The sequence below is a fragment of the Ipomoea nil genome, unplaced genomic scaffold, assembly GCF_001879475.1.
Source record: "Ipomoea nil cultivar Tokyo-kokei standard unplaced genomic scaffold, Asagao_1.1 scaffold1416, whole genome shotgun sequence".
Taxonomy (NCBI): Eukaryota; Viridiplantae; Streptophyta; class Magnoliopsida; order Solanales; family Convolvulaceae; genus Ipomoea; species Ipomoea nil.
In genome coordinates this window covers 2,028,373-2,099,386 of record NW_017617844.1, presented here as the reverse complement: position 1 = coordinate 2,099,386, position 71,014 = coordinate 2,028,373, and the positions used below count along the sequence as shown (strand labels likewise).

Here is a 71,014-nt window from a genome sequence, read left to right as displayed (position 1 = left end):
AAATGGCTTAACGGTCGAAACGAAATGTAATGAACGTGTTATATGTTTGAAATCTCGTAAGGACTTCGGTCCTAGTTCATGTTGAACGATATAGATTTCAAAGATAATCAATTTGTCAAAAATTTGGATAGCTATATAATCGTGAGCGTCACAGCTCAAGTGTTGAATATTTTAAATAATATTCTTAGTACAATTATATAAGCTTAATTCAACTAGTCGAAAAATTTAGTTGATTTGATATTGTTAATTGTGTTAGAATTAACGTGATCAGAAATTCCAAATTATACTAGTATGAAATGTAATTTGAGACAAATTGTTAGGACGTCAAAATTAAGCTTGAGCTTAACGGAGAATGCTAATTGAATTTAGCATTGTTGAAGTGCTAATTGTAGTGCTTATTAGCACTGGACGTCCAAACTTTAAAATAACACTATGGAGTGCTAATTAAGTTTAGCACTGTAAAGTGCTATGAGATTAGCACATAAGGTAGATTTGTGATCAAGCTTTACTTTGCTTAATCATGAAGTTGGATAATACTGGAGTGTGCTTAAGATAATTAGCAACTCTTCGTGTTTTTGAATTATAAAGCAACCGATTGGTTCTTTAAAATTCACAGAATCGGTTTGGTGCCTTGGTAACCAAACGGTGATAAATGCTAATAGCAACTGAGTGGTGCTTTGCTAAGCACCGAATAATGCTTCAATGTCGAAAGCACCAATTCGTGGTTTTGGCTTCAGTCAATCCCGAATGAAATCGTAAGTACTTATTCGTTCGCACTTAAGAGATGTGTTAATTTGTTAGCACCTACGAGGTGTGCTAACACGTAGCACATGTTTATTCTTTATAAGAATAAAAGAGAAAAATCAAATTAATCGTCGATTAATGCGGTTACAAACGATCGATGTGGTGAACATGAAACACCTATTGGAGATTTCTGCGCAAGTATTGGTATCGTACTCGAGCGTACGGTACGGTATTCACCTCAATCGAACGTTGTTGCCGAACATAAATATCAAGACGTTGATAAGTTCGGGTCTACCTCAAAGTGTGTGGGGTGAGACAACACTTTGAACAAGTACCTTTTAAATAATGTTAGAATGTGATGCGCATATTCTAACTTATTTAGCAGAAAATGAACTGAATTTTCTGACAAGTGTTGTTAGAAAATTAGCCTCAAACGTATATAGAAGTAGTGACTTCTACGGATGGACCAATGTGAAAGAGGCTATAAGAACTTAAGTAGATTCTATCTTAGAGAATCGTACTTGGAACTGGTTATTCTTCCTCCTGGTTGTAAAACCCTTGGATCTTAATGGATCACGTGTCGAAAGATAAAACCGGTTGGTTATATTGAAGTAAATGGCCGGGCCTATAATTGTAGATTATATGTAACGCGAGTGCCACGGTTACTTTGATATATATTCTTTTGTGATGAGAATGAAATCCGTTAGTATGATACTTGCCATTGCCGCTTAGCGAGACTTGGAAGTTCATCAAATGCATATGTAAAACCGCTTTCTTAATAGACATGGAACGACTTGAGGGTTTTGTGGTTCCGCGCTATAGAAAGAAAGTGTGTAATTGGTGAGATCATTGTATGGTTCGAAACAATTGCCTTAGTATTTCGCATGTGAAGATCGTGCAGTGATGACCAACGAGTTTAGTATAAATAAAAGTGACAAGTGGGTCTACGTATTGAGTACGATAGACGATATATCACTATTTGTTTATACACGGTGAACTAATCGTGGGTAGTAGTGATCAATTCTACCAGAAACATGTTAAATTTGAGATTTGACATGAGAGGTGTGAGTTTGGCAGATTTAATCTTTGAGATTAAAATCATGAGACGACGGTATGGTCTGTGGCAAGCCAATCTCAACGTGTTGATTGAATCATTGAAAGGATGTTAATCAAGTGGCTTGGACACCGTTAGATACTAACGTACATCTAGCCAATAATCACGGAGATTGTATTTCTCATGGAGAATACATTCAGATTATTTTTAGTTTAATTGTATCTAGTGGGATGTACTAGGCCGGATATTGCTTTGCGGTTAACGAACTCGATAGACATATGGGTAACCCTAGTGATACGCACTAGAAGGCAATAGTGAGAGTTATGAGATACTTAAGGTATACTCGTGACTTTGGACTACACTACGTGGGATATCTAGCTGTACTTGGAAAGTATAGCACGTTAACCGGATATCAAAGGACGCTAAGTCCATTAAAGACTACGTGTTTACGTTGGCCAGTGCAGTTGGTTGTATGGAAATTCTTGAAACGGTTTGTGATAGCTAAGATCCATGATGGAATCTAAGCCAAGAGCCTTAGACAGGTGTCGCGGAAAGGCTGAATGGCTATGCCATTTTTTCGAGGATATTCCTATTTGGGAAAACTCGTACCTCCAATTTTGTGTGCGTTGCGATAGTCAAGCAAAAATTGGTTAAGTACAGAGTTAGATGTGCAATGGTAAGTCTAGACTTATAAGTCGTAGACATAACACCATTAAACAATTTCTCACAACGGGTGTTATCTCTATTGACTACGTGATGCCAAAAGATAACGTAGCAGTCGCTAACTTGCTAACCCGAGGGTAAGCAAATGGTTGTGGAGAAGTTGGAACGAGGAATAGGTCTAAAGCCCTTGGTATAAAAGTTCTGCAGTGGATACCCAATCTAGCTGGCACCTAGGTTCAATGGGACAACTAAATTATGGAATGGAGCGAGTCACTGTGGGGGTCTTGGACTCCCTATCACTCCTCGTTAGAATAGTGACTCCCGCATGAGGCTAGCACGTTGATGCTTTAATGATTTGAATGTCGGTTGACATGTGTGAATATGCGGGATACTCGAGAAAGAATCACCTATGTAAGAGAGAAGTGAGGGTCGCTTCAAAGAAAAATTGATGGGCACAATTCTTTAGAAACTCTAGCAGAACCAGGAACGATGACCCACGACCAAAACGGGCACAGTCATCAGAACAGAGCATGGTTGGGAGGTTCTTGTGTGAGATATGTCATCGTCTACACAAACGACAGTCGGTTCAAAGACATCGCGTTCTACCGTACAACCAGTAGAGTAAACATGTCTTCACAAGGGAAGGTTCAAAGGGTAGCACCTACTGTTAGTTTGTGGCTCTAAATCCATCAAGTCTCCCTACACCACGTAGCATGCAACATAGCATTCCTTCTTGCTCGTTCGCCGATCTTCATGGAACTCCATAGAATTGCCGCATTTCTTGCTAAGTTGTAATGTATAAATAGCAACTTTGTTTTTATTGTAAACTGCTCAAGTACATCAATTCAATATTAATTCTTCCTTCCTTGTATTCTTTCACGTAGTCATACATACATATATATATATATATATATATATATATATATATATATATATATATATATATATATATTTATTCCATTTCCCAATTATTTTGTCCTTTCATATTTTCCTCTATTATTTAACTTCTATAATTCTCAATTTTCGATTCTTCGCTTCCGCATTATTCCGCTATATTCCTAACAAGTGGTATCAGAGCCAAGTTTATTTGAGAATTATTTTCAAAGATGTCGACTGTTACAAAGTTCGATATCGAGAAGTTCGACGGAAAAATTAGCTTTTCTATCTGGAAGGTTCAGATGGAAGCCGTTCTAACCCAGAACGGTTTGAAGAAAGCGCTAGCTGGGAAGAAGAAGAAACCGGCTACAATGACTGATGTAGATTGGGAAGATCTGGATGACAAGGCACGTTCAACCATTCTTTTGTGCTTGTCTAAAGAGGTTCTACGTGAGGTATTAAGTGAGACGACTGCGTCAGATTTATGGTCCAAGCTGGATACGCTTTACATGGCCAAAACTCTGGCGAACACGCTATGCCTGAAGGAGCGTCTGTACACAATCCGTATGACGGAAGGTATTTCTATTAAATCTCATTTAGATGAATTCAATTCTATTTTATTGGACTTGGAAAATATTGATGTCATAATTGAAGATGAGGATCGTGCTGTTTTATTGCTTGTCTCTCTCCCTAATTCATACAAGCATTTCAAAGAAATTATGCTGTATGGTAATTGTAGTGATACCCTTACTTTCGACAATGTTAAGTCAAACCTATTGTCCAAAGAAAAGTTTGACTTTGAAATTAAGTCTGAGGACAAAGGTGAAGGCTTGACTGTAAGGGGTCGTTCACTTGAATCAGGAAGTAGCAATAAAAATTCTAGATCCAAGTCCAAAGGACATAAGTCCAACAAATCCTGTAAGTACTGCAAGAAGCATGGTCATGATGTGACTGAATGCTTCAAGTTGAAAAACAAGCAAGAGAGAGAAAAGAAGTTCGCTGAAGCTAGTGTTGTTGAAAGTGATTCAGAAGGCGATGTTTTGTTATCTGTTAGCTCCGGTTGCAAACAGAGCGAAACCGAGTGGATTCTGGACTCTGGTTGTACATTCCACATGTGTCCTCACAAAGACTGGTTCGTCTCTCTAGAACTGGTTGATGGTGGAGTTGTCTTGATGGGTAATGATACCCAATGCAAGGTTAGTGGAATTGGAAGTGTGCAGATTAAAACTCATGATAACGTTATCAGGACTCTTACCAATGTTCGGTATATTCTTAATTTGAAACGCAATCTGATATCGTTGGGCACCTTGGAATCTCTGGGGTACAAGTACATAGCTGAAGGTGGAGTTGTGAAGGTCATAAAAGGCTCTGTTGTTCTCATGAAAGCTTCTCGTTTTGGAAGCGTGTACGTCTTGCATGGCAGTACTGTGACGGGTTCAGTAGCGGTATCCTCATCGATGTCTGATGCGGATCTCACTCAATTATGGCATATGCGTCTGGGGCATATGAGTGAGAAAGGCATGCATATCCTGAGCAAAAAAGGTCTCCTTGGTGGTTCAGGTACGGGTAAATTACAATTTTGTGAACATTGTGTTTTTTGGAAACAAAAGAGGGTTAGTTTCTCTACTGCTACACACCGTACCAAAGATGTATTGGAATATATACATTCCGATTTATGGGGACCGACTAAATTCCAGTATATGGGAGGCTGTAGATATTTTATGTCTATTATTGATGACTTTTCTCGTAAGGTCTGGGTCTATTTCCTGAAACATAAAAATCAAGCATTTTCTATTTTCAAGAAATGAAAAATACTTGTTGAGACTTAGACAGGTAAAAAAGTCAAGAAGCTCAGGACAGACAATGGCTTGGAATGCTGTGAGTCAGATTTCAATGACTTCTGTGCGGCAAATAGAATCGCCAGGCACAAGACCTTGCCTGGTAAACCCCAGCAGAATGGTGTTGCCGAACGTTTGAACAAGACTCTATTGGAAAGAGCTCGTTGTATGCTCTCTAATGCTGGGTTATGAAAACGGCGTGATTTTTGGGCCGAGGCCGTTTCTACTGCTTGCTATTTGGTAAATACATCTCCACATTCATCCCTTGATTTTAAAATTCCAGAAGAAGTTTGGTCAGGTAATCCTGTTGACTACTCTATTTTAAGAGTTTTTGGATATCCTGCTTATGCTCATTCCAGTACAGGTAAATTAAACCCGAGAGCTGTCAAATGCATTTTCCTTGGTTATGCTTCTGAGTCAAAAGGGTATCGTCTATGGTCTCCTGATTTTCGAAAAATCATTCTGAGTCGAGATATCACTTTTGACGAAAATGCACTACTTTCTTCTGGAAAAGTTCCTAGTACAGGTGAGACGTAGAGTACTGGTGAGAAGGTGGAGTTTGAGTTCAGGCCTATTGATAGTGTTACTACTGCTGATGGTAATACAAAAGATGATGCATCTACTAGCACCGCACCTCTCGTCGAGCCACAACGAGAGTATTCCATTGCTATGGATCGTCCTAGGAGGACAATTAAAAAACCTGCTAGGTACGCTAGTGACGATGAAGCCAATATGGTTGCATATGCTCTTTCAGTCACACAGGAGGTTGATGGTGATCCATCCTGCTATTCTAAGGTTCTTCCTGTTGCTAAGGGTTAGTCGGCTGTTAATTTTCACAATGGATTTGATCCAAGGTGGAGATTGTTAGTTTGTGGCTCTAAATCCATCAAGTCTCCCTACACCACGTAGCATGCAACATAGCATCCCTTCTTGCACGTTCGCCGATCTTCATGGAACTCCATAGAATTGCCGCATTTCTTGCTAAGCTGTAATGTATAAATAGCAACTTTGTTTTTATTGTAAATTGCTCAAGTACATCAATCCAATATTAATTCTTCCTTCCTTGTATTCTTTCACGTAGTCATACACACACACACACACACACACACACACACACACACACACACACACACATATATATATATATATATATATATATATATATATATATATATTTATATTTATTTATTTATTTATTTATTTCATTTCCCAATTATTTTGTCCTTTCATATTTTCCTCTATTATTTAACTTCTATAATTCTCAATTTTCGATTCTTCGCTTCCGTATTATTCCGCTATATTCCTAACACCTACCTATCCTATGCAGGGATCAACCGGTGAACACAATTGTTTCCGATTTCAAAATACCCTGAAAATCAATTTTTCATTCATGTGGGGGATTGTTGGAAAAATAACATTAGAATGACATTTTAAGTGGTTATTTTGTGGTACAATTATCAGTGGGGTCCACTTCCGGTTTGGGTCGGGTCAAAGTGAGATATATATATATATATATATATATATATATATATATATATATTATCTATATCAGTGAGGTTTTGGAGGACCCCGTTTGGACTATGTCCTCTCGGATGAAAGTTATGGACATTGCAGTCCCAGTATATGTAACGCGGTGTATTCCCACGTTATGAGGTTGGAAACTACCCGCCAGGCTTGGAATCCTGGTCAGGGGGTGTGCACGCTATTAGTTCGATACCTGATTCCACAGAGTTTGAGCATAGAACGAAGAGAGTAGTTCGGTGGACGAGCAGAGTATTAGGTCGGCTAGACGCCGTGGCCAAATAGATTCGTTCACAATATGGTGAAGTTCCTACCTCGTCCATTTATAAAGAAAGTGAGTCATTGCGACTCTAAGAAAAGAAAGAAAGGAAGTGAGTCATTGCGACTCTAAGAAAGAAAGAAAGAAAGCAAGCAAGAGACCTCCACAGAAAGTATTCTATATTACAAACGAGTATATGAGTATACTTATAGTATTGCACGAGATTGCATTTGAGTATAGTATTGCACGAGTTTGCATTTGAGTATAGTATTGCACGAGATTGCATTTGAGTATAGTATTGCACGAGATTGCATTTGAGTATAGTATTGCATGAGATTGCATAATGAGAATGATTAATCGAGGTTGTATATCGAGCATGATTGCTTTAGTTACATTTTGATGTCTTACATATCCAGTTTGCATGATGAGAACTTGAAAGCATGAAGATATTTTCGTATTGGTTGTTAGTATGAATTTGACTGATAACATGAGTTAGCTATTATGAGATTTGTTATGAGAAATATGTGTTGGTATATTTATGTTGATGAGTTGTTTATATTTGAAGCATGGGTGTTGATATTATAGGTTGCGAGCAAATAGAAAGCCTGTGATGTATCTAAAGTTGTCTAAGTGTTAGGTTGCTTGATTAAGTTTGTGAACAAATGTTTTTCCAAAGTGTATACTATAGTACTTTACAGGGTTGAGTGTGGTTATACTTAGCTTCATGCTAACGAGTGTTTTCCTACTTGTCTATGTGTTGTTTTGCAAAACCCCTTTCAGGTGGGCCCAGCGTTGGATAGATGATCTAGTTAGACTAGCTTAGTAGATCTAGTAGTCTAAACTCTTAGTATTATTATCATGATGTTATTTTGATGGATTTGTAGACGTATGATGTTTATGTTTGATGTTAAACTTCGGGGTGTTTTTCCCCCTTATGACATTTAATTAAGTAATATGAATGTTAGCTTGGTTTATTGTTTCAGTTCCATCTTTAGCCTGTGCAATCACCATGGAGTGGTGGTTGTGGCGGTGACATTCCCACTAGTTTATTTATTAAGTTGATTATCCGCTGCTTAGTTTACGTAAATTTCGGTTTTAGAATTGTAATTAAGATTAAGAAAAGTGGGGTGTTACAATAGGCTCTCTCGCACGCAGGGGAGGGGGGGGGGGGTGTAAATTAAATCCCATAGTGAGTTTGAAAAGGCTTGATTCAGGCTCAAACTCGTGCACGTCGGCACTTACGGGTATGAATGCCGTCCAGAAAGTGGCAGGCCTTGGGGGTTAAGTTATGCCAACTTTCCGAACGCTAGTCCTCCAGATAGAGTGGCTCGGTACGTGTATGTACTGTTCACCCGGGCTAAGTTATGCCAACTTTTCGACACATAGCTATTGAAGTGGTCCGGAACGGAGCGCTGCGGTTCGTCTCAGCAGTGAACGCCGGTCTTTCGGATGGAGCAGCTCGTCCGCTCAATGGTGAACCTTCACGCGGTAGATGTCATCCGGATCGGAACGGCCCGAGAGTGGTTCATCTCTACCGGAACAGTACGTGTCTGTACTGTTCATCAAATGACTATTTGTAGGATTAATTCAGCTGTTACGAAATTAATTCTATATTAATTCCAGAATTAATCTCCATGTTAAATGGTCAGTTTTGAAGGTTATAATCTGATTTTAAATTGGATTTAATGCCCGTGTTGAATGCTATTTACAACTCAGTCTTCTATATAAGTTTGTTATTGGGGCAATAGATTAACAAGCAAAAAAAAGTAGACACGACACACACACTAGATTTTACTCTCTCAAAACTCTGCTCCTACTCCGTTCTTGCAGATTGTGTTCTGCCCGTGCTCTAGTTTGCCAGGTTCGTTCGTTTGGGTGCTCAAACGTCGAATCGTAGTACGTTTTATCCTAGGAAGCCTAGGACACAACGCTCCTAGCACTTTTGGGAGGTGACAAATAAGGTTTAAAAGAAAAAAGGGTGTTTTGCTCGACTCGTATTTACCACTCTTCTTCATTTCTTTCTTCTCCGGTTTTGGGATTATGCTTTTAAGCAATAAATCCTTACTTCGTTTCCTTTTGGTTGGAATTATAATCTGTGGATTATAACTTCCATTTTTGGTTGATATAAATATTTTTCGTAGATATATATATATATATATATATATATATATATATATATATATATATATATATAGAGGATATATATCGAATAATATTTTATATACTTTCATGTGTATATATAAATATTATTTGGCGATATTAAATCGACTTCGGTTCATTATTTCCAACAGTAACTGCATTGGCGCAATCCGACTCCAGTTTCGCTATGGAGAGACCGCGATCTTTTAACAAATGGGGCTCACTGTTATGATTTGATTCTCATTCCTATTTCCTAGCTAGTGTGTGAATTCATGAACCAAACACAACCTTAGATAAGAGGGATGTTTTCAAAAATACAAACGATTTGCTCAATCGTTATATCGTGGACCAGGTTCCAAAGTGCACTGTGGATCTTGGTCCAATACACAAAATTTGACTTCATAAGGTACATAATTCATGTTCATAATGTACAAAATTCATATTCATAATACACATACACATAAACACGATATAATGAACATGAATTCTGTGCATTATGAACATGAATTCTGTGTATTATATAGCTGAGGACACATAAACATTTGACATAATACACATAATTCATGTTTATTATATCGTGTTTATGTGTATGTGTATTATAAATGAATTCTGTGCATTATGAACTTGAATTTTGTACCTTATAAAATCAAATTCTGTGTATTAGACAAGGGTCCACAATGCACTGTTGACCCTGGTCCACGATATAATTTGTTCGATTTGCCTATGGGCTGTTATGATATATAAGTACATATTTATAGTTTTTTAAATTTAAAACATCACATCATACATCGTATATTCAATTTTCCATACTCTGCTGCTGTAAACTATAATTAGAGCATCCATAATAGTTGAGATATTTCGCGATTTTTGAGGAGTTTTTGTAAATGTGATTAGGAAAGAGAATGTGGGAGGGGAGAGAAAAAAGAAATTAAAAAAAAAAACAAAAGGTAATGTGTCAGGCGCACCTGACGCGCCAGAGTGACACTCTTCTGTTTCCCTCATGCGTACACACCAAGTTTCTTTATTTGTTTTTATTTCAGTGTGGACCCACAATTCTACCACCCTTTGCAGGAGAAATAACTCCACAAATAACTACACCCCACATCTCTAAATAACTCCATTCAAATTTTTTTGACCGACAATAACCCCAAATAACTTCTATGGATGCTCTCAAAGCATGCATACATTATATTAGCATATAATATACTAATATAAGATTATGGCGTTTAAGTCAAAAATAAGATTAATTTACAAATTAAACACTATATTTTAATTAATATCTTTTAGTAGAGTTGCACTGCACGCTGTGATATGGAATGAAAGTTGATTTTATTGGAGAGTGTCAGTTTGAGGTTTGAAGAGGATGAGTGTGTCATTTGCATTCTTCTGTAGTTTTTCCAACCTAGAATTGCCCATGGCAACCCTTTGATCGAGCCAGCCAATGATGTCAAAAAACACGGTGTCGATGTTCTCAGGCAACTCCCCGTAGGTTAGAGAATGCCACATTCCGGGATACAATTTCAGGGTCTTGTCTCTGCTCGAAGCTTTTTCATGCAATAGTTTGCTTACCGATGGATCCGTAACTATGTCCTCCTCCCCATGTGTCACTATAAATGGCAACGTCACCTGTTTAACCACAACTTATTTAGATACAATAATGGGGAGATTATTACATTTAATCACCTTATTTATTTATTGGAGTTAACAATTTAGGGAAAATTATATTCTCAAATAAATCATTAAACTTTAAACGAAAATTAATTAAGTCCATGAACTTTTAAAAGTTGTCATTGGATACATTAAGTTGCTATTTTGGTGCATATGGGCCCAATAAGCTTGTTATCCATGGGTAATTAAGATTCCGTTTAGAGTTCCGACGGTAAATCGGTGAAAGGTTATGATTGCCTCATCACTGAAGAAGACAACTGCACCATTTTGTTCAAAAGAAGAAGGCAAAGACACCGATGAGGTCGCCTTTTTAAACTAAGGAAGAAGGTGGCATCAAGGTCGTCTTCTTCAACTGAGGAAGAGGGCAACCGGTGTTGCCTTCTAATTCTTCAAAAGGAGACAATGTCGAGGTCGCCTTCTTCAACTGAGGAAGAAGACGGCATTCACCTTCTTCGGAGGAGGAAGAAGGCGACGTTCGTGCTTTTTCCCCTGAGAAAGAAGGCGACATTGGTTGTCTTCTTCAACTTAGGAAGAAGGCAGCAATCGCTTTCTTCTTGAAGAAGGCAATGAACATCGCCTATATCTTCAGAGGAAGAAGGCGATGATCACTCTTCTTCATCTGAGAAATAAGGTGACCGATGTCCCCATCTTCTTCAGTTGAAGAAGGCAATGCCAGTTGCCTTCTTTAGTGATGAGTTAACCGTTGACAGTCTACAAGTCACCGATTTTATCGTCAGGACCTTAATTATCGGATATTACTGGTTACTTGGCTTTGATGTATCAAAATGACAAGTTAATATGTTCAATTGCAACTGTTGAAAGTTCAGAGACCTAATTGATTTTTTGTATACAGTTTAATGGGTTTATTTGACGATTTTCTCAACATTTTATTATGCTTAAAAACTCTAGATTTTTAGTTAAAAAGAGAGTTAAAAAAAATCCTTCATTGTTATAATTATTAGGACGCTATGTATTTGAGTTAGATTATGACTCTCTATCCTAGTCTCCCTGTGATCCCCTCACTATATATATTCTTGTATCCTGTATCTTTGTAATTAAGTTTATTCAATACAATACATTCAGTTCTCATCTGGTATCAGTTAGCTAGGGTTTTTTTTTTCTCTAAAAAAAACCAGTCTTCTTCCCAGAGTTCACGACTTTTTCTTTCTTCGTGCCAAAATTCACAGTTTACAATTTGGATGCAAAGTTCACAATTTACAATTTGGATGCAAATTCCAGCTACATACAAATCTTCCACCGCAACAAACTGATGAGTAGCATGACGCAGACGAAGCTGTTGCCACGCAATCTGATCCGATGTACCTATTTATGATCCGATCTGCCATAGTACGAGATCTGACGTATACGAATTTGCTGACAATTTCTGAAATCATGCAACAAGGTGATGGCAGTTGGAATCGTGGCAATCCGCATCGCGGTCAGCAGTGTGGCAGACGTGGCTTTAATCTTCAGTGTCAAATTTGTAATGGTTTCAGTCAAACGGGAGCCAATTGTTTTCAATGCTTTGATATGCAATGTCAAATTTGTAATGGTTTCGGTCACACAGGAACCAATTTTTTTCGGCGTTATTCAGGGGCTCCGGGTTCTCAGGATAATTTGGTGTTTCAGGATGGTTTGGGTGCTAAAACCTCGTCAAATTCTCATACTTGGTTTCCAAACACTGGACCCACAAATCATGCAACTCCAGACATAGCTTTCCTTTCTACCTCGGAGAAATACACTGGTAATAACACTGTACGTGTCAGTGATGGTATGGGCCGGTCTATTAGTCGTGTTGGTCATGCTACTTTTGATACCCCTTCTAGGTCTTTTAAGATGTCTAATATTTTGTATGTCCATGTCTTGTCTGCTTCTTTACTTTATGTTCAGCGTTTTGCTTCTGATAATCAATTATTCTTTGAGTTTCATCATTTTTTCTTTGTCGTGAAGGATATCACCACCAAGGCAGTGTTATTTCAGGGCAATAGTTCTGGTGGGCTCTACCCCTTGCCAGTGTCTCGTTTTACTCCGCCTGCGTTCCTGTCAGCACGAGCCTCTGCTTTCGTCTGGCACAACCATCTTGGTCATCTACATCAGCGTGTTCTTAGCCGTGTCTTGTAGTCCTGTTCGGTTAGTGGGTCTAGTAAGTCTCTTAGTGATACTTCAATTCGTTGTGTTCTGGATGCCAGCTAGGAAAATCTTCACATTTTCCCTTGCCACGTGTTGAGTCTTCTAGTTCTGACATTCTTGATTTAGTTTACACTTATATTTGGGGTCCTGCCCCAATTCTTTCATCTAGTGGACATCGTTACTTTGTCATATTTGTGGATGACCACTCTCGTTTTAGATAGCTTTTTCCAATGCGCTTAAAATATTATCTATATGATATTTTTGAGCGTTTCCGTGTCATGGTTGAGCGTTCCTTTTCTTATAAAATAAAAGCTATACCGTCTGATTTGTGTGCTGAGTATAAAAAGTTACATTCTTTGTTTCTGCAGTTAGGTATTAATCATAGACAATCTTGTGCATATATTCATGAACAGAATGGTCGTGCTAAAAGAAAACATAGGCATATTATTGAAACTGGATTAAATCTCTTGGCTCATGCCTCTGTTCCATCTAGGTTTTGGGATTTTACCTTTGAAACTGCTGTTTATTTGATAAATAGAATGTCATCCAGTGTCTTGAATAATTCCAGTCCTCATCTTATGCTGCATAAATCCCCTTCGTCTTATTCTTTTCTTCGTGTCTTTGGTTGTCTATGCTATCCTCACTTGAGACCTAACAATCTTCATAAAATGTCCTACATATCCTCTCCGTGTGTCTTTATAGGTTATCCTGACTCTTTTTGGGGGTATAGGTGCATGGAATTACAGACTAATAAGATATATATTTGCAGGCATGTACGGTTTGATGAGGTAGTTTTCCCCTTTGCTACTAAGACTGTTTGCAGGTACATCCAGTTCCACAGGCTCATCATTGGGCTGAATCCATTTTGCAGCCATGTCATGACACGTCAGCTGTACCTATGGATTCTGTACAACAAGTTTCGACTGCTCCTATGGCGGCTAATAGACGGGCACGTGGCCGTCCACGTGGTCGCTCTACAAAGCCAACCACACGGACTCATGCCATGACCACTAGGAGTCGGTCTCGTGCTCCTCCTGCGGTCCTAACTACACAGGTTTGTCTTACTGAGCCCACTTGTTATATACAGACAGTTAACGTATCCCGAGTGCCGTGAGATAATGGATCAAGAGTTCAATACTCTTCTACAGAATCAGACATGGTGCATAGTTTCTTCTAGAATAGATATAAATGTTATTGGTTGTAAGTGGATGTTTCGCACGAAAAGAAAAGCTGATGGTTCAATTGAGAGATACAAGGCTAGATTAGTAGCAAAAGGCCAGGGTTCAATCAGGTTCCTGGTCAAGATTTCTTTGATACATTCAGCCGGTGGTAAAACCCACTACTAGTACTGTCAAAGCGAGCTGGCCCACCCCACCGCGGGCCTAATTTCTAGCGGGATTTTGCAGGCCGGCCCGTTAGGCCCCCGGGTTAGGGTTCATACAACCCTAACCTGCCCCACGCGGGTTAGCGGGCCCCGCGGGATTCTTCTTCATTTTTTTTTATTTTTTATAATTCAACTAGGTAAAGTAATAAACTATGCATTAAACCAAAATTGCCAGGAGTCCATTAAAAATAAAAATGGTCTTCAAAAAAAATTAAAAAAATAAATACTAGAAATCAATGGAGCATGGAGGTCGATGCCAAATGGCGGAATGGGGGCTACGGCTTGCGAAGCGAGACGACCTGCGTACTAGCGAAGTGGCAGTTGCAGCTAGGCTGGAGGTTGGAGCAGCGTATAACGTATTGGCGACCCTGGAGTGGTGGCTACTGTCGTGGTTCGCGAGGCTGGTGGCGTCGCTACTTGCTAGTTGCTGGAGGCTGGACGCACGACGATGCTTCTTCTTTGTATTTTGTTTTTTATTTTTTATTTTTTACTTCCCTCTGTAAATAGTGGAGTTAATACACACCCTTTCCATCTCACCTTTCCTTTCCAATTTGGCAGATCTACGATTGAATACAACCAAGATCCTTAATATACACTCCCACCATCAACAGTGCTCTCTTCTCCCAATGGCCACACCGCCTTCATCCAACTACTCTGCTCTCGTAAGCTATTGAACACGTGATTCCATCCCCATCCCTATCCAAAATATATGTATGTGAATACGTATAAGCTTCTCGATTCTTGATTTTCCGGTCAATGGCAGCCATTTGTCGATTTAGTGAATTATTTCTTGGCGCACACTGATTCTTGTTGCTACTACACAAAACCCTCCCTCAATAATCAATAATCAATCAGGCTGCTTCTTTCTTTAGTGTTTAGGATTAGGATTAGTCCGGTTAGATATCTCATTATTCTCATATACTATTACTATATTTTTATTTTTAAATATGGCTTGGCCCGCGGGCCATGTTTTTTGTAGCGCTAACCTGCCCCACCGCAATGCAGGTGCGGGCCAGTCCGCGGGCTTCGTCCCACTTTGACAGTACTACCCACTACTATCAGGTTACTCTTACCTTTGGCTTTATCCTTTGGTTGGGTCATTGGACATCTTGATGTTCATAATGCCTTTTTGAATGGTAACTTAACAGAAACTGTGTATATGCGCCAGTCCCCTAGATATACTGATACTCAGTTTCCTAACCATGTCTGTCTGCTGAAACAATCCTTGTATGGCTTAAAAAAGGCTCCTAAAGCTTGGTTTAATCGCCTACACACGTTCCTTCTATCCATTGGGTTTAAAGCATCAAAGACAGATGTGTCATTATTCTATTATTCGCAGGCTTCTCACATTGTGTATCTATTAGTTTATGTTGATGATATACTTGTGATGGAGAGTGATTAGAATCTAGTCAATGTTTTGCTATCAAAATTGTCAACTGCTTTCAAAATTAGGGATCTTGGTGAACCTGGATTTTTCCTTGGAATTGAAACAGTTAAATGTGATGATGGAATATTGCTTTCTCAGAAAAGATACATGACAAATATTCTAAAACGTGCTGGTATGACAGACTGTATTTAAATCTCTATCTACTCCTATTCCTGTCTTGAAATTTGTTCCTTTCAATACAGATTTGTATGATCATCCTACTCAGTATAGGAGTTTAGCTGGGGCACTACAATACCTCACGATCACAGGGTCTGACTTGTCCTTTGCAGTCAATCAACTTTGTCAACATATGTATGCTCCTACAATCTCACATTGGGAACAACTGAAACGTGTCCTAAGGTATGTTAAGGGAACTATTACTTATGGTCTACGTATAATGAAGTCAGCATCTAGAGAACTTCATGCATTTTCCGATTCTAATTGGGCTGGCTGTCCTGAAGACCGTAAGTCAACTAGTGATTATGCTGTGTTTCTTGGGTTCAATATTGTATCTTGGGTTCAATATTGTATCTTAGGTTCAATATTATATATTGGGTTTGTAAGAAACAAAGAACTGTTGCTAGATCTTCTACTGAGGCTGAGTATAAGGCTCTAACAGATGTCTGTGCGGAGGTAATCTAGATTCTATCATTGCTGTGCGAGATCAATGTTCCAAATATCCATGTTCCTAAGTTGTGGTGTGACAATCTTGGTGCTATATACATGTGTGCAAATCCAATTTTCCATGCTCGCACCAAACATGTGGAGATCGATTATCATTTTGTTAGAAACAGGGTTGCTTCTGGAGATATTCAAGTAAATTTCATTTCAACCAAAGATCAACTTGCTGATATTTTTACTACAGCTCTAACTGGCCGTAGATTTTCTTTTCTTAGCTTAGACACAAGCTACATGTTACTAGTATACCCTGTACTTGAGGGGGAATATTAGGCCTCTATGTATTTGAGTTAGATTATTACTCCTATCGTAGTGTCCATGTGATTCCCTCACTATATATATTCATGTATCTTTGTAATTAAGTTTATTCAATACAATACATTCCGTTCTGATCTCATCATAATTGCCATCACTTATTGAATGTAGTTAGTCACACCAGCCACCAACAAATTAAACGTCATCGAAAAACTCGACCGAACCATGATATGCAGTTCAGATTAATGAAGATATTGTCTACGGACAGAAGAGCCGCAATAGTTACTCAGGTGGTATGCAAGACTTCTCAAACAGAGTCAGCCTTGGATAGCCAGATTATTAACAACATCAAAGAAGCTTCAGGTTCCTCCGATGAATTCAGCTTCAATCTTGTAACACAGTTTGCGATTCAAGTTTCTTTTAGCATTGCTAGGAAAGTTGTTTCTCTGTCTGACTGTAAAGAATGTTTTATCATTTTATCGATCTTTATTGTAACTGTTTCAACTTATGATTAATGAATTAGCTCTTTATTTAAAAAAAAAAAAAAAAAAAAAAAAAAAAAAAAAACTCGACTGACTAGTTCGTTAGACATGTTAACACCGTTAGTTTGAAATATATAGCCTTGGTTGTCAAAAACTTTCTAGCAATCATGCACATTCGCTTATATTTCTGCTATTAGTAAAACCCAAAAGTCAGGTTTATAAGCAACTAAGCACGTTGTATGAGTTATAATAACAGATATTGATTTATACATCACAATATTTAACTATATATTAATATACAGTGTTGCAAAATTCCCGTCTAGGTATCGATCGGCCGCCTAGCGTATCACCTAGGTCTCCTAAGCACCGACTAGGCGATCTTTTGATCTGAGGCCTATTAGATATTGTTCAAACTCTAAATGTTTTTTAGATTAATATTTAATATTTTAATATTAACTATTAAAGTATTAAATAATTTATAATTATTAGTCTTTAAAAAATTAAAATATTTTAAACAATTTTTTTAAAAATAAAAAAATAATAATACAAAATACACGGACTCTTAAGTGACAACTAATCGCCGCCTAGACGCTTGAGGAGCGCCAAACAATTTTTTCAGCCATGTTAATATATATATTAAAATAAAAAAATTAGTCTACTCTCGATGAAAATTAAACCTTCCATCTCGATCATGTAAAAAATATGTCTCCTCCAAACGTGAGCGATATCGCAACTTTTAGTACTAAGCTTAAATGCATATATGTATCATCAAATTGATAAATAATATACCATATTAATGTTGAAATATATATATATTGTTGTAAAAATGAAGAAATAATTTTGCATGTACTTGTAACTGACCTCATCAAGTCTTCTCTCCAAATCCAGGCTGACGGAGAGCAATTGGTAGCCAGTTTGCAGTCGGGGTCGGCCCTTGTAGCACAGTGGGTTGGACCTAACCTGCATATCATCAGATCAATAGTTATTGCGTGGACCTGGTATGCACATCTATCACATTTTCTGTTCATTGATCAAATCAACTTTTTAATTTTTGTTTATTTTTTTTAGTATTTTTACTTATTTTTAATTTTTTTTATATTTAATAGTACTTTTACTGTAATTTTTAAATATATAAATTTTGTATACTAATATTAAACTTAATATTATGAAAAATTATATTGAATTAAAAATAACTTCAATCAAACTTTTCAACTGAATCAGTCATATAAAATGAGATGGAGGGAATCTTTTTTTTTTTTTTTTTTTTTTTTTTTGCATCTATACAACTCCAACTCATTTCTAAAATATTACAATAATAATAATAATAATAATAATAATAATAATAATAATAATAACTATTGAATCTGCTTTTCACGCACCCAGCTGGCGTCATGCTAAGACACGGCACTATGCCTTCTATGCGACAAATCTTTTCTTATTCTCTGAAACAATAGGTCTCACAAAAAAAAAAACTAAAATAATAGGAAAATAAAAAACTCTCAAAAAATATACCATCCCATTTGTTCAAACACAACTCCATAATTTTTTCTCCTACAAAAATTAATTCAAAATACACTAATGGAATTGTCCTAAGTCAAGTCGTCTGTTTTGTTTTGTTCCACTTTTTTCCCATTCTCTAATGATGTGATTGGCGTTTCCACTCATTTGACGACTCGGTCAGTAGAATCCATAAGCCGCCAGAAGCGGACGATTGACCAGTGGAGTCGTTGCCATGTTTTGGAATTTTTATGTCGTTAGCATATATTCTAAGGTTTTTTTTTTAGAACTTGCAAATATTATTTAAGTGTATTGTGTGTATTATTGGGTAAATCTTAACGTGATCTTAGTTAGCAAAGAACGACAAGAATGTAAACTAGTCTAAATTGTCTATAGTTAACTAACTCAAACCGAAAAAGTTAATAGGCAGCTTCGACTGAAATCGAACTTAAAATTTTGGGTGTGTTCGATTGATGAGTTTTGTCCATAGGAATGAGTATGAAAGTGATTGTTATTGTTTAGTTGATATGTTTTTTGAACACTACTATGGGTTTCGAATACCTCATGAATTAAAAAACTCATACCAAATAAAATAAGAGTTTCATTCTCAAGCACTACTATGTATTAGTAACCATTCTCATTCCACCATACTACCAAACATGTTAAATACTTTCACCAAAATCCATTACTATTACCAAGTATTTGATACCCATTTTGATTTCTATGTACGAACCAAACACACCCATTATAATTATAAAATTAACAGTTTTACCAACTTGGTTGATGTTGCTATTCATATTCTAATGTTTTTTCTACGTGGATTTTCGTCAAAATTGGGCATCGGGCATTATTGATTTAGCTTGGCAATCAAGAAAATAATAATTAAAAAAATTGTAAATAAACAATTATATATTTAATTACCTCTTTTCTTATTGCTGGGTCCCTGAAGGCAGCATCAATGATATCTTGAGTTGGAATGATCTTCCAAGTGGGAATGATTTTGCTAAGCTTTTTTAAAACACTCAATACTATTGCTGGTGGCTTCATTTCCTCTGCAATCTGCAAGTGGGAGTGGGACAACCACATCATCTTTCATCATTTCATCAAACAATTAATATCTATAATATGTAACAATTCAAATTTGTATTAAATTTTCAACAATAAATTTTACAATTTCTTTCACAAATAACATTTCATATACAACTATATAAGTATTATAATATTTACATTAGAATTACACATTATAAGCCTCACAATTCTAATTCTAAGTATCATAATATTAATCATTAGTAACCATCATTTTACCCTAAATAGTAGCATAATTTCACATATAAATTAAATATAATAATATCTATTATAAGTAACAGTTTATTTATTTCAAATTAGTATTAAATTTTTTGTAATATGTATTATGATTTCTGATCCATAATAAATAACAAACAACTATTCTAAATTCGACTGGTTTTCATGGATTAAGATCCGTGAAATGATCTCATCACACAACTACACAAGTGTGACTCATATCTTTTTACTGTGAGTATTTAATATATGGAAAATACTTTGTTCTCCTCCTAAAATTTCTCTTGACATGACTTATAATTATTGAGTGTAATGAATTGATTGACCTACTCATTTGTTATCGAAGACTAAATCATCCAATGAAATAATAATATCCTCTATCTTTTATTTCTCATAAGGGTATTATAAATATGGTTGATTAAAGAAAGATAATAAGGTGTAGTAGTAGTGCACACACCTTGCACATTGGTGCCACAAGGACAGCACCATCCCAAAAATGAGGCTTTTTTCTATGTAAGAGAAGAGCCATAGCTCCTCCCATTGATTCTCCCACCAATATCCTCATCCTTTTCACATTTTCTTGCCTCTCTGCAACATCTCATCACAAAATAATAATAATTCAGAAGATTAATGAATAAAATGTTAAAGTATGCTTTTATTTATTTATATATTTCAAGTCATTGACAGCTAACATATATGTGCGCCCACCTACATTATCATAACAGAAATACAATGTCACATTGTAATAACATAGTACAATGATTTTGTTTGATAATTAGCTATTCGTGAGTAGCAAAGAATAATGGGATAGATGTTCGACAATTAGCTAACATCTAATAGGTGATAACAAATTGTGTTAGTCATTTTGACTAGTTGATAGTATTAATTAGATGGTTATAGAAAAATGTTTGGTATATTAGTTGTTTACTTTTAACATATTATTACACATAAAATGACCTATAAAAGTATAAGTATATTGTGCTATTTACTTAATTATTAAATTAAATTAGTCATGGGTATGAGCTCAAGTGGAGACAGTATTGATTTTATGTACTTCAATAGGATGAGAAAGTAGATATAAACAAATATTATATAGTAACAGAGCCACTACTAGTACTAAAAAATATATATTATGCTATTTACTTAATTATTAAATTACATTACAATTATTATTATTCTTCCAAAAGGCTGAACCCCAACCCTAAGGGCCCCCCACACCCCGACTACCCATGAGTCAATGAGAATCAATCTTATCCATTAAAAAAATAGATCTATTGATGAGATTAATTGGAGGCTTAAAAATGTGTATGTGCATATTAGACATTATGATGTGTGTATATTAAGCATGTCCATATGTTGCACAAACACATGCTTAACATGCACAAATCATAATGCGCAAAATGCACACGCGCATTTTTAATCTCTCCAATTAATCTCATCCATAGATCTATTTTTTAATGGATGAGATTGATTCCCATGAACTCATGGAAAGGTTAATTCCCATATATATATATATATATATATATATATATATATATATATATATTTACAATCAAATGAGATAGCATCTTCCTGTGAGACTGTGAGACACAACGTGAATGCCCACCGTGAGTGTGTGAGCTTAGCCCAACATGACTTACATGAGTGCACAGAGTTTAGTGTGTGTGTATTTGTAAAGTAGACTATGTGCATTATTCACGTTGTCTCACAATCTCATAGGAAGATGTTGTCTCATATATATATATATATATATATATATATATATATATATATATATATATAGGTTCAAATGAGAACAACACTTCTTCTAAAAAGTGAAAACTAATCTTAACTATCCATTAAAATTCATCTTGTTTAGAATTTTAGTAAAAAATATATACTAGGCTATCCAATTTTATAATTATTAAAATCTTTCAAGTTTGAAATATTTATAAGGAAAATACTACATAGACTCTCATTTCTTACTCCCTCTCACAAATCCTTGATGTAGATACTTTTTCTGGACCCACATGATAAAAATATAGTGTTTGCCTGTAAAAATAGTAATGGAGTAGAATTTAAGAGTACATGTAGTAGAACTCTATTTATAAAACTAACCTACCATTTTCTTTATTTTTATTTTTTAGTCACCTTTCACAATCGATCTACCTAAATAAGTAGATCAAATTAGTCTATACCTTTTACTTGATCATGAGAACTTATTTTCACCATAACTCTCTACTATGTATATATATGGATAACTTTCAAGAATGTAGCTTTTTTGGTTACCACATATATTGGAGTAATGTTGAGAGCAATCCGTGACAACAGCATCAAAGCTGGGGACGAATCCCTGAAGACCTTCTGACTTCCCGTGCCCTTCATAGTCCATTCCGTACACTGCGTACCCTGCGTTAACCAGCCTCGTTGCTGTACCTGCGTGCACTTTCTACTATACATTCAAAAACGTATACGTATACTGTACTGCCAAAAATACATACGTATACGTATCGGAAAACAAAATACTATACGTATTTAGTTGCGAATTAAGGATGGGAGTAGATGGACCTTTCATGGAAACACTGCACTCCATGGCGTATCCATGGCAGAGGAAGATCAAAGCCTTTGGCTCGCAGCTTCTTGGCACCCATCTGCACGTGAAAAGCTTCATTCCTCGCGAACTCCTCACCATTTCCTGGATGGATTTAACCTTATTAAAAGAAGAAGAAGAAGAAGAAGGAGAGAGAGAGAGAGAGAGAGAGAGAGAGAGAGAGAGATTGAAGGTTATATATAGGAGAAGTGATGACCAACTACCTCTTCATATATGATACTGCTGGTTTCATCTTCAGTAATAGCCTGTAGAAAATATGATCCAAAAAGAGAGCAAAAGATGGTGAGTGGGGGTGGAGCAAAGGGAAAATGGAAGTGTAAATTAATTCATTTGGCCGGGTTGATGATGAAAACATGTACCATGAGAATTGAAGGGTGTGTAGGCACTGAGATTTCAAGAAATTTAAGCTTGAGAGAGAGAGAGAGAGAGAGAGGGTGGGGGTTGGGGGAGAGAATCAGACATACAATGGTTTGAGACCTTGAGTGTGTTTATATATACACACACTTAAAGTCAAAACTAACTGCTGAAGAGAAAACTTTTTTCTTTTTTAGAGTACTACTAATTTTGTGTAAGTTCATATTAATCTCATTCATTGATTCAGTCCGCCACTTGATTTTTTATTTTTTATTTTTATAAATGTAGTGGCATTATGATAATTTTGTTTTTGAGTGCATTTTCTCCTTCTCCCAATGCATATTTTTTTCTTTTTCGAATGCATATTTTTGTCTCTTTTAGAGCACAAACTCTCCCTTCGAGTGCATACTGTTGCGAATTCCAATGCACAAATTTGGACCACTGCAAACTTCACGAACACATTCCATTTTATGTTTTCATTCTCATGCAAAGCTCGTCTATAATTTTTGTTGAAGATCCTGTATTGGTCATAAATTAAAAACAACCATACAAATTAGCAAATACATACCATTAAGGTTGACATACTAGCCAAACATTGTTTATTAGAGTTAATACCACAAATGGTCCTATGACTATTGGGGTACGGTAGTACTCCTTTTAGTCCTTGACTTTTAATTCGATCAAAACACATACCTGGACTTTTATTTTTGATCACAAATAGTCATCCGTTAGTCTTTCTATTAAGTGAGTGTTAAATTTAAAGGTATTATCGTAAAATCAAAGAAAAGAATAAAATAGTTAACAACAAGTCCATTTGAGCTACCTTTCTTGATGCTGCAATTCAGAAATGCAAACAAGCAAATCATAACCAAGATAAGATAACAGACAGGGAAAATAAAAATAGACTTATCAGGGAATTGAAAGACACCATGCGGAACCCCAAAAGCTTTGAGCCTTTCATTAACAATTGCTAAAGCAGGTCCCTGAATATCTCTCAAGTTTTTGATCACCTACACAAGGCAACAAAGCAAACCCAAAAAAAATTTATTAGGGTTCCAGCTAATTCAGAGAAGAGATCTTTCACCACTGGAATGGGAAACTTATTTTTCACAGTGATACTATTCAGTGCTCTATAATCCACACAAAACCTCCATGTATTATCTTTTTTTGGAACCAATAGAACAGGTGAGGCAAAAGGTGATGCACTCTCAGTAATAACCCCAGTTTGCAGCATCTCTTCTACTAACTTCTCTATGACATTCTTTTGATCAAAGGAGTACCTATAAGGCTTTATATTCATAGGTTGGGATCCAGCTAATAGGGGAATTGAGTGGTCATACATCCTCTTTGGAGGTAGAGTCTTAGGTTCATCAAACAACTCCCTAAACTCTTGTAGTATAACATTTAGCTCCTTGCAATCAGTTTCACCCTCCATCCTGAAGCAAACATTCTGACCCAACTCAGGGTCCTCACTAGTCAGTCCTGCACCATGAATAAAAAAATCCAAATATTCCATGTTTTTGCCATTTCTTAAGGTCCCCTTTTGTCATAGCTTGTAACCTGTTTGATTCCATAGACATCCCTTTCAACAACACTTTCTTACCCTCTTTAATGAAGGAAATGCCCAAGGGTCTAGTGTGGAGTTGGATAGGAGCATATTGGTCTATCCAATCCATACCTAGGACCATGTCACATCCCCCAAGCTTTAAGAGTCTAAAATCTTTCTCAAATGCCTCTCCTTGAACCTGCCAAGACAGACCTCTGCAAATGGTATCACATCTCATTTGCTCCCCATTGGCTACAGTCACATTCAGTGTTTGAGCTCTTTCAGGAACAACCCTTAGTTGTGTGAGAATTTTGGGGTCCAGAAAACTATGGGTACTCCCACTGTCCACAAGGATTATGACTGACTGTTTGTGGATTGCCCCTAGCAACTTGATGGTGTTAGACCCTCCTTCCCCATCATAGCATGGAAGGAAATTTCAACCATTTCAACCTGCTCTTTGGAGTCAGGGTTCTCTTGTTCATCCATGCTCAATTCATTTGTTGCATCTTGGAATTCACATTACTTAATATTGTAGAGGGTGGATCCTTTACACCTATGCCCTGACTGCCATGATTCAAAGCATTTAAAACATTTGTTTTGCTCTCTGAGCTGTGTTCAAGACTTCCCATTCTTAGGCCCTTTTGCTGTACTACTCAAGCTGTTGGAAGCAGTGGTGTAACAACCCAAAATTCTATTTTATAAATTCAATTTTAAGAAATTCCAAAATCGCCATTTTCACTCCATTAAAATTTTTTGCGATCAATTGGTGTTTGAATAAAATTATTTTAGTCATATTTTAAATTAATTCGACATCAAAATTTATCTTATTCAAAATTAGTAAAATCTCGAGTACTTCGCGTACTAAGTTTTAAATCGAGAAATTTATCTGAGTGAGACCGGGAGAATTCAAAAAGATTTTAAACAAGGGTTCATCTAATTTGCTTTTTGAGAAAATTCATTTTCAACCCCAAAGTATTCAAAGTTAGCATTTCTAGCCTTTGGACCATGGAGTATGGTGAACCACTAGCCTCCACCTTTGTCTGATGTTTTAATTCAGAGCCAATAAGATTGTTCCTTTCATCAACCAATTATAAGAAGATCTTCTAGGTTTTTGGACACTATAAAACTCACCTCTTCCATTCTTAATTTCCTGATCTTCCCTACCTAGCAGCTCAGCAAGAAACCAAAGGAAAACACAGTACGTGTTCCTAGGCCAATCTCATCCATTCTTTTTCCTTTAAGGTTTTCATCCTCCTTCGCTTCAATCTTTGAGTTTGGTTAGGTTTGGCTTGTGTTGTTAGTGGTGTCTAGATGGTGTTTGGATTGGTGTTGAGTAGTATGGAGGCTGAGGTTCACACAAGGAAGAAGAAGAAGATGCAACAAGAGGTATAACCCCATGGATTCCTTCTTGAATTTGGCTCTGTGAAGCCTTTATATTGAGTAGAAATGAGTAGAATCTATGAGATTTTGTTGTGTTTATACTTAGAAGTGATCTAGTATTTGTATGTGAGTTGTAGAGATTGTTTTGGACTTGTTTGGATTGAGTTTTGCATATGAGAAAGCCTTCTAGTGCACACACAGTGTGCACCAGATCAGACTAACGGCCCTAGCCATGACCCATCTGGAGGGCCGCCAGCTAGAGCCGTGGTTGCACGGGACTAGGGCACGCCCCTAGAGGAGGGCCGCCGCCTAGTCCCGGTGGAGTAGCGGGGTACATGGGCCGGACCATGAGGAGTCCCGCCCCAGGTCCCTGACTTTGATTCTAAGAAGAATCTGTCCCGTGGTCGGGCCCTTGTGGCTCAGCTACGTGTCGTTTCGAGCCGAGTGTTACGGGCCCTTGTGGCTCGGCTCTTCAGGGCCGTCTCGACGCACGTTTTGGCTTTGATTTCATTGAATTTGGATTAAAAATGAGTATGTTATGAAGGTTTTATTGAAGATTTGCTACACAGAGTATATATATTTGCTAGTTTACTGTGTATGAAGAATTATTTGACTATGTGATCTGATGATGTTTTTATTGAGTAAAGAAGCATGATCATTTGAGAATATGATTTATTATGAAAGCATGACCAGATTGTGATATTTGATCAATGAGAAGTGAAACATATTTTGTTGATAGAATTTATAGAATTTGCTATATTGCAAACCGAGCATGACGTTACATTCTTAAGTATTTCATGTTATTTTATACATGGTTTAGAAGCATGTTATAGAGAATTTTGACATTTCACATGTGTCATATTTCAAAAATACATAAGGGGCCAACGTGAGCCCAAAAATACTTTCAAAAACCATAAGCATGTGGTATATCATTCTTTGATGCATTGAGAAGTAGTAGAGTTGTTGCATGCATGAGATTGATGCATGAGAGATATATTTATGTATTATCTATATCGGTGAGGTTTTGGAGGATACAGTTTGGACTATGTCCTCTCGGGATTTATTTATGGACATTGCGGTCCCAGTATATGTAACGCGGCGTATTCCCACGTTACGAGATCGGAAACTGCCCACCAGGCTTGGAATCCTGGTTAGGGTGTGTGCTCACTAAGAGTTCGATACCTGATTCCACAGAGATAGAACCACGAGATTGGTTCCGTAGACGGTAGGAGACATTGGGTCGGATTTATGCCGTTCCCAATTGGATAATTCACGCATCGGTGAAATCCTAAGCCGACTACGAGTAAAAGAAAGAAGAGAGTCAAAAGAGACTCAAGAGAAAGAAAGTGAGTCAAAAGAGACTCAAGAGAAAGAAAACGAGTCAAGATAGACTCAAGAGAAAGAAAACGAGTCAAGAGAGACTCAAAAGTAAGAAAGATACCTCCACAATATATATATATATATATATATATATATATATAGTATTGCACAAGATTGCATATTAGTATGTTTATAGTATTGCACGAGATTGCATATGAGTATGATTATAGTATTGCACAAGATTGCATATGAGTATGATGTATAAGTATTGCACGAGATTGCATATGTGTATGTTTATAGTATTGCACGAGATTACATATGAGTATGAGTATATTGTTGCATGAGATTGCATATGAGTATGTTTTTAGTATTGCACGAGATTGCATATGAGTATGTTTATAGTATTGCACAAGATTGCATATGAGTATGATGTATAAGTATTGCACGAGATTGCATATGTGTAACACCCCCGATTTTTACCACATTTTTAAAACTTAAAAGCATAGAAAAACATATAATCATCAAAACAAAAAGCAACGGAAGCTATATAAAATCGGGGCGAGTTATGCCACGCCTATCTCAGACATAAGAGCACAGGCGGAAAAATATATCAATCCAACAAAGCATAAAGAGTCAAGGCACACAGGCCGCTAACTAGACTCACAGGCCAACAAAACATAACGTCTACACAGGCAGCTAATCTATCTAGCGATTCACGTCTAGCACTCTCAGACATCTACTCAAAACCTGTAGAACATGGAAAATAACATGGGGATAACACTGGTCAGCGAATCTTGCTGGTAACCCATCAATACGCGTTAAATAACATATATAGATAAGTATAAACAATCCATTTTGAAACGGAATACAGTATATATCATTTCAAAACCAAGGAGAGAAGTCAACTTCAAAGACTCATCAAATCACTCACAAAAGAAAGAGGAATCACCTTCCTCACAACAATGACAATACAACAAACATGAAAGACAAACAACGTAACTCAGGATGCATTCTACTGATCACAAAGTAGAATACATCAAGACGTGCTCATAAGCAAAAAATTCACATTCACACAGTGGCAATTACATGCCATAGTGACAACTACATGTCATGAGTATCATAGTTCCAACATTATGCCCTGTTCCAACCTTATGTCTACCTTTGGACTTATTTCAGTTCTAACCGTTACCTCCTAGTGCCACCCTGTACTTCTGAGTCCAACCTTTTGCCTCCAGGGACCATCGTCCCCCCACCTACATCCCTATTCACTGCCGAACTCTCAGTACACGAGGGTACCATTAAATATCATATCAGAAAACTGCCAAACTCGTGAGCAAAGCTCAAGTAACAAACCACCAATCTCAATCATAATCACACACAAGATCATCATCATAACCAAGAAGACTAAGACTCAACAATCGTCTTAATCAAGTATCAACAAAGGTACAACGATTTACATACGACCATATCATAGGAATCAATAAAGAGATCACAATAAAGACATGAGCCCGTACTCAATCAACAAAGGATTCCAATCTGACACCAAATGATTGTCAACACTAATTGGCAATCTCTATTTGAAGGAACAAACCACACATACTACCATATCAACATCAAACTAGCATGCTTATCAAATGGGTAAACCAAAACTAGTTCCAAAGAACGTTCATGACTCACATTAGTCCAACGAATCACAAAATTGGACCCTTAGCACGATTCATGACACCAAATCCTACATGGATTCCTAACATGCCGTTCTAGACATACGAAACATCAAGAAGACTCACAAATAGCCCAATAAAACAACATCGGGAGGTCAAAACATCAATACCGACACAAAAGAATCACGGGAAACAAATCCCCGCACATCACCAGCAGTGTACCCTGCGAGTGGGGCCACGGGTGGACAACCACCCGCGGGTACATACACCCGAGGAACTCTTTCCCCGCAAGTGGGGCGGCGGGTAGGGCCCTGCCCGCCATTTCGCCCGTGGGTATACCCTGTACACCATAATTATCCCTTCGGGGATTTTCAACAAAAATGCCAAGTTCAAGTCCAAAACACCCAAAATCTCACACACAACAACAATATGACTTGAACCCAAGAAATACCCAAGCAATGGCATTCAAGAACCCTAAGAACAAGCTCTAAAAATGCATCACCACAAGACAATGCATCAAATCTCACAAATCAACACAAGAATCACAAGTAGAAGCCAAGAAATCATCATATAAGTAAGAAAATAGGTTTTGTAAAGCATGTGTTACCTTTGTAGCCTATTAACTTCCTCTTTTCACCCTTAGATAGCCTTTTCCTAAAGCTCCTCATCCACACCAACTTCATACACAAACCAAAAGACAACAAAGATCCTATCTTTAGAAAAAGACACCTAAAAGAAGGTTAAAAACATCAAAGGACCAAGGATCTTACCCTCCCCTATGCTCAAGATGAAGAAAGTAGGAATCTTGGGAGACAAACTTGCAAGACTTGGATGCTCAAATTCTAGCTTGGAGAAGAAGCTAAACCATTTTAGAGAGAGACTAGAAGTTTTTGTGTTTTAGGTTGAAGGGTGAGTGAAATGAAGGAGTATTTCTATGTTAGCTAGAATCACAAACCGTAGGTGAGAAAGACATTCTTACCCTTACTAATGTTAGAAAGAAAAGGGAACAAGGGCACAACTCAATAAGTACAAGGTATAACCCTTTGACTTAAGTGACTAGTCAAAATCTAGTCCCTCGACTATTAAATTTCAGGATTTGTAGGAATAGATTAGCAAAGAGACTTGGATTAATTCTTTAATTAATCCTTGATTAGTGTTTGGATTTACGGGGTGTCACATCCTCTCCCCCTAACAAGAAGCTTCGTCCCCGAAGGTTGGGCATGACAAGTTCAATCAAACGGGTAACAATGAATCAACAATGTGACAAAAGGAAGCAAGGATACCATTAACCAAAACTTCAAGGATCCAAAAGGGGTAAGGTTTTCAAGAATCAAGAAATATAGGGTTTCAAAAGGTCACAAAAGAAGTTTCTCAAGCAACACCAACACCAACATCACCTTACAAATAGCTAGGAACCTCATACACCACACTTAGACTCAAAACAACTAGATTCTAACAAAGCAAAGCAACTAAACCAACTACCCAAACAACAAACTAACCACCAAGGCAAACATGAGAAAACAACTGAGCACAGCCAACAAGCAACAACTACAAAACGGCAACAACAAACGAGAGAGGAAAACGAGTTTACCCCTACTCTGGCCTAAGAGGAATCATCCTCCGAATCCTCGGCGTCCTCGTCCGAGTCTTCCTCAGTTCCACCACGGCTAGAACCGGCCTCCAACCTATCTAACTTCTGATTAACGGTGACAAACTGAGCCTTCATGAAAGAGAAGCCTTCCTCAATCACCCGATTTTGCTGACGAAGGAGGGTCACCACACACTCCTCGTGTGTCATAGCATCATGCTCCTTTTTGGTCCTCACTTCCTTCCTCCTTACATTCTCTTCGCTTTCAGAGTCGCTCTCCTCGACCTCTTCTGCTCCTTCTCCTTCTTCTTCCTCTTCTCTCTCTTCTTTGCCTTCGTTCTCAGCATCTCCACCCAAGCTCTGAATCGCTAGGTTCAACTTTCCAACAGGAATCTCAAGCTCTTCAACTAACGAACTCCTCTCGGCAGGGGCTTTCCTTGCAACCTCCTCAAGAGTGATGTAGTCACCATCATCCAGCTGAAACAGGTTGCAACTGCGGAGATTTGTGGCATCTAGAACCATCTTGCCCACCGGCTTGGGCACACATCCTTCAACACTCACTCCTTTCCTAACGAAGATCCAGCTTATCACCATGCCATAAGGCAAACTCTTCCGGTTATGATCTCTACAGTAGACCATATGTTGCAACATCAACACAGGCAAGTTGAACTTCACCTTGTATTTCAGACAAAAAGCAAAAGTGCACTCCAGTTTACCCAACAAACGACTCTTACAGTTATTAGGCAACAAACAGTCTGAAACGAGCATGACCAAAACCTTTTGCTCGGCAGAAAGCCACTTCCTCTCCAGCCTCGTGGCCTGGGTGAACTCACTAGTTCTTCCCAACAGGTAACTCAGATAATTCTGATAACTCATGTTGCTTGTCTCAATCCAACAGTCACCACTATACTATGAGACTCCCGTAGTCGTCAAACTCAAAAGCTGAGCCAATCGCTTTTCGGTCAAGACAATTTTTACACCTCCCACCTTAGAGGTAACTTCCAACTTCCCACCATCTTTGGTCACACACATGTGACGGTAGAATTCTTTTACCAAACTCGGGTATGTCTCGGTCCTAATGGCGAGATACCCATCCAACAAACCTTGGTAATTCAACAACTCGAACAAAGAATCCGAAAAAAGAGTCGGGATCAAAAGCTTTACCTTCCAAGACTAGGTAATGGGCATCCACCCATTCCACCATTCTCGCGGATTTAGAGCTCCTAGGCATGATCTGAGATGACTCAAAACCAATAAAGACTCAACTTCTCCCTTTCTCTCTTCTTCTTCCTTCTCGGCTTTTTGGCGATTCCGGTGGTGGGTCACGGACTCACGGCGGCCACGGGTGGCAAAGGCTGGCGCGATGGTGGCGTGCTCCGGCGTCTTCAGACAACGACCGGCGGTGGTGATCGACGGGCAGGGTGGTGCGACGGGTGGGGTGGGTTTTGGCTGCTACCTTGCCGGTAGAGGAGAAGAAAAGAGAGGGAGGGTTTTGGGAAATTTTGGGGAAAAGAAGATTTTAATTTGGGGATTTTTGGGGTAAGTTGAAAATTATAGGTTAAAAGAAATTTAAGTGGAAAAGGGTTTAAGAAACACAATTGGTTTAGATGGTCCAAATGTTGGGTTAGAAACTTGGAGGTTCGGGTTTGAAACTCATTAGTTACAAATTAAACTCTTTTTAACTTTTTAGGCTTAACTAATTAGCTTGGACGACACAAAGGAGTGAGGTTTGAATTAATTGTACACATAAAGCTCCAGGATTAGAATTAACATTAACATAAGGGAAACACAAGAAAGACACACTCTCAAGGTAAAAGGTAGGCTTAAGAAAGATTACCTGCCGACTCTTCCTCCACCAAACCCTCAGTCTCGGCCTACGACCGACCCATTACGAACACTCTACCCGGAGGCCTTGTCCCTGTCACACCTCGCCAGGAACTCCCTCCCGAAGGTCCACTAGGTCTCGCATTGGATGGCAAGGCTCTTTGATTAGCTTGGAGAGGGCACTCGAAAGCCTTGTGACTCCTTTCCCCGCACTTGAAACACCGAAGTGCGTTCCCTTGGAAATCCTTCCCAACGTGGTCCTTCCCACATCTCTTGCATCCGAAAGGCCTCTCTTTTTCTCCACCTTCGACCCGAGTCGATCCTTGAGGCGGGGGAGGTGCGGGTCTGGCTCTAAAATATTGTCTCGGCTTCTTGTAACTGTGGGACCCACTTCCTTCACTTCTCTTCTTGGTGAACTCAAAAGACCCTCGCTGAAGTTGTTGCACTCGATGCAAATCAGTTGCGCTCAGATAGGCTTCGTTCAGCGTCCTTGGCTTGCTCACAGTTAACGCCTTCCGGGCTTCGTAGTTGAGCCCCACCACAAACTTCTCGAACTTTGCCAACTCGGTGGGAACCAACGTCCGAGCAAAACGGGCGAGCTCAATGAAGCGCTTGTGGTACTCTACCATAGATGACGACCCCTGCTGAAGATCTCAGAACTCCTCGTACATGGCCACTCTAACGTGAGATGGGTAGAACCTCTCTCTCAACTTGTCCTTCAGGGCTAAGCAGTCGAAACCAGGCTCTTCTTGGCACGCGGGACTCTCGTGCACCCACCAGAGATCGGCCTCGTGACTGAAGTAGAAAGAAGCCAACTCCACGCGGCTATCCTAGGACATCCCACAACGGCGAAGACTGGTGGCCTATGCCCCGAAACTAAGCATCCCACGTCTCGATTCCCGGCAGGCAGCGGGGGAGGAGCAGGGTTGTTGTTATGCAAGAGGGCATCGCTCAGCGTCTGCATCGTTTGGGTCAGATGCTGTAGGTTCTGTGCCAGCTGCTCGTTGGACAGCGTCTCAGGTGTACGGGCGCGATGACGAGGCGGAGCCATGGCGAGACTTCTACAAAAACAACACGGTTACAGAAGGCACAAACAAACAACGCACACTTACCCGACGTTAACGGCAAGAACGCAAACACTAAACAGAAACAACGAAAAAAACATAACAAACGACAAACAACACACAGCTCACCACGCGTCCTAAAAGTCCTAAGTCCTACACACTTAGGTACTTAAGGGTCAGCTTATGGTCTCAAACCACCCTTAACTTCTTAAAGTCCAAATCCTAACATCCTAGGCTCAAACCTAGGCTCTAATACAACTGTAACACCCCCAATTTATACCACATTTTAAAACTTAAAAGCATAGGAAAACATCTAATCATCAAGACAAAAAGCAACAGAAGCTATATAAAACCGGGGCGAGTTATGCCACACCTATCTCAGACATAGGTACACAGGCGGAAAAATCTATCAATCCAACAAAGCATAAAGAGTCAAGGCACACAGGCCGCTAACTAGGCTCACAGGCCAACAAAACATAACGTCTACACATGACAGCTAATCTATCTAGCGATCCACGTCTAGCGCTCTCAGACATCTACTAAAAACTTGTAGAACAAGGAAAATAACATGGGGATAACACCCGGTCAGCGAATCTTGCTGGTAACCCATCAATACGCATTAAATAACATATATAGATAAATATAAACAAACCATTTTGAAACGGAATACAGTATATATCATTTCAAAACCAAGGAGAGAAGTCAACTTCAAAGACTCATCAAATCACTCACAAAAGAAAGAGGAATCACCAACCTCACAACAACGACAAGACAACAAACATGAAAGACAAACAACTCAGGATGCATTCTACTGATTACAAAGTAGAATACATCAAGACGTGCTCATAAGCAAAGAATTCACATTCACACAGTGGCAACTACATGCCATAGTGACAACTACATGTCACAAGTATCATAGTTCCAACCTTATAGCTACCCCCGACCTTATTTCAGTTCCAACCGTTACCTCCAAGTGCCACCCAGTACTTCTGAGTCTAACCTTTTGCCTCCGGGGACCATCGTCCCCCCACCTACATCCCTATTCACCGCCGAACTCTCAGTACACGAGGGTACCATTAAATATCATATCACAAAACTTCCAAACTCGTGAGCAAAGCTCAAGTAACAAACCACCAATCTCAATCATAATCACACACAAGATCATCATTATAACCAAGAAGACTAAGACTCAACAATCGTCTTAATCAAGTATCAACAAAGGTACAACGATTTACATACGACCATATCATAGGAATCAATAAAGAGATCACAATAAAGACATGAGCCCGTACTCAATCAACAAAGGATTCCAATCCGACACTAAATTATTGTGTAATCTCTTATTAATTCCCAAAACAGAGCATACTAAACATACGTGTTTCGGGTGCTATGCCACATCTGAGCTGGAGAACTCAGATGCACAGGCTAAACTATCTAATTATCCTCAAATCAATGTCATTACATCATCATGGCACGCAGGCCGAAAAGGAAGCTAACTATCTAAGCCTCGGGTTCTCTAGTGCGCTCCGGAGCTACTAATCTGTGCCTGAAAGCCAAATATATCTGTTCAGCAAATGATGCTGGTAACCAACTCCAACGCGTTAAAATACAATATAGGTATATATATATATATATATATATATATATATATATATATATATATATATATATATATATATATATATATAGATTTAAGATCATATGAGAACACCTGCTTAGGTGAGAACGTGAGAACAAATCGTGTGCATCCATCTAATAGTTTTTAATGGTCTAGATTAGATTAAGCGTGTGCGAATGCGCATTAAATGTGTGCAAACGCGATTAAGTGTGTTTGCACACATTTAATGCGCGTTCGCACACACTTAATCTAATCTATACCATTAAAAAATATTAGATGGATGCACATGATGTGTTCTTATGTTCTCACCTAAGCACATGTTCTCACTGGAACCCTACCCTATACATATATATATATATATATATATATATATATATATATATATATAGGAAAACCATTTTGAAGTAGGAAGATATATACTTAGGAGACTCTAGCTTTAAAACCAGGAATAGACTCGACAAGTAGGGACAAACACATTTAACAGTTATAATCAGACATATAAAGATACTAGCATATATTAAGGTTACAAGATTATTCCACATCATTCATATCATCTTTCAATCATTATCTCAACACATAAGCACACTTTGGTGGTGCCACAGGACCAATCGCACGCCCATACATGAGGGCCAACGCATATAGCGCTAACACGGCCCCGCAGCACCCTGCCTCGTATCGCAACACGAAGGGGTCGATCGCAACCGACCGATGAACCGCAACTCATCATAACGTTTTGCTCGCAACCATACAGTGGACCACATCCCAAAAGTGTATTTCTGATCGCAACCAGATTATGAACCGCAGCTCATGTAAAACGTTTGATCGCAACCAAGCGGTGGACCGCAGCCCTCTATAATATTTATATACCTGACCGATCGCAACCGGCCTGGTTAACAGTTGGTATGGTTCTCAACCCATCCAACTGCCCGTATAGCCAATTTGATCGCAACCAAATTGGGGTATCATGCACACATAACACATAGCAAGCACATGCAACCCACGTTAACACATTGGGAATGGGGAGAAAACGTATAATGAAACCTATGCGTGGTCATCCGCATACTAGGAACAATCCTAAAGGGGTTCATACATCTTTCACCTAGGCTAACGGGATACCAATTCAACTAGCATGCAATACACAAGACTCTTTTATCCTACGAACGGTACCCGAAATATCAAACTAGACTCAGGCACGATAAACGGAGTCCGTTCGGACACCACGAGGGTCGGGGAAGCATCAAACGGGGAAACCACCATCCCACATTGGGAGAAACCAGCGGGTAGCCAGCGGGTGGAGAACCACCCGCCGGCGGCAAGCCTCCGGGCAGCGGGTGCCCGGCGGGTAGGCGTCTGCCCGCCGGCTGCCCGCTGCCGGGGACTCTCTTTTGGGCAGCGGGTAGGTGGCGGGTCCCCCTACCCCCCACCTACACCCCACTGACTCCTTTTCAATATTTGGGTCCCGGGATATTTTGTGGAACCCGAAATCATGTTCAGACACTTTTAAACACGAACGATGACACCACGTATTCAAACAATGGATCAAAACCAAGAATCATATTGAACATATCCTAACATGACTTCTAAACATAATCAATACCCGAACATGCGAATTCCCACCCAAATATACCAAGAATATCACAATACGAAATTCACGATTCAACCTAGGGCTCTAATCATATTTAAATCACAAAATCATACCTTATCTTTAAAATCAAGAACATCAAGATTTATCAAGAATCAACACACAATTATCAAGATCTTCTTATAATCATTAAGATTATCAAGATCAACACATAGGATCATCTCATCAATATCAAGATCATATCATAATCATCATAAAAGATTTATCAAGACACAAGCATATAATAAGGAGCCAAAGAAGAAGATTATAGCAAGGAAAATAGGTTTTGTTGAGACATGGGTTACCTCTTAGCCTTAATTAATCCTCCCTTGGCTATTAAGGTTCTTCTCTAAGATTTCCATCCGTTTGATCTCCCTAGGCTTGGTGGTGGGGAATCTCCCGGGAATATTTTCGTATAACTATGGGTGGTAAAGGTTCTAATTGCTTTCTAATCCCTTATTTATAGAATCAGGAATCCTAATCATAATTTGAATAGTAAAGGCCTACATTCTTTATTCCTAATAGATATATAGGTCTAGGGTTCCTAACTAGAATCTTACTAGTAAAAGGTTTACTCTCTTTATTCCTAATAGGCTTAAGACTCTAGTTTAGGCAAGGGTCCACAATCCATGGTGGACCATATTAATTAATTAAAGGGAATCCTAACAAAATTAAATCCTTTTTAATTATTATTAACGGTATTAATTAAATAATTAATCCGGTATTGAAGGCCGAAACAAGGGGTGTTACAGGTAGGGCCCTGCCCGCCGTTCCGCCCGCGGGTACACCCTGTAAACCAAATTTATCCCTTCGGGGATTTTCAACAAAAATGCCAAGTTCAAGTCCAAAACACCCAAAATCTCACACACAACAACAATATGACTTGAACCCAAGGAATAACCAAGCAATGACATTCAAGAACACTAAGAACAAGCTCTAAACATGCATCACCACAAGACAATGCATCAAATCTCAGAAATCAACACAAGAATCACAAGTAGAAGCCAAGAAATCATCATATAAGTAAGAAAATAGGTTTTGTAAAGCATGTGTTACCTTTGTAGCCTATTAACTTCCTCTTTTCAAAGCTCGTCTTCCACACCAACTTCATACACAAACCAAAAGACAACAAAGATCCTATCTTTAGAAAAAGACACCTAAAAGAAGGTTAAAAACATCAAAGGACCAAGGATCTTACCTTCCCCTATGCTCAAGATGAAGAAAGTAGGAATCTTTGGAGACAAACTTGCAAGACTTGGATGCTCAAATTCTAGCTTAGAGAAGAAGCTAAACTATTTTAGAGAGAGGCTAGAGGTTTTTGTGTTTTAGGTTGAAGGGTGAGTGAAATGAAAGAGTATTGCTAGGTTAGCTTGAATCACAAAGCTTAGGTACAAAGACATTCTAACCCTTACAAATGTTAGAAATACAAGAGAACAAGGGCACAACTCAATAAGCACAAGGTACAAACCTTTGACTTAAGTGACTAGTCAAAATCTAGTCCCTCGACTATTAAATTTCAGGATTATTAGGAATAGATTATCAAAGAGACTTAGATTAATTCTTTAGTTAATCCTTTATTAGTGTTTGGATTTACGGGGTGTCACAATATGAGTATGATGTATAAGTGTTGCACGAGATTGCATATGATTATGACTATAGTATTGCACGAGATTGCATATGATTACAGCTTTGCAAAAGATTGCACATGAGTATGATTATAGCATTGCACAAGATTGCATTTGAGTAAAGTATCGCATGAGAGTACATATGATAATGTTGATTTATAATCGTTATGTTGTATTAGAAGCCTTGTTTATCGAATTATGAGATGAGAATATGAAAGCATGAGAATACCTGTTATATGGTTTATTAGCATGATCCTACCTGTAAGCATGAATTGCTTGTTAAGTTATTTGAGAAGTTTATATGCTGATGAATTTAAGTGAACATTCTTATATATATATATATATATATATATATATATATATATATATATATATATATATATATATATATATATATATATATATGAGCATGCCAGCTGATATAATAGGGTGCAAGCATCTAGAAATTATGTGTTAGATCTAAAGATGATTCGAGATGAGTTTATTGTTTATAAAGAAATCAAATGTTTTCAAAGTGAATGTTTGAATGCTTTACAGGGTTGAGTGTGGTTTTACATAGCTTCATGCTAACGGGTGTTTTCCTATTTGTCTATGTGTTGCCTGCAAAACCCCTTTCAGGTGGGCCTAGCAATGAGAAGATATCGAGTTAGATTAGTCTCTTAGTTTTAGATGTCTAAACTCTAGTTTTATTTATAATCATGTTATGGATTTTAGACTTATTGACTCTATGTTTTTTGAGGATGATGTAGACTTTTGGGGTGACGTTTTCCCCCCTTCTGTTTCCAGTATTTTATTTGGATGCCAGATTTTTATCTTATTTCTAGTTTTACCCCTTAGCTTGTGCAATCACCACGGAGTGATGGTTGTGGCGGTGACACTCCCACTAATTACCTTTTTAGTTATTATTTCCGCTGCTTAGTTATGTAAATGGCTGTTTAGAATTGTAATTAAGAGTTAGAAAAGTGGGGTGTTACAAATTGGTATCAGAGCGGTACGAGCCGCGGGAGACTTAGGAAGTTTGACCCTTAAGATTGAGTATAGAAACTCTAAGTGAAAGTCCTAGGAAGGACAAGTTAGGGAAAGATCTCTAAGTTGAAGTCTTAAGAAAGACAAGATAAGAAGAGAACATTAGGTGGAAATTTTAAGAAGGATAAGATTTGGGACAGAGCCCTAAGTTATGAGGATTGAGATAAGAAAGACTCTAAGTTCAGTGACTAAGTATGAGAATCAGAGTTAAGAGAAGCTCTAAGTATCCGTTAGGAACGCGGTGAGGTTGTGAGTTCCCTTGCGTTTGCGTATCTGTTTATGTGCTTTATCAACGTGTTTAAAGTGCTTTTATCTACCTTTTGAAAGTAAAGTAAAGAAGTTAAAAGTGAGAAGTTGAAAGAGAAAAACCAAGAGTTCCAATGTTGAAAGTGAAAAGCCAGTTGAGACTTTGAAAGCTAAAGTTTGAAAGTGGAAGTTTTGTAAAAGTTGCTAGTGTGAACAGTATAAGAGCTTATACTTGATTCTTGTTTATGTGTCTTACTTGTTTTAAGCCTTGCTTAAAGAATAGAGAAGTTAAAAGTAGTTAATTCATGAGTATCTTGTTGTGCTCATTGTGCCAAACTTCCATTCCAAATCCCTTGTTGTTAATAGCATGATAATTCTTGAAATTTTATCATCGAGTTTGAGCTTATGCTTCTGGAAAATTTCTTGTAGCTTGATATTGATCCCTGAGTCATTCTAACTACTTTCAGTTTTCTTTCAATATCTATCGAAGATATCTAATGTCTAGAGTTGAGTATGAGAATTTGTTTTGTTTGAGTTGAGCCTTGAATCATTGCTAATGTCTATTCTTGACATTCCATGATTTATTGTTTAATTTGTATCTAGAATGCTTATAAATTCCTTCTAAGTATTCTTGTGAGCTTCCGTTGACTTGCAATGCTATAATTGAATCTTGAAGCTAGTAAGATCTTGTTGAAAGCCTTATTCTTGGGATCTCATTGTATTTGAATTAAGCTTATATCCCTTAAAATCCATATTGTTGGATCTATTGAGACGTTGAGCTAGGATCTATTCCATTGTTGTTATGCCGTTAGAATCCACATTTGTTGAGTAATTCCTATGAGCTTGTATTTATTGAGTATTCTTGAAAGTGTTTTGTTCTTGAAGAGCTATTTTATTAACCATGTGTTCTGTTTGTACACTCGGATCAAGTTGCAATAGTATTGAGATCGTCCAGTGTGACATCCTTTCCTTGTTATTGAGCTATTGATTCTAGATCATCTCTCTTTTATACCTCCATTTGGAATCCACTAACGTTGATCTATTGTTTTGAGATTAAATCCCAATTGAATCTTCATTTGGAATCCGTTAGTATTAAATTATTTCATTGAGATTATTCGTTGTTGCGTCCTTCTCTTAGAATTCGATCCACAGCTTTCGTTTCACAAGACTTTGTTGAATCTTGGAAAATCTTGGCGTTGATAAGCAGAACTTGGGTTGTAACCCGTAGTACTCTTGAGTTTCATGTTTTGAAAGCTATTACTTTCTTCTTCTGTGGAGTCAATTTCCTTCAAATTAAGTGTACACCTATTTGGTGAATTCAAGTTTGTTGATAACAAGTTGCTTTGCCCAGTCTTGTTATCATCCTTGAAAAAGTGAAAGTTGAAAGTTGAAAGTCAAAAAATCGAAAGTTTAAAGTTGAAAGTTTAAAGTTTAAAAGTTATGTGAAAGTTGATAATGTGATAAGTATAAGAGTTATGCTTATATTCTGTTTGTGTGCTCTTCTTGTGTGATCTTTGCTGTTGAGAAAAGAAAGTTAGAAGTAAATAGATCCTTTTTTGTGAAGAAGCAAAGTAGTAGCGTGTATATCCAGACAATCGAAGAACGTGATGAAGAGTTTACTCCACGTGCAGTTTGGAGTCAGTTGCAGCTGTCCTTGCTCGAAAAGAGAGGTATCCTCGCACGTGCAACACCGTTTGCAAGACCTAAGCAAACCCCAAAAGTTGAAGAGAATCTTCGTGCAACTGAAGACAAATATGAAGAAAAAGAAGCAACGGGAGCTTAAAGACGAAGGTTTAAAGGTTCTCAATCGTGAAGAAAAGACAAGTGTGAATGCTGATGCAACCAGAAGGAAACAAATTACGCCAAGTGGATGCTTTCGAGATCAATGGTGAAGGAACCTTCAAAGATCAAATTTGAAGACTAAAGGTTAAACCAAAGAGTAAGAGTTAAACTCGGGAAATAGAAGACTTGGAACTTAGGATTGGGTTACACAAACAGAAGGCAGTACCATCTACCTTTAAGAAGATAAGAAGGAGATGAGCTAGGAGTTGTGAACTCCAAAGGTTTGAAAGTCTAAGACGATGCATGGATGCTAACTTTGGGCTATGAAAGATATAAAGATAATAAGAAGCGTTGTCAGTAAGTTGTGGGTCCCCATGAGGCGTGAAGAAGTTAAGGAAAGAACTAAGCAAAGGGACAAGTAAAAGAATGTAAATTTAAAGGAGGATAAGTTATGCGAGAACTTAAAGAAGAATGTTGGTAATGAGAATGAAACAAGAAGCAGTTGAACTTATGATAGAATGATTGGGCAATTGAAGGAATGAGATTGGGCAGAATTAAATCTAAACGATTAGCACAATCTTTTAACTTTCTTGAAGAAGAATGAGACTTGGCATCGAAGGACTTCTGAAAGGATGAACATGGCTAAGGCAAGGAAGAAAGTAACGATAAGAGTTTCGTATAAAAGTGATGGTAAATATTAGTAAGAAGGGGAATAATCAAGTCCGAGTTTATCGAACTATAATAAGTTTTGGAAAAGACTTAGTAAAAGAAACTTATAAGTTGGCACTGATGACTAACGTAGACAAAGATTTAAAGTGTAGAGGGGTGTATGATTGTATTTCTTGTGTGGGGAATCCTTTGAGGTAGAGAAGGTGAACAAGGCTAGCAAGAGATAAGTAACAAGTTGATAAAAGTAACAAGGATAGTTAAGTAGTATCAGGAAGTTTTATAACGAAGTGCTTGGTAAAGGGATAAGTTGTACCATGGAATTAGTAAGCAAGCCGTAAGGGAATATACCGAACCAGATTGAAAGAGAGTTGATACATTTTGGTCTACAATAAAGAGAACTAAGAGTGATTTGGATCACATTACGTGGTCCGGAGGGTTGATATATCCTTAAGATGAGTATCCATGTATGGTATGAAAGAAGGGTTATGACATTATGTCTAGTATGATAATAGAAATCGAATGATGAACTTGAGAAGTGAAAGCGGTAATGAAGGTTGATTTTGTTTGCTATCAGTAGTTAAAGGATTGAGTAAACGATGAGGAAGTGATGACGTCAAATGAAAGGATCGAGGTAGTTGAAGTTTATCAACTACGATCAGAGTGAACGTAGTAGTGTTATGAGAATTGGATCTCATTACGTGTAACCTATCCTTGAGGGGTGAGAACAGTAAACAGTATGTAAGGAAGTATATAGTAGTTCAAGCAAGAGAGGTTGGGATCAGTTTTAGTTTGAACTTTGTGGGTATCTGACCCTAGTAAAGATGAGCAAGATGCTACTGAATAAGAAAGAAAAGTGTTTGTGAAACACTCTCAGTTTTCATTAGAGAAAACATAGAAGTTCAAGTATGGAGACCAAAGAAGTGGTAAGAACGGTAAGAATAAGAGAAGTAACAAAGAAACTTTGAGTTAGTGAATTCTAGCAGTTAGAATAAGTTTAGCGCCTTAGTTGCTTTGGTGCTTGTTTGGAACTTAGAGATTCCATTTCTTCTTAGTATTCCAAAAGAAACTTCTAAGCCAATTCTTGAGATTCTTACCATCATTCCGAAAGCTTCCGTTTTGAGAAAATCGATATGTTCCTCTCTTTTAAGGGGGATAGAGTGTAACAGCCCAAAATTTTATTTTATAAATCCAATTTTAGGAAATTCCAAAATAGTCATTTTCACTCCATTAAAAATTTTGCGATCAATTGGTGTTTGAATAAAATTATTTTAGTCACATTTTAAATTAATTCGACACCAAAATTTATCTTATTTGAAATTCCTAAAATCTGGGGTACTTCGCGTACTAAGTTTTAAATCGAGAAATTTATCTGAGTGAGACCAGGAGAATTCAAAAAGATTTTAAACAAGGGTTCATCTAATTTGCTTTTTGAGAAAATTCATTTTCAACCCCAAAGTATTCAAAGTTAGCATTTCTAGAGTGAGTAATGTGACGCTACGCGTCTTCCTTTTTGACTAATCACCCGATCAGTCCTATCGCTTCCTTCAAACAATCTTCTCGACCATGGAGTATGGTGAACCACTGGCCTCCACCTTTGTCTGATGCTTTAATTCAGAGCAAATAAGATTGTTCCTTTCATCAACCAATCAAAAGAAGATCTTCAAGGTTTTTGGACCCTATAAAACTAACCTCTTCCATTCTTAATTTCCTGATCTTCCCTACCTAGCAGCTCAGCAAGAAAACAAAGGAAAACACAGTAAGTGTTCCTAGGCCAATCTCATCCATTTTTTTTCCATTAAGGTTTTCGTCCTCCTTTGCTTCAATATCTGAGATTGGTTAGGTTTGGCTTGTGTTGTTGTTAGTGGTGTCTAGATGGTGGTTGGATTGGTGTTGAATAGAATGGAGGCTGAGGTTCACACAAGGAAGAAGAACAAGAAGAAGATGCAACAAGAGGTATAACCCCATGGATTCCTTCTTGAATTTGGCTCTATGAAGCCTTTATATTGAGTAGAAATGAGTAGAATCTATGAGATTTTGTTGTGTTTATGCTTAGAAGTGATCTAGTATTTGTTTGTGAGTTGTAGAGATTGTTTTGGACTTGTTTGGATTGAGTTTTGCAGATGAGAAATCCTTCTGGTGTGTGTGTGCACCAGATTAGACTAAAGGCCCTAGCCGCGACTCATCTGGAGGGCCACCGGCTAGAGTAGAGCCGTGGTTGCACGGGACTAGGGCACGGCCCTAGAGGAGGACCGCCGCCTAGTCCCGGTGGAGTAGCGGGGTATATGGGGCTGACCATGAGGAGTCCCCCCTCCAGGTCCCTGACTTTGATTCTGAGAAGAATCTGTGCAGTGACCAAGCCCATGTGGCTCAGCTACGTGTCGTTTCGAGCCGAGTGTTACGGGCCCTTGTGGCTCGACTCTTCGGGACCATCTCGACGCACGTTTTGGCTTTGATTTCATTGAATTTGGATTAAAAATGAGTATGTTATGAAGGTTTTATTGAAGATTTGTTGCACAGAGTATATATTTGCTAGTTTACTATGTATGAAGAATTATTTGACTATGTGATCTGATGATGTTTTTATTGAGTAAAGAAGCATGATTATTTGAGAATATGATTTATTATGAAAGCATGACTAGATTGTGATATTTGATCAATGAGAAGTCAAGCATATTTTGTTGATAGAATGTATAGAATTTGCTATGTTGCAAACCGAGCATGACGTTACATTCTTAAGTATTTCATGTTATTTTATACATGGTTTAGAAGCATGTTATAGAGCATTTTGAAATTTCACATGTGTTATATTTCAAAAATGCATAAGGGCCAACGTGAGCCCAATAATACTTTCAAAAACCATAAGCATGTGGTATATCATTCTTTGATGCATTGAGAAGTAGTAGAGTTGTTGCATGCATGAGATTGATGCATGTGAGATATATTTATGTATTATCTATATCGGTGAGGTTTTGGAGGATACTGTTTGGACTATGTCCTCTCAGGAGATATTTATGGACATTGCGGTCCCAGTATATGAAACGCGGTGTATTACCACGTTACGAGGTTGGAAACTGCCCGCCAGGCTTGAAATCCTGGTTAGGGGGTGTGCACACTAATAGTTCGATACCAAATTCCACAGAGATAGAACCACGAGATAGGTTCCGTAGACGGTAGGAGATATTGGGTCGGATTTATGCCGTTCCCAATGGGGTAATTCACGCATCGGTGAAACCCTAAGCCGTCTACGAGTAAAAGAAAGAAGAGAGTCAAAAGAGAGTTAAGAGAAAGAAAGCGAGTCAAAAGAGACTCAAGAGAAAGAAAGTGAGTCAAGAGAGACTCAAGAAAAAGAAAGCGAGTCAAGAGAAACTCAAAAGTAAGAAAGAGAACTCCACAGAAAGTGCTCTTTTTTTTTATAATGAGTGATGGAGTATGTATATATATATATATATATATATATATATATATATATATATATATATATATATATATATAGTATTGCACGAGATTGCATATGAGTATGTTTATAGTATTGCACGAGATTACATATGAGTATGATGTATAAGTATTGCACGAGATTGCATAAGAGTATGTTTATAGTATTGGACGAGATTGCATATGAGTATGTTTATAGTATTTCACGAGATTGCATATGAGTATGATGTATAAGTATTGCATATGAGTATGATGTATAAGTATTGCACGAGATTGCATATGAGTATGTTTATAGTATTGCACGAGATTGCATATGAGTATGTTTATAGTATTGCACGAGATTGCATATGAGTATGATGTATAAGTATTGCACGAGATTGCATAAGAGTATGTTTATAGTATTGGACGAGATTGCATATGAGTATGTTTATAGTATTTCACGAGATTGCATATGAGTATGATGTATAAGTATTGCACGAGATTGCATATGAGTATGTTTATAGTATTGCACGAGATTGCATATGAGTATGTTTATAGTATTGCACAAGATTGCATGAGTTTGATGTATAAGTATTGCACGAGATTGCATATGAGTATGTTTATAGTATTGCACGAGATTGCATATGAGTATGTTTATAGTATTGCACAAGATTGCATGAGTTTGATGTATAAGTACTGCACGAGATTGCATATGAGTATGTTTATAGTATTGCACGAGATTGCATATGAGTATGTTTATAGTATTTCACGAGATTGCATATGAGTATGATGTATAAGTATTGCATATGAGTATGATGTATAAGTATTGCACGAGATTGCATATGAGTATGTTTATAGTATTGCACGAGATTGCATATGAGTATGTTTATAGTATTGCACGAGATTGCATATGAGTATGATGTTTATAGTATTGCACGAGATTGCATATGAGTATGATGTATAAGTGTTGCACGAGATTGCATATGAGTATGATGTATAAGTGTTGCACGAGATTGCATATGAGTATGAGGTATAAGTGTTGCACGAGATTGCATATGATTATGACTATACACTACTGGAAATTATGAAATTTCCGACCACCTGAAAGTGATTTTGAATAAAATTGACACCCAAAAGTGGTCGGAAATAGCAACAATGCTTTTTCCGGATGCCAAAAGTGACCAGAACAAGGCTTTCGACTTGATTTAAGATCACTTTCAGGTAGTCGGAAATTCCATAATTTCCAGTAGTGATAGTATTGCATGAGATTGCATATGATTACAGCTTTGCACAAGGTTGCACATGAGTATGATTATAGCATTGCACAAGATTACATTTGAGTAAAGTATTGCATGAGAGTACATAATGAGAATGTTGATTTATAATCGTTATGTTGTATTATACATCTTGTTTATCGAATTATGAGATGAGAATATGAAAGCATAAGAACACCTGTTATATGGTTTATTAGCATGATCCTACCTGTAAGCATGAAGTGCTTGTTAAGTTATTTGAGAAGTTTATATGCTGATGAGTTTAAGTGAACAGTCTTTTATATATATATATATATATATATATATGAGCATGCCAGCTGATATAATAGGGTGCAAGCATCTAGAAAGTATGTGTTAGATCTAAAGATGATTCGAGATGAGTTTATTGTTTATAAAGAAATCAAATGTTTTCAAAGTAAATGCTAGAATGCTTTACAGGGTTGAGTGTGGTTATACTTAGCTTCGTGCTAACGGGTGTTTTCCTATTTGTCTATGTGTTGCTTGCAAAACCCCTTTCAGGTGGGCCCAGCAATGAGAAGATATCGAGTTAAATTAGTCTCTTAGTTTTATATGTCTAAACTCTAGTTTTATTTTTGATCATGTTATGGATTTTAAACTTATTGACTCTATGTTTTTTGAGGATGATGTAGACTTTTGGGGTGACTTTTTCCCCCTTTTGCTTCCAGTATTTTATTTAGATGCCAGATTTTTATCTTATTTATAGTTTTACCTCTTAGCCTGTGCAATCACCACTGAGTGGTGGTTGTGGCTGTGACACTCCCACTAATTACCTTTTTAGTTATTATTTTCGCTGCATAGTTATGTAAATGGCTGTTTAGAATTGTAATTAAGAGTTAGAAAAGTGAGGTGTTACAAGTGGACCCTTGGGAATTCATAGGTTTAAGGTTGGTAACAGGGGTGTATGGTTTGGTTAAGCTGGGATTGTAACTAGGCTGGAAATTTTTAGTGGAATATTGGAAGGAAGTTTTTGTCTACTCACTATTTTTTAGCCCTTTTTCTAGCTGCTTAGTAGTCCACATGACATCTGACAAGGTTTTGGGCTGGGGGGTTCTCACAAAACACCTTAGGTTAGGTTTCAATTTGGCTGAGTAAGCTTCCAGAAAGTAGAGGTCTGTAAGAGTGCGGTGGTTTTGGATAAGCAAGCTTTTGAACTCTTCAAACTTGTCATTAAACTCCCCTACTCCCCCAATCAGTTTGAAACTGGCAAATTCCTCCATTATAGTTGCACTATCCTCCCCAAAACGCCTACATAAGGCTTCTGCAAATCTGGACCACAGAAATGGCCCTTCTAGACCAGCCAGATAACTTTCAAACTGTCAAACCACAGGCTAACCTTTCCATTCAAATTCACATATAATACATGCATGATTTCAATTCTAGGTATATGTGACAATTGCAGAAATCTCTCACATCGACTAATCCATAGCCTGGGTTGCGAATAATCAAACGGAGGAAATTCATACCAGTATCGCAGTAGATGATTGTTTTCTATCTGCTTGGGAAATGTCAGTACCAGATTCCTTTTCTATCTCCAATCCGCTCCAAACGCCTCCGGTTCCACTCGCTACCGGAATCGAGGTCCTCCCCGACTTCTTTTGGCCTCATTTGAGCTTTTCCAGGCCTCATTGTCTGAGAATTCAGAGCTGGTTGGGAGCTAGCCGGAGGTTCCTGTCTTGCCCCATTTACTGAGGATCCTCCCAGAATCGCCTCCATTAATGGTGGTTGGGGTCGGTTCAAGCGAATTGTTTCGACGATCTCATTCTTCCATTCGCTCATCTGAGCAAGCAATCTCTCCACCATTTCATTTGCCGACATCTTATGAGTTTCCATTTGGTTACTGAGATCGGCTACCACCATCTCTAATTGGTTCATCCGTGTCTCCATGATGGGGCTCTGATACCAGATATTAGGGTTTTTAGGGTTATGTATTAGGGTTCTTAGAGTTGTGAGTAAGAAGGTAGGTAAAGAAGAGATAATAGTGGTAAGAAGAATAAAAAATTGACATTAATCTTCACATAATCGTTTTACATTGCAAAGCTGTATTTTAAAGGAGGAGACAGTTTAACAACTATTCCCGCTTAAGCTAAACGACGCCGTAGTGCCTCTGCCTTCAACTGCCCAACCAACTGCTCAACTGCTCTTCTAACGCAGCGTTTGGATTAGTGCTTCAGTCCAGTTCTAACTGCCCTGTCATACGACAACGTTTTGCGGGCTATTTCCCTTGGATCATTACAAAATTACATATAAATAAAATGAATGATTAAATAAAATGAACAATGAAGAGGAGATTGAAAACATTTGCAGCTCTGTACCATTTCATGTCCACAAATTCTTAATATTTCAGCAAAGAAAATTTCTGCAGCTTTACGAACATCAGCTGATTGGTTAAAAATAAAATTCGAGGTATGTGTTTTGGTTGAATTGAAAGTCAAGGACTAAAATGAATACCACCCCAATAGTCAGAGAACCTAAAGGCGTTTGTGATCGCTTGAGGAAGGACAGTGAGCTCTTTGCTACCACTATTTGTAATGCTTAGAATAGTTGGGTAACCCCCTATCTGCCCAAAAAAAAAAAAAATGCAATCTTTAACAACTAAATATGCAAACATGTTTTTTCAAAAAAAAAAATGCAAACATGATAAATTTTATTAAATTAATGAAAAAGCTGAATTTTAAATCTAAACCATAAATGCTAGATGCTAAGCAGTAAAGAGTGAACCACTAAACCAAATAAAAAAAAAAAAAAAAAAAAAAAAAAAAAAAAAAAAACCACAATCATAAACTCTAAAATTGAAACCTAAGTGCAATGTACTTTCACATTTTTGCAAGTGCAATCTTTTAATACTAAATGTGCAAAAATGTTAGTACTAAATGTGCAAACTTGACAAATTCTGAAAATTGCAAATTTTAGTGTTCAAGTTTGTATAGTAAAGTTGGTGATAATTACGAGAATGCTATCGCATTTTTTTTAATCAGATATGGTCACTCCAATTTTACCAGATGTAAGGTTAATATTGGTTCTGAGTTTTATCTTAAGAACTTGTTCTCACACACACACATTATTATTATTATTATTATTATTATTATTATTATTATTATTATTATTATTATTATTATTATTATTGTTATTATTATTGTTATTGTTATTGTTATTGTTATTGTTATTTTTATTGTTATTATTATTATTATTATTATTATTATATTATTATTATTGTTGTTGTTATTATTATTATTGTTGTTGTTGTTGTTATTATTATTATTATTATTATTATTATTATTATTATTATTATTATTATTGGGATAATGTCTCCCACCACCATATTACTTCTTACAGTATTATTTTAAAAAATAAAATGTTAACTACTAAAGTCAGTCTATTTGTCCTTAAATGTGGTGTGCGTTAATTGACTAAAAAAAACTAATGAAATATAAATTTCTTTTCTTTTGGTTAAATAAACATATATGATTAGAGTGCACTAATTATTATCCTCTTGAATCTAACCGTATAATTGTTATTTGCTTCTCAGAGTTGGCAGATCCATTATGACATCATATGATGTATTCTAAAATTTCCCTCATTTTTAATTTGTTTAATATGGTCTTTGTTCTTGGAAAATGATTTTCACAAAACATTCTTTAGGCTGATCTTGAGTAATAAAAAGTAATATGGTGACAGGAGATATTGTCCCAATAATAGTAATAGTAATAGTAATAACAATAGTAATAATAATAATAATAATAATAATAATAATAATAATAATAATAATAATAATAATAATAGTTAGTACCCATTTTGGTCCCTCGAATATTAGATAATAATAGTTAATACCCATTTTGGTCCTTCGACTATTAAATAAAAGGACTTTTTGCTCATCTCTATAACGGTTGATTTATGACAATTGTAACGGAGGACCAAATTGGGTATAATTTTACAAGTTAGAGGACTAAATTGAGTTCTTTTAATAGTATGAAACTAAATTACGCATTACTTAATAGTCGAGGGACTAAAATGGGTATTAACTCTAAAAATAAAAGTTCTCATTTTTATAAATTTAATCAACAATGCCACATTGTATGGTAAAAATTAAGTAGTTGATTTTAATTTTCCATATTGCAGTGATTTACATCCACGATATTCTCATCTCATTTTTTTCTCACTGAATTACAATTTTTTTTTCCTCTTATTCATTCTTTCCAACCAAATACACTGTTTTTTGAACAACCAAATACACTGTTAATTCAACTTAGACGTAGTTGATATCCTCTTGGACAGCTCTCTCAATGATTTTGACATAAACGCATGTTTCAAACTCTCAAGTTATTTTCTTTTTATATTTAGTAATAAATATTGTACCAAAAAGTATAACTAGAAATAGATGTTACAGTGATAATAACCAATCCTTATGCTGTGGAACTGTATCCACTTTATAAGGTGGACACAGTTCTATGTTCATAAATACTCAACAATATGTTCATAATTATAAAGCTATATAGTCATAATTTTTGAACTTCATACTCATATCTATTGAACTCTATATTCATAATTAGAAAACTCTATATTCATAATTATAAAGCTATATATTCATAATTTTTTAACTTCATATTCACAATTATTGAATCTATATATTCATAATTACAAAATTATATGTTCATAATTATGTCAACTCTATGTTCATAATTATAAAACTATATATTCATAATTTTTAAACTATATATTTATAATTATGAAGACTTTTGGAACCGTGTTCACCTTACAGGTGGAGACAGTTCCACAGCATAATTTGCCGATAATAACTAACAGGATAAAATACACTAAATTAAAAGATGCATGACAATATTATTTCAATTAAATTATTTTTTTAATGAATCATTCCAATTTCATATCAAGAGTTTCAAACTAATCAATTTAATTTTAGCATATATTTAGATGCATGTACATCACCTTGTATACAATGTAATGTTTACAAGGAATGTGCTTGTGGCAAAGTATTGTCAGATCAGCAATGTGGATCAAAGTCCAAAACTACGTCAAAAATCATTGGTTCACGTGCATGTTAAAAAATGAAAATTTTAGGATAAAATAATGTATTTTATGAGTTAGTATAATGTATAATATGTATGTGTTAGAATAATATATTTTGTGTTAGAATAATAAAATTTTTGGAGTAAGATAATGTATTTTATTTGTTAGAATAATGTACTTTATGTGTTAGAATAATGTATAATATACTTTATGTGTTAGAATAATAAAATTTTTAAGGTAAAATTATATACTTTATGTGTTAAAATAATATACTTTATGTGTTTTTAGACTATAATCTATACTGTAAGATATATTAAATATAATATATATATATTATATAATATATCTATGTATTTATATATAATAATATATAAATAGGAAGAGAGAGAGGAAGATTAGAATGAATAATGTTTATTCACTGGGATGATTTAACAAATGAAAATACACCTCATATTTATACTAAGAGAAAGCTAATAAACAGGAAGCTAATGCTCCATGTACTACTCCTATAATTTAGGCATGTTCCACATTAACATACATAACTCACCCATGTTTGTTTTTATTAAATTCTTTGACTTGGTTTAATTACTAATAATATTAATAATAATATTATTATAACATTGCCTCCTTTAAACCAAGTTGGATATATTGGTCATCCCAATTTCCTTCTTCAATTTGAAAAAATGTCTCCGTCTTCAAGTTGGATATACTGACTTGTATTTCGTTTTGTAAACCCACTTGACTCCAATTGGCTTCTTCCCAGGAGGTAAATCTGTTAACTCCCAGGTACCATTCTTTTCAATGACACGTATCTCCTCATCCATCGCCTTAAGCCAATGAGTTTCTGTAGCAGCCTCCTCAAAAGTTAAAGGATCACAATCTGCAAAGAGAGCAAATTGAATAATCTCTTCATCAGACAGGTCATTATCATGACCCAAAACATAATCTTGCAAGCGAGCTGGTAAGTGGCGCTCGCGCTGAGATCGCCGAACTGATGACTCTGGCTGTGAAGGAGACTGGACATTATCTGGAATCGGTTGCTCTTCAACAATATTTTCAACAGCAAGAATAACAACTGAACTTTCATCTTTAGCTAACCAATCCCAGGCTCCATATTCATCAAAAGTGACATCACGACTTATAACAACCTTTTTAGTTTCAGGATTGTATAGTTTATAAGCCTTTGAAGCGTCACTATAACCAATGAATATGCATTTCTCACCTTTATCATCCAACTTCTTTCTCAATGGATCTGGCACATGTGCATATGCCAAACATCCAAAAACCTTGAGATATTTGATAGAGGGTTTTCTCCCACTCCAAGCTTCTTCGGGCATCTTATCACGGACACTTTTAGTTGGACACCTATTCAACACATAGACAGCACAAGCAACAGCTTCTGCCCAAAAAGGCTTAGGCAGGTTCTTAGATTTCAACATGCACCTCACCATATCCATGATAGATCTATTCTTCCTCTCAGCCACTCCATTTTGTTGTGGAGTGTATCTAGCTGTCATTTGGTGCTAAATGCCCTTCTCTTTCAGAAAATTATCACAGGCAATATATTATGTACCTCTATCAGTTCTCAAGATTTTAACCTCATAACCACTTTGCTTCTCAACAAAAGCCTTAAATTGTTTGAAAACATCACATGCTTCAGACTTTTGCTTCGAAAAGTAAACCCATGTTTTCCTACTAAAATCATCAATTAAAGTAATAAAGTACTTACAACCTCCATGTGAGGGAACCTCCAATGAACACAGGTCTGAGTGAACAATCTCCAACTATTTTGTAGCTCTCCTTGACTTGCCCACGGGAAAGGGATCTCTATGCTTCTTCCCAATCACACAAATCTCACATATACGATCAGGGACATTCACAACAGGTAAATCAGAAACAAGTTCCTTTCTCGCAAGATAGTTTAACCCAGAGAAATGGAAATGCCCAAATCGCATATGCCATAACCAATTATCATCACAAACTTCAGAATTAAAGCAAGCAAGGAGAGTATGCTTAATTTTCAATGGAAATAGTCGATTTTGGGATATATTTACCTTTGCAATCAAAACTCCTTTAGCATCTTCAATGGTACAACACCCCTGAGCAATATGTATCTTATATCCTTTTTCTGACAACTGACCCATACTCAACAAATTTTGGTGTAGTTCAGGAACATAGAACACATCGGATATAAAATTGTGAGTACCATCCTTCAACTGAATAGAGATTTTACCTTTTCCCAAAATTGGCACCTTTGACTTATTGCCAAATGTCACTTCAGACCGGACTGATTCATCTAGTTCAGAAAACAATTCTTTCTTCCCACACATATGGTTACTACACCCAGTATCCAAGAACCATATGTTCTTATCTGCAGAAAAACTATTGCTGGCAAAAAGTAAGGTTTCAGAACTCTCACCAGACTTTTCAGTAGTGTTTTCAGCAATATTTGCTTGATTTCCACGATTGTTGTCCTCATTATACCAACAATCTGCAATCTTGTGCCCATACTTGCCACAATTGTAGCAATGAAATGGAAATTTACCTTGTTTGGTATTACCTCCACCTCTTCCTTGGTTGGAGTTACCACGTCCTCCTCCTTGGTTGAAGTTACCACGACCTCTTCCACCAGAACCTCTTCTTCCTCTTCCACGACCTCTACCAGATCCTCCACCTCTTTGATTAGTGCCAGTCACATTAAGGGTGACTTGACTCTTCAAAGCTTCTTCAGCTAGTGGTTCCGATTTTGACGCAGTCCTGTCAATATGACTTTCTACCATACCTTTCAGCTCTGCAATTGATAAGAGCTCGGTTTTGTGTGACTCTGTTATTGAAGCCACCACATGGTCATACTTCATCGGCATAGTTCGAAGAACTTTTTCAACCACTGCACCATCTTCAATCGTATCTCCATATAGCCTTATCTTATTCACCATATCAATAAGACGAGTGAAATACGCATCTACTGTTTCTGTAGAGGTCATCTCACAATTATCGTACAACCTTCTCAACGACTGCAACTTAGACTTCTGCGCCCGATCAACTCCTTTGTGTGACACCTTTAAGATGTCCCAAGCTTGTTTTGCTGTTTGAGCACAAGCTAATTGCCCAAAAATGGAATAATGAACACCTTGGTGAATCTGACCCAAGGCCAATTTATCTCGCCGTATAGCGGCTGCATTAGCTCCTTCAGGTAGACCGGGATCAACAAAGCTCCAAAGATTTTGAGCTTGCAAATGTGTGGACATCATAATTTGCCAATAATTGTAATCGAGTTTCCCGTCCAATTTGGGACCCGACCATACAATATTGAAATTTGTTGCCATATTTCACTACGGGAAATATTTCGGGGTTGAAGGTTGACTGGCTCTGATACCAAATGTAAGATATATTAAATATAATATATATATTATATATAATATATCTATGTATTTATATATAATAATATATAAATAGGAAGAGAGAGAGAGAGGAAGATTAGAATGAATAATGTTTATTCACTGGGATGATTTAACAAATGAAAATACACCACATATTTATACTAAGAGAAAGCTAATAAACAGGAAGCTAATGCTCCATGTACTACTCCTATAATTTAGGCATGTTCCACATTAACATACATGACTCACCCATGTTTGTTTTTATTAAATTCTTTGACTTGGTTTAATTACTAATAATATTATTATAACATATACAAAAGTGTAAACTATGATCTACGCAATAATGATTGATGTACTTGTGCAGCGATACTAAAAACATTGTGCAAGTACAACACTTAAACCATGACTTACAAGTTACTCCGTACAACTTCTGATATAAGATCACATACAATTATTTATATTCTTCATCAATGATGCATATATTTATTTTTATCTTCATTAATTATTAATAAATTTGTAAAAATCTATTACAAACTATTACATTTTTAGAAATTGAATTGATGGGCTTTATTTTTGAATTGGTAAGTATACATTATATTATAGGGAAAATTGTAATTTATGCCCCTTCATAATATGTCAATTATCAATGTCATTCCTGAATTATTATTTTTTTTGAGAAGAAAAGCTTAATGCATTATATTAGAACCAAGAATGTTCACAAGAAAATGAGGTGGGGTATGGGACCACTCCCCGCAACCTGACAAAGAAACGGCCTCCCTAGCAAGAGCATGGGCAGTGCGATTCGCAGATCGCCTAGCAAAACGAAAGATACATCACGCATCTAGGATGCAGCCTCTTTAACATCATCAATTAATAAGCTAAAAGGAGAGTTATATGAAATAGAAGACAAAGCATAAAAAACAATCTGGGAATCAGTTTCCACATCGATGTCGCCATAGCCCAAAGCCTTTACCCAGCTTAGAGCTTCGCGAATGCTCATCGCTTCGGCATCCTTGACATCAAAGTAACCTGAAACCGATGAGCTCTTGGCAGCCACAAGAACACTCATTTCATATCTTACAATCCATCCCATGCCCATTGAACCACTGTTAGACTCCATGGCAACATCCGTATTTAACTTGAGGCGGCTATGTGAAGGTGGTTTCCAAAGCTCTTCAGCAGTATGGTTACTAACCGGTGCCTCCTGCTCATTAACACCATTCCAGTTGCTCTAAAGTGACATAGCAGAACGTAGCATAGAATCCATTGAATAAGCCGCATTCTTCCACACATAATCATTCCTGCTACACCAGATACCTCAACATGCCATTGCAAACTTACTCACACAATCTCCATTTAATGCATGTATTTAGGTTCTCAAAAAACCATCTGGAGACATTACCAGGATTAATGGATGTGATCGGGAGGTTCAGCGCACTCTAGATCTTCTTCACTTCGCTGCAGGTTGCGAACAAATGGACTGCAGATTCCTCTTGCTGCCGGCATAGGTGACACATCAACAAACAATGAACAAGCTTACCATTAAGGATGTCACGAGATGTTAAGTACTGTGAGGCTAGTTGCCAACAAAAACTTCTCACCTTAGGGGGAACCTGCAGACTCCAAACCTTCGCCCATGGACGCATATCAGATGCTTCTCCCATTTGCCGTCGATAACAAGAGCGAACCGTGTAGTTCCCTTTATGATCAGCTGTCTAGAACCACGAGTTAGGAGGGAGCCTGCTACTCAGTGGGAGGTTCGTGATTAAGGCAGCATCCCGGTGCTCAAAAACATCCTGCACACACTCAAGGTCCCAGCCAGTTCCATTGGCATTAAATAAAGAGGAAACCGGGGCAGTGGCGATCGAATCATGCAGCGGTGTCGTTACATAAGGGTTTAACCCGTCCGGCAGCCAGGGATCTTTCCTGATTGTGGTCGTTTTGCCATCCCCGATACATCTTCTACACCCCTGTCGCAGAATGTCTTGGACCTCTAGCATTCCCCTCCAAACATATGATGGATTACCCCCCGGCTTTGCATCAAAGAACGAGCTCGTAGGGAAGTATCGAGCCTTGTATATCCGGATCATCATAGAATCCGACTTCGTAAGAATTCTCCTAGCTTGCTTTCCAAGTAAGGCCAAGTTCATCTCATTGATCCGACGAAAACCCATGCTACCACGCGTTTTAGGGATACAAATACCCTCCCAGCTTCTCCACCGGATCCCTTTGCCATTACCGATATTGCCTATCCACCAATACTCATTCATCAAAGTTTCTATCTCCTTGAACAGACCCAAAGGTAGCAAGAACACCATCATAGCGTAAGAGGGCATAACTTGAACAACTTTCTTCAAAACAACCTCTCTCCCTGCTCTGGACAGAAACCTGGCATTCCAACTTCTTATCTTATTCAAAACCTTGCCCTTCAAGAAGCAAGTATTTCATTTTTCTTTCTCCCTACTAGAGATGGGAGTCCCAAGTATTTCCCAGAAGTATCACATTCCCTCACCCCCAGTAAGCTAGCAACTTCACCACGGACATAATGCTGAGCATTAGAGCTAAAACAAATCATAGATTTGTCGTAGTTTATTTGCTGACCCGAAGCAGTAGCATAGACATCCGAAACTCGCTTCATTGTGGCATTATCTGCGGTATTAACAAGAAAAAAAAAAACAATCATCCGCAAACAGCAAAAGTGACAGTGGTGGCGGCCCTCGCGCGACATACACCCCATGCAATGTTCTCCTATTAATCTACCTTTCAATGAAAACGCTTAATCCTTCCGCAATAAAAAGGAAAATGTAATGAGATAACGGGTCACCTTGTCTTAGCCCGCGACCCGGAAGGATCGGGCCAAAATGACATTGCTCGTGCAGGACATGGTATTTCACCGAGCACACCGTTTCAGTCATAATGTCAACCCACTTCTGATCAAACCCTATTCTCAACATCACCCCTTGAAGGAACTTCCACTCGACACGGTCATAAGCCTTGCTCATATCAATCCTCAGGGCTACCAGACCCTTTTTCCCTTGGGATTTCCTCTTCAAATAATGATGAGCTTCATAAGCCACCATAATGTTGTCGGTTATTAGACGCCTCGGGATAAAGGCACCCTGAGCCCCATTTATTAACCCATCCAACACTAGTTTCAGCCGATTCGCACATACTTTTGATGCAATTTTGTATAGAACATTACACAAAGCAATAGGTCTCAAATCCTTCATGCAATCCGGGCTAGATTTCTTCGGGATCAAAATGATATAAGTGTCATTTGCTTTTGCAGGCAACTTGGCCGATTGGATGATGTTTCTACAAAACTGCTTTACATCACTGCCTACGATATCCCAATAATGCTGAAAAAACCGAGGCCCAAGACCATCCGGTCCCGGGGACTTGTCGGGGTGCATTTGAAACACGGCATGTCGCACCTTTTCCGCACTGACCGTTCTTAGCAGCTTTGCATTCGCCCCTTCGTCCAGACGTGATGTAATGCATTCTAAGACCTCCTCCATATCGCGAGAAGAGGAGGTAAACAGATTTGTAAAATAATCTACCATCACCTCCCCCATACCATTTACAATATCCACAACAGCCCCATCATCCTTCCGCAAGAGTTTAATTCTGTTCTGGCGCTTTCTAGTATTCACAGAATTATGAAAATATTTAGTATTTAAGTCGCCACCACGATACCAATGCTCCTTTGCACGTTGTTTCCAGTATACGTGTTGTTATTCTAACAAAGTTAACAACTCCTTCTCAGTACGGCTATACTCCACGAAACCAACATCATCCTGGCATAATCTGAGCCTCTCAAGCCGCTGCTTACAGGCCTCGATATTGCGATGGAACTCTTTATTGTAAGTTTTCCCCCATTGCCAAATATCCATGCCACAAATAGCTATACGATCCAGAACATCCAACCCCATGGTATAGCTCCAGCTGTTATCAATAATCTCCCTGCACCGGTCTTCTCGAAGCCACATGTTATCGAAACAGAAGTGATGCCGCTTAGCCCCAATCAGAACCCTCACTGGTGTAAGGAGAAAAGGTGAATGTTCACTGTAAGGACAGGTTAAAGAACACGCTATAGCGCCATTGAAAAGATTCACCCAGGAGTCTGTTGTCAACACCCTATCCAGCTTTTCCTCGATCATGGCTGGGGTCCCCCGAGATCGCACCCAGGTAAATTGGTTACCATGAAACAGAAAATCCATAAGACCACAATCTGCTACTACTTCATTGAACCCAACAATTAACCAATTCGGGTGTTGGTTCCGCCCTCTCTTCTCAAATTGATGGAGAATGTCGTTATAGTCCCCCATAATAACCCACGGCAAAGTGCTTAGTCCGGGAAGAGTTTTTAAAAACTCCCATGACTCCCTTCTACGCGCTCATTCCGGGTACCGGTAGAAACCAGTAAACCTCCACTTGGGACTGCCCGTGTCTAGCATCACTGTTGTATCAATGTGGTTGGATGAATACCCCGTAACTTCAACCTCGACTGCCTCGTGCCACAAAAGAACAAGACCACCACTATGTCCATGTGCATCCACTACAAACATTTTATGAAAACCCAACTGCACTCGTATTGGTTCCATCCGCTGACTATCCAAGAACGTTTCAATCAGAAAAACCACTTTTGGCCTCTTCGTGCGGATAATATCCGCTAAGACACGAATTGCCGTTGGGTTGCCAAGCCCTCGACAATTCCGACTTAAGAGACTCATAATTCTAGGCGGGCTTGCCCCGCAATTCCCGCTTCCACCCCGTTTTTTGGCACAGATGTTTCATAGTCCATATCCGAAGACTGGCCCAGCAGATTGACAGATGCATCATCCACCATTCTTCGTTTTTACTCAGCTACAACCAGATTTGGAGCTTGTTCACTATCTACAAACGGTTCTGAATCAGCCCCCTTAGCCTCCCCTCGACTGGTACCATCGTCCACAGCAGAATCCATGACTGGGGAAGTCTAAGTCTTTCGCTTAGCTGTAGTTTCAGGCGGTATCCAGCGCTGCCCGTTAGACGAGGTCCCCCTCCTCGACCCGGCTCTCAACCATGCGCCATATGGTTTTTCAGCTTTTGGATCCAAACCATGCAAGGCTGCAATACTTTTCACCATGACCAATCACTCCACACAAAAAGCAGAAAGTAGGGAGCCTTTCGTACTTGAAATCAATAAAAGCCCAACTGTCGTTCTCCTTCTTGAGTTTCATCTGCTTATTCAAAGGTTTGGAAACATCTATCAGCACCCGTGCCCGGTAAAAGGTCTTCATTCCTCCGTCAAAATTACATTCATCAATCTGAACTAACGTACCCAAGAAAGATCCAATGGCGGTGATAATGGCCTCAGATCGAAACCCAACTGGAAGAGCATGGATCTATACCCACCAGTCAGCATGTGTAAGGGGGATTGTTTCAGGATCCTCCCCTGGCAGTACACGTTTCATAATCAGAAGACGTTGCTCGAAAGTCCAAGGTCCTTGGTTGAGAATACGAGGTTGTAACTCACGCGTATTCACCCCATCACAGGTCTCTAAATCGAAGCCATAGTGTCTTGAAAGAAGACAAAGTGGACCAATTTCTCAGTCACCAACCGGCCAACAACGTAAATTCCGTCATCAACATCTGCATGCTCCATATTTGTATGTGGAACGTACATAGTATTATCCTCATCGTCGACATCTGCTAACGTCAGATTCGTACACAAATCCGTGATCTCAGTAGCAGCCATGACCAACGCTCGAAGAACGTCAGCCCGTAAAACGGCCGGAGGAGAAGAAAAAACGGCGATAGGCAAAACCCTAGAGAGGGTACGACAAACTCGCGAAGATAGCGAGAGGAAAAAAACTTATTCATGTCATTCCTGAATTATTAGTGTGTAAATATTGCCCATAAATTTTTAAAATGGTACATATATTGCCCCTCCCGTACCGTACGTGAGGAAATTGATGGGCAGCATTTACACTATGGGAGGACAATATATGTACCATTTTGAAAATTAAAGGGCAATTGCATCACTAATAATTAATGAGTGACATTGATAATTGACATATTATGGAGGGGTATAAATTACAATTTTTCCATATATTATATTATATAATTAAACATTTACTAAAGTTTTATTACATTCTTAAGCCACTGCAAAAAATTACAATAATTAAATACAACATATCTAATCTAATCAAAAAGCATAATAAGTATTAATTCAGGTTATATCTCTGATTTATATCCACTGTTTTTAGTATTGACCTTTTTGTACATTGTGTTATTAATGTTGTACATCATATTTTTGTAGACAAAAATGCCCAAACATATTTTGTCAGTGTTAAATAGAATAGGTTACCGTTTAGTATAATACAATCTCTCTTTTCCTCCACTCATTTTCCATTGCATAAGAATCGCAATCATAACCCCTTTTTCCTCTGCTCATCTTTCATAGCACGGAGTAGCAATTAAAGATTGCAATCTTCTTCACTACCTGCTCAACAGTTGCAACATAATAAGTGGAGATTGGACAGTTAAAGAAGAATTAAAGTAATGAATCGCAATCAATGGGCTTTCCCTCCCTAAGAGTTTAAAAACATAATAAGTAAGTTGGTAGGGAATACCCCGACCGACATGCCTTTGTCCTTTTATTCTTATTTATGCGAGTTACAGGTCGGATTTCTTAGAAGAACCCGGTCGGTTCCCGACCGGGTAGCACCCGACCGGCGTTGTCGACCACTGATCGGTAGCCCTTAGGCGAGAGAGTTGAGAAGAGACACGTGGCAACGCTACGTGCTGACAGGCAGGGCACCCGGGAGGACGACACGTGGTTGCTACGTGGGCGACATGCCGGACGGCCGGACTTGTGTCTCCGGCTCCACGGCTATAAATACCCGCGATAGCAACAGTGTGGGGGGCTTTTGGACGATCGATAGGTTGTTACTAGAGAATCCCGACCGCAGTCAGTCGGTACTCAGAACAGCCATTTAGATTGTACTTAAGGTCTTCACCTTGATCAATAAAAGACATTTAATTGCTTTAATTGGTCTTGTGTTTATTTATTTCTGCTTACGTGGCAATTAACACTATCATAAGTATTAATTCAGATTATATCCTTGATTTATGTCCATTTTTTATAGTGTTGATCTTTTTGTACATTGTGTTCTTAATGTTTTATATCATATTTTTGTAGACAAAATGTCCAAACATTTTTTGTTAGTGTTAAGTATAATAAGTTGGCATTGATGAGAACTGATGGAATTGTATTAACAGAACATAATTACAATGAGTTCTGGTGATGAGAATATATACAATAAAGAGTCACATAGTAACTAGGAGTAGGAGTTCTAGATTGACTCAGATACATAGAGTCCTAATACTCACCCCTCAAGCACATGGTACACTAGTAACTTGTAGCTTGTCTCTAAGTGAAGAAAACCTAGGACCAGGCAAAGCTTTGGTGAATATATCAGCAAGTTGATCTTTTGTAGATATAAAATTGACTTGAATGTCACCTGAGGCCACCCTGTCGTGAACAAAGTGATAATCAATTTCCACATGTTTGGTACGAGCATGAAAAATTGGATTAGCACTCATATAGGTAGCTCCTAGATTATCACACCATAGCTTTGGAGTTGAAATTGCCGGCACCTATATCTCTCGTAATAATGACATGATCCATAAAATCTCAGCACAAACATTAGCTAGAGCTTTATATTCAACTTCAGTGGAGGATCTAGCAACGGTTCTCAGTTTCTTGCAAACCCAAGATATAAGATTAGTGCCCAAAAACACTGCATACCCACTCGTGGACTTACGATCTTCTGGACAACCAGCCCAATTCGAATCAGAAAAGGTATGAATTTCCTTTGAACTGGACTGTCGATTGTGCAACCCGAGGCCGAGAGTGCCCTTGACATACCTGACCACACGCTTGAGTTGTTCCCAGTGTGATACGGTGGGGGCATGCATATGTTGACAGAGCTGATTGACTGCAAAGGATAAATCAGGGCGCGTGACTGTGAGATATTGTAAAACCCCCGCAAGACTCCTGTATTGTGTAGGATCATCATATGAATCTACACTGAATGGATCAAGTTTCAAAACAGGGATAGGAGTAGAAAGAGGTTTGCACTCAGCCATTCCAGCACGTTTAAGAATATCATTCATATACCTTTGCTGAGATAAAATAATACCATCATTGCATTTAACAGTCTCAATACCCATAAACAAATTTAGCTCACCAAGATCCCTGATTTTTAAAGCATTTGATAGTTTTGATATTAAATGGGAAACTAGAACCTGATCGCTTCCCATTAAAAGAATGTCATCCACGTAAACCAATAGATAGACTAAGGCAGAATCCTTAGAATAAAAGAATAGAGAAACATCTATTTTGGATGCTTGAAAACCAACTGATAATAAAAAGGCATGCAAACGATTAAACCAGGCTTTATGGGCCTGCTTTAATCCACATAGAGATCTCTTTAGCAAGCAGGCATGAGATGGAAAATCAGTATCAACATATCCAGGAGGTTGCTTCATATAAACAGTTTCAGCAAGATTACCATTCAAGAATGCATTATGGACATCTAATTGCCTGATAGCCCATCCCGAAGATAAGGCTAAAGACAAAAGGAGTCTTACAATTGTAGGTTTTACCACCGAACTGAATGTGTCAAAGAAATCCTGGCCAGACACTTAATTAAACCCTTTTGCCATTAACCTTGCCTTATGTCTCTCAATAGTACCATAAGCTTTTCTTTTAGTCCGAAAAACCCATTTACAACCAATAACATTCATACCTGTGGTGGGAAGAACTAGAGCCCAAGTCTGATTTTGCAAGAGAGCAATGAATTCTTGGTCCATAGCATCACGCCACTCAGGATATTTTATAGTTTGAGAATAACATATGGGTTCTGTAGGACAAACCTGAGTCGATAGAGCCATAAGTGGTGATTCCGAACTACTGCGAGTAGCCATAGAATGAGTCCGTTCGATAGGCCTGGTGGACCGACAGCGAGGGTGCCCTCGCCGTTGCAGCAGTGGAGCCGCGACGTCAGCCGAGGCCGTGACGGAATCATCAGAAACGTCCAGCTAAACGTCGGCAGGCGGCTGCGGATCTGGAGGATCATGGTGGGGAACGGCATCCGAGGGCATAGTGGTGGGTTGATGAGTCCAAACATATTCCACCCACGGAGCTTCATGATATCGAGAAAAATCCATTAAAGGAGATTTAGTAGCAAAGGGAAAAATTTCTTCATCAAATCTGACATGCCTGCATGTGTAAATCTTGTTAGTATGAAGGTCCATGCACATATACCCCCTAAAGGAATCCGGATAACCTAAGAAGACACAGGGAAAGATCTGTATGACATTTTGTGACGATTGTATGGACAAAGATGAGGATAACACAAACAACCAAAGACACGAAAAAAAGAGTAGGAGGGAGGAGATTTATGCAACAAATGATGGGGACTGGAATTATTTAACACAGAAGATGTCATTTTGTTAATTAAATAAGTGGCTGTCTCAAAAGAAAAATACCAAAATTTTAATGGAACAGAAGCCTAGGCTAGGAGAGCTAGACTAGTTTCAACAATGTGACGATGCTTACGCTCAACACGACCATTCTGTTCATGTGTATATGCACAGGATTGCCTATGTTGGATTCCTAATTGGACAAAAGAGTTGTGTAATTTTTTATATTCAGCACCTAGGTCATATTGAATGGATTTTATTTTGCAATTGAATGACCTTTCAACAAGTATGCGAAACTTATCAAATATGGCATAAAGATCATACTTCAATTTCATAGGGAAAAGCCATGTGAAACGAGAATAATCATCTACAAATATTACAAAGTAACGATAACCATTTGAAGATAAAAGAGGAGCAGGTCCCCAAATGTCTGTGTAAATTAAATCAAGAGCATGCGAACTAGAGGAAGCAACACGTGGTAGGGGAAAACAGGCGGATTTACCCAACTGACACGCATTACATAAATTATTTGCAGAGCTAACTAAAGAACCATGAACAAGAAGGCTGAAGAATACAATTGAGAACACGATGATGAGGATGACCTAGACGATTGTGCCAAATCAATGCTGAGGCACGGGCTGAAAAGAAAACTGAAGGAGACGTGTTTGGCAGCGGTAGAGTGTATAGTCCCCCAGAACTATTGCCCCGAAGAAGAACCTCATTAGTATTGATATCCTTCACAACAAAAAAGTGGGGTAAAATTCAAAAAAGACTTTATTATCAGATGCAAACTTTTGAACAGATAATAAAGAATTGGACAAACGTGGAACATGAAGAATATCAGACAATTAAAAAGACCGAGAAGGGGTATTGAAAGAAGCATGACCAACATGACTAATAGATAAACCCATACCCTCACCGACACATAAAGTGTAGTTACTAATATATTCCTCCGAAGTGGCTAAGGCAACAATATCTGGGGTAGCATGGTTGGTAGCACTAGTGTCTGGAATCCACATCTAAGATCCACCAATATCTGAATTGTTTAGGTAGGTGATATTGGCCTGAGGTGGTGGATCATACCGATTGTAACATGAAACCTCTTCGTGACGGGTCCTTCTACAAATTTGACATGTGACCGGATTACCTCCTCCGTTATTGCTACGGCCGCGGCCACCTTGCTGCTAGCCTCTTCCACCACTACGTTGATTTCTGCCGCCACCACGTTGAACCGCAAACGCCATCGGGGGACCACCATAGTCCCGGCTGGAGATAAATTCATGAGCGCCGAGGAAGTCTGCCAACTCTTGAAGGTTTTCCGGTTGACCTCGAACGGAAAGAGAGGTCGTCAATGCCTGGAACTCCGACCTAGGGTTACGGTTCGGCAGGCCAGAGTTAGTTCCTCAATGATTACCTGTGTACGGCCGATGTAGTCTGGCACGGATGAGTCGCTTTGATCTAAACCTTGCAACTGACCAAGAAGATTTAGAGTGCGAGCTCGTGAGGAAGAGATATTGCTACCCTATTCAAAAATAAATTAATCTATGGCGATAACTATGCCTACTGAAGAAAAGATTGCATTTGTTACAAATTCATATCATTCCAGTTTGATGCAAAAGGTTTAAAGATGGAGTTAACAAATTAGATAATATATCAAAATGGATTTCAACTTGATTTCATTTATCCTCATTTAACTTATTTTTATTTTGAAATATCGCTTGATGTTACAGTGAAGTCACCACAAAATAATTGTAGACTATTTTATTCGGTCAAAATACCTTTGAGGTCTCTATACTATAGCGTTTTGTTCAATTTAGTCTGTATACCTTTATTTTGTTCAATTTAGCCCCTGTACTTTCAAAAGTGGTTCAATTAAGGACAATAGTTAACGGTGTTAATATTACCGTTAATTTAGGTTACGTGGCACTGACATATTTATATTCCTACTTATATATTAGTTTATAAATATTTAAAATTAATTATTTTTACCACCAATATATTAAATTAGTATGTCCAAAATAAATAATTACAACCATGTTCCGAATGAGATTTGGACAATTGTTCTTAGTTTCACCACTTTTTAAAGTAGAGTGACTAAATTGAACAAAATAAAGGTATAAGGACTAAATTGAACAAAACACTAATGGAGAAGGACTTCATAGGTACTTTGACCATTTTATTTTATCTAAATTTAACTTGTTTCTCCTTTCAAAAGGTTTTTGAAAGGTTTGTTTTTCTCAAAAATCTTAAATCTTTTTAGTGAAAACCTTGTTTCAATGGTAGTGTTGATGTGATTTTTTTTTAATCTTCAAATGTATATGTGTGTAATTGAGTAGATAGAAGATTTTTTAAAAAAAATTTGAGTTGGCATTTCAAAATGCAAGAAAGTGTGGGAATAGATCAAATATTGTCAAAATATGTGTAATCTATAAGCATATATGTTAAATACTTAGCATACTGCAGCTCACAAAAAAGGAAGAATAAAGAATGTAGTTTTATTTACAGCAAAAGCTCACAAATTCTGAATACAGGAAGCATAAATTTATACAATGGCATGCAGGCAACAAACAAAAAATATGAAAAAGAATAGGGCCCTCTTGTTACTTAAATTATTGACTGACTCCAACACCCCTCCTCAAGCTGGATTGTAGACAGAATGAATACCCAGCTTGGACTTAAAACTTTTCAATAATCTGGGATCATGTGGTTTAGTAAAACAATTTGGAAGTTGATTGCCACTTGAAACATGCAAAACTTTCAAAATTCCTTTCTTGATCCGTTCACAAACAAAATAATGGTAATTGATCTCAATATGTTTTGTACGCTCATGAAAAATAGGATTTTCGGCAATGACAAGCGCTAACTGACAGTCAGAGAAAAGAACAGATGTGGCGGAAAGCGTACTGCCTAAGTCAGCTAGTAGGAAAAGAAGCCACTGGATTTCACAACTTGTGGTTGCTAACGCACGATATTCTGCCTCCGAAGAAGACTTAGACATGGTTTCTTTTTTTTTTAGACGTCCATGAAATTAAAGAGTCCCTAAGAAAAATATAATAACCAGTAACAGACCATCTGGTTTTGAGACAAATACCCCAATCAGAATCCAAGAAACCACGTATTTGTAATGTTGACTTAGCCGAAACAATAATACCTTGACCAGGTGAGCCTTTAATATACCGGAGGACTCTATGCGCAGCCTACAAATGAACTTCTGTTGGAGCATCAAGGAATTGGGACAGTTGTTGCATAACAAAAGCAATATTTGGCCTTGTGATAGTTAAATAGAGCAACTTCCCAACTATGCGCCTATAAGAAATAACATCGGCTAAAACAGGGCTATCAACATATAGTTGTTTAGGAGAAAGAACCATCGGACTGTCAACTGGCTTGCTACCCAAAAAATCTATCTCGGCTAACAACTCAAAAGCATATATATTTTCATTGGCAAAGATTTATCCTTTCATGACTACGAGCCACCTCCAAACCTAGAAAGTATTTTAGTGAGCCCAAATCCTTAATATCAAAGGTAGCGTGAAGATGACTCTTTAGCTCTTGAATTCGACAAAAATCAGGACTAGCAACAAGAATGTCGTCAATATAGACTAACAAGGCTATAAAAGATGCCCTAAACCCTCTAGTAAATAAAGAATGATCAGACGAGGCTTCCGAAAAACCTTGATGGACAAGTTCTTCAGTCAACTTTGCATTCCATTGTCTACTTTCCTGCTTAAAACCATACAAAGATTTAACAAGCTTGCAAACTTGTCCTTGCTTTTCAGGTTCAACTCCTGGAGGCAAAGACACATAAACATCCTTATGCAAATCGCCATGCAAGAAAGCATTATTAACATCAAGTTGATGAAGATGTCATCCTTGAATTGCAGTAACAACCAACAAGGTACGAATCGTAGTAACTTTAGCGACTGGACTAAAAGTATGTAAATAGTCCAAGCCCGGAGTTTGAGTGTAGCCTTTTGCAACAAGATAGGCTTTATACCTCTCGACCGAACCACCGGCATAAAATTTAGCTCGGTAAACCCACTTACAACCTATAGTTCGTTTATGTTGCAGTAGAGTGGTTAACACCCAAGTATTGTTCGCTTGAAAGGCATCCAACTCGGCTTGCATGGCATCTCGCCAACATTTGAATTGAATAGCTTCATTGTAATTCTTTGGTTCAACTTCACTGAAAGTAGCTAACACAAACCGTTTGTGTACAGGAGAAAGCTTGTAATAAGAAATAACATGCTGCAACAAGTGTGGTGTGTTTTGGAGTTAGACACGAGAAGTAGGTAAACCATTTCGCACCAAGTAGCAGTGGTAATCCCTCAAATATGATAGTGTAGTTCGAGTACATGTTGACCTACGCAACCTGGAAATAGGGGGATCAGAAGTACCAATATCTGTTGTACTTTGCTCAAGAATATTTGTTTGGTTTGTAGAAGCACTAGACTAGTCATCATGCAAGACACGCTGGTTAGTATGAAAATTTGCAGAAACATCACCACTTTCATTACTTACCAAACACCCAAAAACCCGTAAGTTATCATAATTTGCCGCTTTACCGAAAAGAATTTCAAAAGGAGTTCAGTTAGCATCATAGGAGAAGGAAGCCTACTAATCAAATACGCAACATGCACAATACAACCAGTCCAAAAAATTTCAGGTAAAGAAACTTGAAATCGTAGCCGCTCTTGCTACATTTAAAATGTGTTGGTGCTTGCGTTCCACCACACTATTTTGCTGTGGAGTTTCAACACAAGACGTTTGATGTTCAATTCCTTTTGAAGCATAAAATTCTTTCATTTTGAATTTAAATCAATTGTCAGTTCGAATACAATGCACACATATTGAAAATTGTGTAGCAACATATTGAATAAAATTCTGCAAACACGCGCGTGATTCTGCCTTAGTTTTCATGAGACATACCCAATTCATACAACTGTGATCATCTACTATAGTAAGAAAAAACCGATGCCCATAAATCGAAGGGATATGAAAACGACCCCAAATATCTACATGAATCAATTCAAAACATTGACTAATAACACTTTCACTAACTTGAAAAGCTAGTCGTTTTTGTTTAGCCAAATGACAAATCTCACAAACAAAATTGGAATCATAATTTATAGACTCATTATGCAATTGTTTTATTCGACGAAATGAAGCATGACCTAAGCGATAGTGCCAAATATCAAAACCTTGTGTAGAAGAAGTAACCCAAAAGAGCGTGCATAATTTGCATGCATCTCCCTTTTATTTAAAAGAAGCCAGTACAGTCCTTTGTCCTCCTTAACTAAACCAATCTCCTTCTGGTCCTTACCCCTCTGAATCACACAATAGTCAGGAAAAAAAGACAAACTACAACCAGAATCTTTGGCTAATTTGCTTACTGGAATCAAGTTAAGCTCAAAACCTAGAACACACAACACACCTTTGAGGCTAATATGCTCGTTTAATTTAACATAACCTATGTGTGTAACAATTTCTTTGCTCCCAGTTGGCAAAACCACAGAAAAGTTTTGAACTCAAAAAGAATTAAAAAGACCCGAAACAGAGTTTATTATGTGATCAGTAGCACCATTATCAAATATCCAATCAGTGTATAAAGAAAAATGTTTACTCTTATCATCATCCTGCATGGGCCGAAATGTGGTATAAACAGCACTCTTCATCTTACTTGATTGAGCACTAGCATGTAAATGTAAATTTTGAGGGTTCCCAGAACTAATAATAGCATTTACCTTGCTTTCATCCCCAAAGTCAGAATTTACTGCAACGTTAAAACAACCATCTGGGACCTTTTGTAGAACCATCTAAATTAGACAAAGTACCAAGAGAGTTTGAAGTAAGCCTTTGATTACTATTCTGTTTACCTCGGCTTTTAAAACCCAGAGGATATCCATGTATCTGGTAATACTTGTCTACGGTATGTCTCGTATAACCACGAAAACTGCAAACAACCTTTTTATTATTGGTGGAATTGAACTTGCGTTGAAAAGACTTACCTGACGATCCTGGCGGTCCAGCAACAATAACCATACTTGAATTGTCTTCAATACGCCCAAGACCAGTATTCCCGTAGAAAGCCTCTCACTCTTGTTGTTGAACAAGATAACAAACTCTCCATACTTTAGGCAGCGGGGTCATCACCATGATTTGAGATTTCACTCCCCGGTAAACGTCATTCATGTCTCTTAGAAAGGTGGTGAGAAGTTCTTGTTGATAGCGTTCCTAAATCTTAGTCAACAACCCACACCCGCATCTTTGTACACAAACACACATTGGTAAAGGCAACAGGTTTAACAACTCATCCCAAAGTAACTTGAACCTTGTGAAATATTCATTAACAGATAAGTCTCCTTGTTTTATACTATAGATTTCTCCTCACAGGTCTGCGATACGAAATATGTCCCCTTGGGAAAAACATTCTTTTAAGTCATCCCATACTTCTTTGGTAGTATCAAGCCAAAGAACACTTTGAGCAATTATGGGAATGACTGAATGCAGAATCCAAGATAGAACCATATTATTGGCCTTTTCCCAAGTTGTGTAACAAGCTTCAGTTTTGTTAGGAACTTTGATAGTGCCGTCGACAAAGCCAT

At 37.8% G+C, this 71,014-nt stretch overlaps 4 protein-coding genes across 4 annotated transcripts; all 4 read right to left on the bottom strand.

Annotated features, from left to right (window-relative positions):
• Positions 1-10,341: 10,341 nt before the first annotated feature.
• Positions 10,342-22,959, bottom strand: LOC109186987 (caffeoylshikimate esterase-like). The gene is made up of 8 exons (XM_019337149.1): positions 22,863-22,959; positions 22,707-22,748; positions 22,461-22,587; positions 22,182-22,328; positions 20,371-20,501; positions 19,536-19,673; positions 17,979-18,077; positions 10,342-10,720 (listed from the first exon to the last, which is right to left on the bottom strand). Exons 1-8 carry the CDS (start codon positions 22,863-22,865, stop codon positions 10,424-10,426), a joined length of 984 nt encoding a protein of 327 aa, XP_019192694.1. The 5' UTR covers positions 22,866-22,959; the 3' UTR covers positions 10,342-10,423.
• Positions 22,960-32,226: 9,267 nt separating this feature from the next.
• On the bottom strand, positions 32,227-32,805 carry LOC109187036. Its single transcript, XM_019337192.1, has one exon. The coding sequence runs from the start codon at positions 32,803-32,805 to the stop codon at positions 32,227-32,229; it is 579 nt and encodes a 192-aa protein (XP_019192737.1).
• A 22,971-nt stretch (positions 32,806-55,776) lies between these two features.
• Positions 55,777-56,599, bottom strand: LOC109187035. Its single transcript, XM_019337191.1, has 2 exons — positions 56,537-56,599; positions 55,777-56,166 (listed from the first exon to the last, which is right to left on the bottom strand). The coding sequence occupies exons 1-2, from the start codon at positions 56,597-56,599 to the stop codon at positions 55,777-55,779; spliced, it is 453 nt and encodes a 150-aa protein (XP_019192736.1).
• A 5,980-nt stretch (positions 56,600-62,579) lies between these two features.
• Positions 62,580-65,667, bottom strand: LOC109187034 (uncharacterized mitochondrial protein AtMg00810-like). Its single transcript, XM_019337190.1, has 3 exons — positions 65,493-65,667; positions 64,686-64,776; positions 62,580-63,528 (listed from the first exon to the last, which is right to left on the bottom strand). Exons 1-3 carry the CDS (start codon positions 65,665-65,667, stop codon positions 62,580-62,582), a joined length of 1,215 nt encoding a protein of 404 aa, XP_019192735.1.
• Positions 65,668-71,014: the final 5,347 nt, after the last annotated feature.

Coding starts and splice junctions, on each gene's coding strand:
- LOC109186987 (XM_019337149.1), bottom strand. Junction 22,329..22,460: donor GTGCAGTGTTTCCATGAAAG/GTCCATCTACTC, acceptor AAGTGCACGCAG/GTACAGCAACGAGGCTGGTT. Junction 10,721..17,978: donor TGGAGAGAAGACTTGATGAG/GTCAGTTACAAG, acceptor GTGGTTAAACAG/GTGACGTTGCCATTTATAGT.
- LOC109187036 (XM_019337192.1), bottom strand. CDS start 32,805: ATGGTAGAGTACCACAAGCGCTTCATTGAGCTCGCCCGTTTTGCTCGG.
- LOC109187035 (XM_019337191.1), bottom strand. CDS start 56,599: ATGGGAGAAGCATCTGATATGCGTCCATGGGCGAAGGTTTGGAGTCTG. Junction 56,167..56,536: donor GTCTGCAGGTTCCCCCTAAG/GTGAGAAGTTTT, acceptor ATGTCACTTTAG/AGCAACTGGAATGGTGTTAA.
- LOC109187034 (XM_019337190.1), bottom strand. CDS start 65,667: ATGGTGGTCCCCCGATGGCGTTTGCGGTTCAACGTGGTGGCGGCAGAA. Junction 64,777..65,492: donor GAGGTTTCATGTTACAATCG/GTATGATCCACC, acceptor TAATATTTGTAG/ATGATTATTCTCGTTTCACA. Junction 63,529..64,685: donor TTTCGCATACTTGTTGAAAG/GTCATTCAATTG, acceptor ATGGGCTATCAG/GCAATTAGATGTCCATAATG.